Source organism: Indicator indicator, chromosome Z (genome assembly GCF_027791375.1).
Source record: "Indicator indicator isolate 239-I01 chromosome Z, UM_Iind_1.1, whole genome shotgun sequence".
Taxonomy (NCBI): Eukaryota; Metazoa; Chordata; class Aves; order Piciformes; family Indicatoridae; genus Indicator; species Indicator indicator.
The window spans coordinates 62,232,936-62,305,024 of NC_072053.1; the positions used below are offsets into that span (position 1 = coordinate 62,232,936).

At 39.7% G+C, this 72,089-nt stretch overlaps 1 protein-coding gene across 1 annotated transcript; it reads left to right on the plus strand.

The window, feature by feature from the left end:
• The first annotated feature begins 16,076 nt into the window (after nt 1-16,076).
• On the plus strand, nt 16,077-51,549 carry SLCO4C1 (solute carrier organic anion transporter family member 4C1). The gene is made up of 13 exons (XM_054398025.1): nt 16,077-16,281; nt 21,213-21,476; nt 29,213-29,407; nt 31,784-31,880; nt 32,811-32,932; nt 33,625-33,740; nt 34,017-34,161; nt 37,486-37,681; nt 43,466-43,619; nt 45,866-46,053; nt 48,352-48,416; nt 50,130-50,267; nt 51,425-51,549. Exons 1-13 carry the CDS (start codon nt 16,077-16,079, stop codon nt 51,547-51,549), a joined length of 2,010 nt encoding a protein of 669 aa, XP_054254000.1.
• Nucleotides 51,550-72,089: the final 20,540 nt, after the last annotated feature.

Consider the following 72,089-nt stretch of genomic DNA (forward strand, 5'->3'; position numbering starts at 1 on the left):
TTTGAACCCTGGAAGTGTTCAAAGCCAGGCTGGATGGGCCCTTGAGCAACCTGGTCTAGTAGGAAGAGTCCCTGCCCATAGCAGGAATTAGATGATCTTTAATGTCCCTTTGTGGTTCTGTGACTGGGATTGTCTTACAATCTTAATTACAAAATTTACTTCTGTCCTACTTTTCTTAGGGTAGAAGCAATACATCCAATATATCTACTAAGAATATAAGTTACATATAGGTAATATATGGGGGGGGTGTGTGTGTGTTCCCATTTTGCAGCAGCTGGGTTCCCAAAGGAACAGCTAAGAATGTGAATGTGACTTCCTTATTAATTTAGTAATTTTTTCAAAACAGCATGTTAAAGATTTGAGGATGTGCTAAGCAAAACTTTTTTTTAGAAGAATACTGCAACATATTCTAATTTTAATCTGCTTGAAGTATGAGGACACAAAGAAGAAGGACTGGATTATAATAGAGATCAGAACAAATAAACAGAAAGAAAAAAATAAAAGACCTCTAGATAGGTGGGGAAGAGAAGAACAGTCAAGTAGAGCTATTCATACAAACATGATGGGCTAACTGATAGGCCAGGGAATTATATTGTCAGCAACTTTTCCTGAGGACTACAGTCAAGGGGTTCATGAACGTGAGAAAGGATAGGAGATAAATTAACAACTCTTTCCTCACAATTTTGGATGAAAGTGAGAATGACAGTGTAACTTGGTATGGGAGCAGAGAGGATTTTAGAAAAAAGATGGGAAATGCAGGATGAGGTGTTAGAAAGACAAAATGAAGTGCAGGAATACAGTTTCAAGTCCTGGAGTGAAATTCTGTTTTAAAGCCAGTTTAGTAGTTTAACAATCTTTTAGAATTTTACCCCAAAAGTAACTGGTCTTACAGTCAAGTAAATGGATTCAGTTCTAATCCTGCTAGCAACAGACAACAGCTGATGATGTCAATACAGTTATCTCGATGAATCACTGCTCAACAAAACATTAATAATATCATATTTTGCTTAACTATTTTGAAGAAAAAGTAATAGCTAAGTGGAAGACTTCAGAAGGTGAGATTTGAGAAACTTTTATAACATCTAGTATTTAATTTCTCCTTTTTCATCTTTTTCCTCAGTTGCTGCTGAAATCACTGAGGATATAAATTGTGTTTGTGAATGGAAACTCCACTGCAGTCACAAAATGAGTTTCCAGCCACGCAAATGCCAACATAGAAAAGTAAGTTTTCCCTCGCTACTAGGCCACCTGAAATCTTCTTGCTGCTATTTTAATGTTCTATTTTTTGTGCAATTATTAATTCCTGAAAACAGAAAATAGAGAGGCCCACGTATAAACCTGAATTCAACTCTATTCAGTTCATTATGGGAGTTGGTGCTTCCACAAATCAGTAAAAATCCAAGACAGGCACAACAAAGGTGAAGCTGACACAGCACTTGGATTTCTATTTTCTCATAACAGTGGCCTCCAAAAAGCTTTATGTGATCATGAGTGGCTTCTATTGGAAATAGCTATATATTATTACTCCTGTATACCAGCTGCTATGCCTGGAATGTACTCCCAGCCCCGACTGTCCCTGCTTGGCCTCCCAGGGGCTCCCCTCACCTGTCCATAGCACAGGAGCCTATCTCAGTCCCATAGGGCCATCAGCCCCTGCCCCTGTGATGCCACAGCAGGGACTTTCTCCATCTCCCACAGCCTTGCCCATATGGGTCATGCCAGGCTAGGCCCCACTGCAGCCATCCCCACCCTCAGGGAGGTCCCCAGTGCCCAGGGTTGGAGTTGCCCATGGTGTCCCCTTCTCCTGACTAGGGTGATGGGATAGGCTGTGGCTGCCAGGCCCTGCCTGTTACTATCCTCAAGTCCTAAGCCATGGGCACCACTGACCCGTGAAAGAGGAACTAAAGAAGGAGGGAGGAGAAAGAGGCTGCAAGTGAGCCCAGTAAGGCATGTATTTTCATAACTAAATTGCCTAGAGGCTGAGGAGAAAATTACTTCTGGTCTCACTATAACACCTGTCCTTTGAACTTCCAAACTGAACAGGAATCTTCCCCAAAGATGGTATTTCTACTAGGTAGATTCTGTTAAGTAAACATATTCCAGCACATGTTGTGCTTTAGGATCTGAGAAGAAATTCTTTCTGAAAGTTACAACAAACACAGACTTCCAGATGTGTTTCTTTAGAATCTCATCTTTGCCAAGGATTAATTCTTCCTAATTTACATAAAGCCTGCCTGTGTTTTCTGAGTATTAGTAAATTAAATTCACTAGCAAATGACTAGCATCCAGTCCAGCAACACCATTTCATTCTAAAGTAATGCATTCAATATGAAAATTATACACCTATACTAAGTTTCCTCTGTCTCGACAATGTGATCAGTCAGAGTGTCAGAAGATGCAAATGAAGATAGTGAGTAGTACTTCATTTACCCTAGCCTCACTATGTTTTTCTCCCTTTTGATCTGCAGGTAGCTGTTTTAACTGTATACCAATATAAGAACTTACTTCTAAAGTGTTCCAAGCAGTAGTATTCTCTTTTTGTATTTACATTCTCCTCTTCTGGCTGCGATCCAAGTAGCTCTTGTGAAATTATACTGGGTAGGTGGGAACGAAACTACTCAGCCTTAGCTCCAGGTTCATGACAAACGAAACTCAAAGAGATTTCTGAGAATAGTCATGGAATGTTGAAACAGGAAAAAATTACTTCCTTGTGGCTGAAACATTTGGAAGAGTCAAGTCTGGTATAAAGGAAGAAATTAAGTTAAATGCAGCACTCTTCATAGTTTAGGAAATTCAAGGATGCTGGCATGAATAAACACTGTTAAAGATTTTATAGAATGTGTGACAACTGGCTTTTGGACTTGGTGAAAAAAGTAGTTTTCACTCAAATAACATTAGTAGATATATTTTCTGCAATACTCTTACTGACTTTATTACTTGTACATGCTTAAAAAGATAATCTAATAAAAATACAGTCAATATTTCTGTTAATGCTAACAAGTGCTAACAAGATCCAGGTCAAAACTTTGTTACAGCAAAAATCTGAAGAGTACAGATCTAGTAAGCTGGCAGAGCAAAGATGGAAGGCCTTGAAGAGTTAAGCCTCTAGGAAGGTGGGGACATTATGGCACACCTTATGATGATGGGAAGATTTGGAGCTCCCACAATAGTTGCCATCTCCAGCTGCTCTTTTGAAAGAAAGAACTGCAGCTTTGCACTGATAAAGTAGCCAAGGGCAATTCGCGAGTAACTCTTCCTGTACCTACACTTTTATCACAACATAGGAAGCTTTGTATATTAATTTTATTTTCAGATATATAAAGATCATGCCAAACTCCAGAAAAATGGGGTGTAGAGGCCTGCTAGCACAAACACAGCTTTTGAAATATTCATGAAATGCTCACAGAGTGAGTGTGATAGATTTCTGGTAATGGTTCTTGCCCGGGCAAACAAATAAGCTAGTTTAGTATATATAATAGATTGTAAAATAAACTGCAGCAGGGGTGATTAAAAGAGTTTCATAGCTTCTTCTCTCTGTTTCCAGTAGCAAATCAGAGAACTTTTCTCTTCCAGAATCTTTGTAGAATTATCACTGGGACTGGATTCCTCCTTTTTGCTCCAGAATGAGATGTGTCATAGAAGCGGTAAGCCATAAGAATGAAATGTTGCAAAAAAGAGACAATGTTAGAAAATCACAGAAGAAAAAATATTCTTTCTTGCAAACTAATTCCATTGTATTCCCTGCTAATGAGTTCCTTAGTATTCTCCTAAAATGCACATGAGGACTAGATACACTTGTGTTGAACAACAGGAATTTTACAAGTATTCTGATATGCAAGAAATTTCAGTCACACCATTGATTTCACAGGGCAACATCATGCCAGAAATAATGTCTTTGAAAGTAGGATTCTTACAGTCATTTGAAATATAACCCTTCCTTCTTCTCCACCAAATAATCAACTATATTAAACAAAATCCCAAACATTTAGCATTAAGGTAAAATACCATTAGGACAGCAAAATATGTGAATCATTCATTTCATTGTAGACACCAAGTATGAAATATAATAATAAAGGAATTACCATAATACAGACTATTACGTTGTTCAGTAGATCCTGATGCTCCAAAGAGGAACAGCACTACTTGCTGGAGTCATGAACATTGTTGGAATTTCTGGTCATTGTGCAGATGACTTAAAGTATTTGGTGTGTTGGTAGTTTACCCATTTCTCAATTATATTATTCTAAAAAAAAGGGGGAGGGGGAAGAAAGAGAAAAAAAGAAAGAATAAATTTTATTCCTTTATGTCTAAACAAAATCTGTTATGTGGATGAGAACACAATATGCAGCTGTCTCTTTACTTACATGACCACAAATCTGTAATTTGTTCACATCCATTCCTTGTTACATTCCTTTCCTTTATTGAGGACTAAAGGTATGTTCTAATACCAGAATTTTCACGAGTTTTCTTAAGTTCCAACAGGAAACTCCTGACTTATTAATAAGCAGGAAACTCTGTCCTCCGTCAGTGACTTGATACAGCAACATGCTCAAGCATCTCTTACTGCTCTGTTGCTGGCAGGTGCTAGAGAACCTATTCTTGTTTAATATTCCTTTTCATAGTCACAAGTTGTGGTGAAGCTGTCTTCTCTAGAGACAGTCACAACTTGCCTGGTTTCCTTGCAGTGGTAGAGTAGTTACCTCTTGCCTCCAAAGTTAAAAAGCAGTGCAGTCTTGGTGAGGTTTAGTGTTCATTATGGGTCATAATTTCAAATATCAAACACACTAATTAAGTTTCAAGGGACCCTTTAATATTAACATTAATTTCTTTATCGCATGTCCAATACAGCTTATTTTTCCAACTACTTAGTTCCTGGTATACCAGCAATCACTCTGAGTCTTTTGCCACTTTCTTCATTTTATTGATTTGGTCCTGAAGTGGCATTGATACGTTCAGGATGTGTATGCTGCAATATTGTGCAACCCCCACCCTGTGACCTAAGTTTATGACTCGAGTGAGTCCCCATTGGTATCCAAGGTCCTGGTTGCAATCTTGCCAGTGACACACCATAGCAGCCTAATTTGTCGTTGTCCTGTAAGAAAACACAGACCTGGTCTCCCTTTAGAACCCAGGCTTCAGGGTTTGGAGATTATCCAATAAGCATTAATATAATGTGTTTTCCGTATTTCCTTTCAGGGCTTCCCAGGCTTTTGAGAGTTGTGAGGTTCACGGGCACAATGCCAATACAGGGTAACTTAACTGTTGCAGGTTGGTCCTCTCATGCCTGTGGTGCGAACTGTTTCCTTTTGTTGCCAGTTCTCTAGACTTCGGTATGGCCCAATTCCCACACCAGTGGGAATCTAACCATAGATTCCCACTGGCATATCAGTTCTGTGGCACCCTTTTAGGTTGCACAGGAATCAGTGTAAATATCAGTGGTGCTGCTATTCTCTGCTGCCAACAGGAGGGCACACAATTCCTCACCTGTGCAGTACTTTTGCCACCTTCTGTAACTCTTTTCCCAGTACCAATTTGCAGTGCTGCTGCTTTATATTGCCACTTGGATCCTACATGACAAACAGATGCATCTGTGAACCACATTTCTTCTGTGTTTGAGTTCGGGTGCTATCACAATTGTGGAAGGTCTATAGGGTTGACCTAACAAAACTTTGTCTGGGTTCACAGAGACTTTAGGCACCCCCTCCTTTAGTTGCAATAACTGATCAATTCCTTCTAGACAGGCATACCACTTCTATGTTGTGGCCTTTTGAGCTACCCTCTCAGGAGGGGTTGATCCCTTGCACATTGAATTTAGCAGAGGTAAAGGGTCTTGCACTATAATATCATAGTATCATAGAATCATAGAATCATAGCATCATAGAATCAGTCAGGGTTGGAAGGGACCACAAGGATCATCTAGTTCCAACCCCTCTGCCATGGGCAGGGACACCTCACACTAGATCAGGCTGGCCAGAGCCTCATCCAGCCTGGCCTTAAACATCTCCAAGGATGGGACCTCAACCACCTCCCTGGTCAACACATTCCAGGTTCTCACCACCCTCATGGTGAAGAACTTCTTCCTCAAGTTCAGCCTGAATCTCCCCACTTCCAGCTTTGTTACATTCCCCCTAGTCCTGTCACTACCTGATATCCTAAAAAGTCCCTCCCCAGCTTTCTTGTAGGTCCCTTTCAGATACTGCAAGGCCACAATAAGGTCTCCTCAGAGCCTTCTCTTCTCCAGACTGAAAAGCCCCAACTCTTTCAGTCTCTCCTCATAAGAGATGCGCTCCAGCCCTCTGATCATCCTCATGGCCCTTCTCTGGACACGTTCCAGCATGTCCATATCCCTCTTGTAACAGGGGCTCCAGAACTGGATGCAGTACTCCAGGTGGGGTCTCACCAGAGCAGAGTAGAGAGGGAGAATCACCTCCCTCGACCTGCTGGCCACACTTCTGCTGCAGCTCAGGATCTGGTTGGCTTTTTGGGCTGCAAGTGCACAACGGTGGTTCATGCTGAGCTTCTCATCCACCAGCACCCTCAAGTCCCTCTCCTCAGGGCTGCTCTTCAGCTAGTCACTGCTTGTATTTGTGCTTGGGATTGCCTCAACTCAGAAGTACATAACTTCTCTCCCTTGATTGCCAGGTAAGTGAGAGAAGTCCCTTTTCCCACTCTGAATACCATTACTGTGTCCAGTTCTGGGCTCCTCAATTCAAGAGAGATGTTGAGATACTAGAACGTGTGCAGAGAAGGGCAACAAAGCTGGTGAGGGGCCTGGAACACAAACCCTATGAGGGAGAGGCTGAGGGAGCTGGGGTTGTTTAGCCTGGAGAAGAGGAGGTTCAGGTGACCTCATTGCTGTCTACAACTGCCTGAGGGGAAGTTGTAGGCAGGTGGGGGTTGGTCTCTTCTCCCAGGCAGCCAGCAGCAGAACAAGAGGACACAGTCTCAAGTTGTGCCAGGGGAGGTATAGGCTGGATATTAGGAGGAAGTTCTTCACAGAGAGGGTGATTGCCCATTGGAATGGGCTGCCCAGGGAGGTGGTGGAGTCACCATCGCTGGAGACGTTCAAGAGGAGACTGGATGAGGCACTTAGTGCCCTGGTCTAGTTGATTGCTTAGGGCTGGGTGATCGGTTGGACTGGATGATCTTGGAGGTCTCTTCCAACCTCGCTGATTCTATGATTCTATTCTGTTTCCTGTAATTGTTAAATGCCACTTCCTATCCGGCTTACCAGCTGGCCAGACTGGTGAATTATACAGGGAGTGGGCACTTCTTCGGGCTTCAATCACTCTGTTACAGCCCTTTAAACTGGCTGGAAGGGCAAGTGAGTAACACAAGTTCTTTAGACTGGGAGCAGTGCTTCCAATCGATAGCTCCCTAAACTCCATATGCAGCCACTGGGTTGTTTTTTGGTTTTTGTGTTGTTTTGTTTTTTTTGTTGTTTTTTTACCCCTTCAGTTGTGCTTGCTGGGGGCACAAAAGGGTTCACTGTTCTACCCTGCAAAGGGGCAGTTGTCCGCATTTCTCCTGAGCCCCATATTTTTGTCTCTCCCAATTGTAACCCTGATTGCACATGGTCAGTGGATGTTCTGTGCAGCATTCCCAGTGCTATTGCTTTTTGCCATAGGCAGTTCCCTCCCAGATCATAGGTTTGAACAGGTTTGTCAGACCCTCCTATCCTCAACAGTGCTGCCACCTGGATCAGCCCAGCCCATCTCACACCAGTAAGCAAGAGTATTGCGTAATACCTTTTCTGAGGTCATCATGTGCACAGGCAGATTCTGAAGGGTTTGTTGATCATGGTCTATGGCCCTCTGAATCCTTTCTCTAAGAGTCTGGACATATACTTTTACTGCATCTGGTAGCCCTTTAATGAGCGGTCTGAGATGTATGGGGTACAGCTGGGCAGCCATCTGTATTCCATGCCTCCCTCTCTCACACACCATATGAATACAGGCAGCTTTTTGCACTCCTTCCATTAGTGCAGATAATCCTTCTATCTGGATGCTAACAGGTTGTCCCCTTTCTCTGGGGTGCACAGCCCCAGCCCAATAAGCTACTTGCGTTGTTATTGACTGGTTGCTCCCTGGCCCTTCCCTGCAAAACACTCCAGATCCCCAAAAAACCTGCTACCTCCTCATCACTAAGCAGTATCTGATTTGCCACACTTAAAGAGACTCTCCACAAATACTCTTTTTTCAGTTTCATCCAACTTGCATGAAAACCTGTCCTGGTCATTCAGCTCTGATCCACAACCATGGCATTGTATGGGCTTTGAGAGCAGTGGGAGATTCTTTTGTTTGTGCTACCAGAAACTCAAGCAACATGCACATCTGCTCCTTTTCTCTTTTAGCTCTCTCTCCGAAGAACATCCTTTAGACTCTAACATTTCAGAGTGATTCTGCGCTTGAAATAAACAAGTACCTAGGATGGCACATATAGCCCCTTTATCTGTGCCACTCCAAAACCTTACACAATTTTGCTGAAGTCTTTCCATGACTGCTACAGGACCTGACCACTTCTCCTTTGCCCATTTAATATGTGGGGGAGAAGATGCACAGTTGTGCTTCTTCAGTAATTCCTCTGTTGGCAGCCTGCCAATAATGTTGCAGAGGCACCCACGAAACAGATGGCACCACCCACCCAAAAATGATGATTTCTTGTAACCAGAATTACTCAACACTCCTTCTGACACAACTAAATGACAGGTTTGGATGTCAGTTGGGAATATACTACTACACAACCATTCCATAGGGATGAACCAAAACGTGTGCACACTTATAAAGGGGAAATCTGCCACTCAAGGGTACGCAGAACATACATCCAACAAAGAGGGGTGAGGAGTCAGTCAATCTGCAGAGTTATCTTTAGCTGGCATCCTATTCTAAAGGAAGAGAGTCGAACTGCCAGGCCACTTGCTACATGGAGACCAACTCAAAATGTCTGTAGCGGGACTGCATTTATACCGTAAGTCAAGGGTGCACTGTGGTCATCTACAATTAGTTGTAGGGCTGAGCCCACAGAACAACACCAAAGTAGGGTAAAAGCCTGGTCTCAGAGGTACCAGTTAATGTCTGAGAGGTGCCAAGCTGATATTTATGAGGTCCTAGCAAGACTAGGCCCCGTGTCAGGTGTCTGTTCAGCTTTTGTGTTTGTCAAAGCAGTTGCACCTGCCACAGAGACATGAACTAAAAAGGCCAGTTTCTCCTGCTGATTGTATCACCAAGATTTCTGCAGCACAGGCAAGTTCTTAACACACCACTACAAGTTTGGCAGTGCAACTGCTTTGGAGCTGGCTGTAACACAGATACTGATCTAAGCCCTACTGAATCACAGCATAGATGAGACCTGATGTCTGTGCTTTCGATATATGTAGAAATCATGGCGTAATGACCACTGTTGTAAAACTGAGTGCATTATGCACCATTAGCCATAAGATGTTCTTAGCCTGTTTAAAAGCTAGAAATTAAATAATAGATAACTGAAAGTTATTTTATACAATAAACTCCCTTCTCCTTTTTGTACAACAAACTCACATATTCAATTTTGTAGTAGAAAACAAATTAACAGGAATGGACTGTGATGGTTTTAAGACCGTCTCTTTAGTTTTTCTTCATAAAGTTCCAGCAGAGAAAGCAAAAGACTGTAAATAAATCACTATTGGGTGTAAGAAAGCAAAATAATGATTATTCTAAACACTTCCATTGGAGAGAGAGAAATGTTTAAGAACTACTACTCAAAACAAGGTTGGGGAGTTGGGCAGTCTGGGACTCAGCTTGCTGGCTCGGTTTTCTGTCTGCCGGCTTCTTCTTCTTTTCTGGCTGCCGGCTTCTTCTTCTTTTCTGGCTGAAGAGAATACACTGACCTTGACAAGCTAAGTCTAACAGCCTCTCTGCTTCTTGACTCTCTGCCTTCTGCCAGGGGGGCCTGGGGGGATTCCTTCTGGCTGGGGGAAGGCCCCTTGGGGGAAGCAAAGGGAGCTTGGTTGTGCTTTTCTGTTGATTGTACATATTTGTAAATGTTGTGAATAGTGTATATTTGTACATATTCATTGCATTTCATCATAGATTGTAGATTTGCTTTTAAATACAGCTTTCATTTGCTTCCAGACTGAGCTAGCCTGGTCATTGCCGGTGTGTGGGGATTTCAGCTCTAAAGTTGTTCTATGCAATATGCAAACAATTTCCTGCATACATTGTTAAGGAAAATGTTTTGATCTAAATCAACTAACCTGGCTAATAGTGCTAGCTTGCAAGTAAATGAAAGACCAACGTGCAGCAGCAAAATAGGTATTTCCAGAGTGTACCAATGTCTGCGAATACAAAACTTAACAAAAGAGTAATGAAATAAAGTAATTATTTCCAAATATGTATTCATCCTATCACACCAAATGTGAAAGGTTAATAATCCCCTGCAAAATTTGGTTGTTTTATGTGGGTGTTTGGTTCGTTGGTTGGTTTGGGTTGGCTTTTTTTTGGTTTTTTGTTTGGTTTGTGGGGTTTTTGGGTTGGTTGGTTGGGATTTTTTTGGGGAGGGGTGTTTTGCTCTTTTTTTGGTGGTGTTGTGGTTTGGCTTCATTTTAGCAGTCCAATTTAGAGCTCTCCTTGAAATTCCAAGCATCAGGAAGGGTAAGTGAAATTCTAGTTAACTTCTACTCTTGAGACCTGATGCCGACACTGTATGTGTAAACATTCCATAAATAGAATTTTTGTTCCATAAGTTCTTTGTGTAAGTCAAAATTTTATAGCAGCTCTTCTTAGACACACATACAACAGTTCTATGACTTGGAACAAGAGCTTAGGAAATTCTTCAGCTATTTTGGAAAGAGGGAAAATTGGCAGCTTAAGACATAGAATCATAGAATTGTTAGGGTTGGAAGGGACCACAAGGATCATCTGCTTCCAACCCCCCTGCTATGGGCGAGGACACCTCACACTAGATCATATTGCTCACAGCCATATCCAGCCTGGCTTTACAAACCTCCAGGAATGGGGCTTCTACCACCTCCCTGGCCAGCCTGTTCCAGGGTCTCACCACCCTCATGGTGAAGAACTTCTTCCTCACGTCCAGTCTGAATCTCCCCACTTCCAGCTTTGTTACATTCCCCCTAGTCCTGTCACTACCTGATATCCTAAAAAGTCCCTCCTCAGCTTTATTTCAGATACTGGAAAGCCACAATAAGGTCTCCTCAGAGCTTTCTCTTCTCCAGATTGAACAGCCCCAACTCTCTCAGTCTGTCCTCATAGGAGAGGTGCTCCAGCCCTCTGATCATCCTCATGGCCCTTATTTGGACATGTTCCAGCACATCCAGATCCTTTCTGTAATGAGGCTCCAGAACTGGATGCAGTACTCCAGGTGGGATCTCACTAGAGTGAAGTAGAGGGGGAGAATCACCTCCCTCAACCTTCTGGCCACATTTCTCTTGATGCAGCCCAGGATTTGATTTGCTTTCTGGACTGCAAGTGCACACTGGTGGCTCTTGTTGAGCTTCTCATCCACCAGCATCCCCAAAGTCTTTCTTCAGGGCTGCTCTCAAGCCAGTCACTGCCCAGTCTATGTCAGTGCTTGGGATTGCCTCGACCCAGATGCAGGACCTTGCACTCGATCTTGTTCAACTTCATGAGGTTGGCTTGGGCCCAACTCTCCAGCCTGTTAAGGTCCCTCTGGATGCCATCCCTTCCCTCCAGTGTGTCTGCTGCACCACACAGCTTGGTGTCATTGTCGAACTTGCTGAGGGGGCACTCAATGCCACTGTCCATGTCACCAACAAAGATGTTGAACAGAACTGGTCCTAGGACTGATCCCTGAGGGACTCCACTTGTCACTGGTCTCCACTTGGACATGGACCCATTGACAGCCACTCTTTGGGTGTGGCTATCAAGCCAGTTCTTTATCCACTGAATGGTCCATCCATCAAACCCAGACTTTACCAGCTTGGAGACCAGGATGTGGTGTGGGACAATGTCGAAGGCTTTGCTCAGGTCCAGGTAAATGACGTCAGTTGCTCGACCTTCATCTATTACTGTTGTGACCTTGTCATAGAAGGCCACCAGGTTTGTCAGGCAGGAATTGCCTTTGGTGAAGCTGTGCTGATTGTCCCCAATCACCTCTTTGCTATTCTTCTGCCTCAGCAGTACCTCCAGGAGGATCTGCTCCATGATCTTACTGGGCACAGAGGTGAGACTGACTGGTCTATAGTTCCCTGGGTCATCCTTCTTTCCCTTTTTGAAAATGGGAGTTGTGTTTCCCCTTTTGGAATATAATAGAGAGTGGTTTAGCAACCTCATCTGTCAGTTTCCTCAGCACCTGTGGGTTTATCCCATCGGGTCCCATGGACTTGTACAATCTCAGGTTCTTCAGATGGGCACAAACCTGATCTTGACTTACAATGGGCACTTCCTTCTTCCAGTCCCTGCCGTTACCTTCCATTATTCCAGGAGTGTGGTTGGAACCCCTCACAGTGAAGACTGAGCTTAAGAAGTCATTGAGAACCTCAGCCTTCTCCATGCCATTTGTCATCAGCTCCCCTGTTTCCTTTCTGAGGGGGCCCACACCTTCCCTAGTGTTCTTTTTACCATTGATATACCTACAGAAATTTTTACTGTTCCCCTTGATCTCCTTTGCTAGATTTAATTCTAACTGAGCTTCAGCTTTTCACACCAGGTCTCTTGCTCCTCGGGCAGCTTCCTTATATGCTCCCCATTCTAGCTGTCCTTTCTTCCACTCCTTGTAGAGTTTGTGTATGTGTGTGACAGTGTGTCCAGGAGCTCCTTGCTCTTCCAGGCAGTCTCCTAGCATTCTTTCCTGTCTTCCTCATTGTTGGTGTGCTTTGCTTCCGGGCACAGAGAAGGTGATCCTTAAATACTGACCAGCTGTTCTGGGCCCCTCTTCCCTCTAGGGCTTTGTCCCATCATACTTTGCTAGCAGATCCCTGAAGCAATCAAAGTCTGCATGCCTAAAGTCCAGAGCTGTAAGCTTGGGATTCGTCCTCCTAGTTGCCCTGAGGATCTTAAATTCTATTGCTTCATGGTCACTGCAGCCAAGGTGAGAAGCATACAGGCTTTTATTATCAATATTGTGGACATTGTCCCTTCACATCCTCTGAAACGGGATACTGTTTAGTATTCCTTAAGCACTTTTACCTACATTCATGGAATAATATTGCAGTAATTTGGAGTTCGTATATGCCCTCAAGATAGAAATATCTAGCTGAAAGAAAGCCCTGTTCATACACTGTGTGGCACATGTTTTGCAGAACTGCTACAAAACCCATGTAATCTTGACCATTTGAATTCCAAAGAATGTCTTATTGATTGATCCATCCCTTGAAACACAACAAATTTTCTAAACCTGAAATAATTAGCTCTTTTTTCATCTACTCATTAGTTTCCAAGGGTAGAAAATGATCTATGCAACCTACTATACGAAAAATGAAGGATTGTGGTAAGAAATTGGCTAACGTGAAGTAGAGGTAGAGAGGTAGAGAAAATAGGCAAAGTATGGTTAGAAGTAAAAGATAACAGCATATCGGTGAAAACAGATGCTTTGAATTTTCACATTGAGGTATATTTGTTAAACAGTATAACAAATTATGGGGATAGCTGTAGGTATTGTAGGATACTTTGAGATAACTTGAGCTAGTTCAGATCCTGCAGGAGAAGTATACTCAGCTGTAGGCTTGCTTTGTTCATTTTCAAAGGAATGTATTCAAAAAGAAACAAAACCAGATCATTTTTGCATCAATGACTAGAAAACTACACAAAGACAATCAAAGTTCTCATTTTGCATTGTTTCCAAAAGAAATACAAAATCAGGACTTCAATGGAATTAAATGGAATTAAAGAACCAGGTCTTTTCTTCACTGGGGAAAAAAAGAAAAAAAGAAAAGGGTGAATTCTGATCTAGGGCAAGTTAACAGAAAATTATGAGGAAAAAATGTAGCAGTAGAAATAGAGGGCAGCAGCAGAGAAGAAAGATTTTATTCATAGTGCCAAAGTAGCAGAAATAGTTGTGGAGGAATTTAATATCTGACACATAGAATCATAGAATACTCTGGCTTGAAAAGAACCTTTAAAGGTCATCTAATCCAACCACCCTGCAGTGAGCAGGGCCATCTTCCAACTACCCAAGGTTACTCAGAGTCCCATCCTAGCTGATCTTGAATGTTTTCAGAGATGAGGCTTCGACTACTTTCAGGGCAACCTGTTTAGAACCATTAGACACTGCCCCACTGCAAAACTCTGCTAAACTTTTCCCATCTTCCTTATAGACTCTCTTTAAATACTGGAAGGCTGTAACAAGATCTCCCTGGAACTTCCTTTTCTTCAGGCTGAACAAGAACAAATCTCTGTCTTACTTCACAGAAATGCTCTAACTCTCTAACAATCTTTGTGGCCCTCCTCTGGATCCACCCAAAGAGTTCCATGTCCTTTTGTATTGGTGGGTCCAGAGCTGGACACAGTACTCCAGAGGGGTCTCATAAGAGTGTAGTAAAGGGGTTTGTCAGTGCCTAGCAATGGAACACTTCACTGGGGAGCAGCTGTGGGCTTATGAAGGTCAGTGCTAGCTGTGAGTGGGTCAGTGCCTAGGAAGTGGAGGGTGGGAAAGGCCCAACTGCCACAGAAGCTAGTGGTGGATCTCCAGTTCTTTTCTAATTTACTTGGGTTTTTCTTTGCAGAAGGTTATGTCCATGTAGTTTCTGTCCTGCAAATGAATTCTTGAAAATGGGTGCTTCTGTCTGAAAAGCTGTGACACCAGGGGAAGAAAGGATAATTGGGAATACACAAGAATGCTGTTAAAGCAAAGCCACTGATGACATTCCCAGTTTCAATCTTACTTCACTTGTCTCTAAAACATTTTAGACTCTTGTCAGGGGAAGGATTCTTCTGTACTCCCCACAGATTAACACCAGTGGTGAAGGCTAAATCATCCCTGGACCCCTTCCTAGTTGTTCTTGTGCAGATGAAATGTATACAAAAAACCCTTTGTATTTCCTTGTACACACTTGACAAATTCTCATGGTTGATGTCTGCAACTAAACTGACTTGTTCAATGACCAGCAGCTCCTGTTGGTGGAATCTTTCTGTGGTGCAGGAGGGGAATTATATTTCCAAATGACAGCATTTGCAAATGTCCAGATTTCTTTTTGTTTGTTTTGGTTTGGGGTTTTTTTTGGTGGTTGTTGTTGATGGGGCTTTTTTTTAGATGGATATCCACATCTAAGTGGGTCACATGCTAACTGACTTGCCTCAAGTGGGAAAGTACTATCTTTGCTAAAATATCTTTCACTTTTCCCAGCACTTACAAAGAACATTTTGAATTTCTTGGTTTCTCCAAAGAAACATTCATGATGACTTTTTTTTTTTCCTTCTCAGAGTAAATGTTGCTAGATAAAATTGATGTGCCAGTTTTGCTGCTGCTGCTAAAGTACCTGCTGCCCACATCTGATGACCTCCACCTCTTTACCTCCTATGCCTCCCGTGTGTGGTTCCGCCTTGTACACTCTCACCAGCCGCTAACTAGAAGTTTATAGCAGAGCTTGATCTGGAGGCCTGAAGCTGAAACAAAACACACCCTAGGCATTGCCGCACCCCAGGCTGATCTGCCCGACGCTAACGTTAATCGCTAGTATTAAGGCTAGATATTAAGGCTCCGGGTGCTGGGAAGACCTTCCCTGAGGGAGCTTGAAGCGCCGTTGTAGACTTCTCCGGCCGGCAGAGAGAGGAAGGTCACCTCAACCTCCGGCGTGGTTGGAGGCCGTTTCACCGAGTCGCCGAGGGATGGGGAGCGGGGAGTGGGGGCTGGGGCAGTGAGGTACTCGCAACGATCACTGCATCCTCCTAGTCAGAAGGCTGGATCCACAGGACACAGCCTCCCCCGGGTCGGGCGGGGCGGGGCGGCTGGGGCGGGTGAGGTGGAGCGGAGCGGGGAAGCCGGGGAAGACAGCCTTCCTTAGAAGGAGGGAGCGAAGCAGGGCCACCTGCCTCCCTCGGGGCTGCCCCGCCTTTACAGTACTTAGAGGCGGGTTTCCCTAGTTGTTGGTTGTAGCCGGTGACGGGTAGTGGTTTCGCAGCGCCATGAATGGTGGTATCGAGAACCCGGTGTTTGAGCCACCCAGCCCTGACAGTAGCCGCCAGCGCCAGGTTAGCCCAGCCGAGGTAGATGCCAACGTCACTGAGGAGGGGCCCTGCGGATGGGGCCGCTGTACCCCTAAGGCTCTGCAGCTCTGCAACAACCCAGAGGGCTATCTGGCTGCTTACAGCTTCCTGGCTATCTTCCAAGGTAAACCTGACCCTGCCACCTTTTCCAGAGCCACAGGCTTGCTAGCTGTCCTGCTCTCCACTTTTCCTAGGCCCCAGCCTTTACAGGTCTGTTGCTCTGGGCACATTTGGCTCCCCATCCTGGATCAAAAAGCCAGTCTGGGGAAGTGTGGTGGTGGTTTGGGTGGTGTATACGGGCAGTCAGGGTTCCTCCAGCTGCCCAAGTAGGGTGCTGTTGCTGAGGAGTAACTAGTGGCCTCACTAGGGGAAGGAAGTACCCTAGTGCCCTCGATGGAGAAGTTGCTTATACAGTATTATTCTCTGTACTTCACTGTGTTCCTCCTCCTTTTCTCAACTACCTTTTGTCTGCTGCTGAGTCCATGATCCCTTGAGGTCTGTATTTTATGCTCTTTTCTGTGCTGCATGGCCGTTGATCACAAGGTAATAATGTGCCATATGCACCACGGAAGTCAAAACATTGGAGCCAGGGAATACATGATATAAATAAAACTGTAGTGTCCTAGGACATACTTTTCCACCTACCTGCCAGTTAAAAAGGTACCTTGGCATGGTTGGATGGGACTTCGCGTAATTAAGATGACTTTAAACAAATGTAGTTTTGTTCTGTGGATCCTAGGGTAGCTGTCTTCCTAACACTTAGCTAATGGCTTAAGATAAGCTTGGGGGTCACCTGAAGTTCAGCTTGCCCATAATTTCAGCAGTTTACCTTCAGATCTTGTCCATATTTTTGGTTTCTGTAAAAAAAAAAATGTTAGTACATTGATAAGCCTTCAGAAGTAGTAATAATGGCTGAGGAAGGAAGCATTAGTGTACAAAATGCACAGACTTGAGACTCGGAAATCTTAGATATTTGTCCATCAAATGGAGCTTTTGTATTAATGTTCACAACCCTTCAACTTTATTGGACTACCTAGAAAAGAAAACTATCTTTCCTGAAAATTGTGAGTCATTAGAGCTCATTCTTATTGCTCATGAAGAGTAAGATTTCTGTAGAGAGGTGGTGGGAGATGTATGAGAAGATTCATTACTAAAAGAGTGGGCAGTCTGTGCCAAAGACGTGGATGGCTGCATTCCTGCCTGGAACCACACTGAGGTAACCAGGATACTCTGAGGAGAACTGAGCAGAAGGTTCTCCTTAAAACATAGAAGGATCTGCCTGCTAGTTGTGTTGCGTAGAAAATCTTTAGGAGAAACAGTGCTTCTCAGTATCTGTTGTTACGAGGTCTTTCTAATTCCAACCTGTTGAGAATGTTCTTTTCACACATCTGTTGTATTAGCAAAGAAGTATCTAGACAACAGAGCCAGCAGTTCCTTCCTTATGTTTGAAAAATCAAGCTACAGCTGGTAGGACCAGGAGGTGTTTTTTGTTGTAGTTGTCTTGCTGTTCTCTCAAATTTTTCTTTTAACACAGTAAAAAGAAAAACAAATGAAAAAACTTCCTACATGGCAGATTTCAGTGGCAGCTGAACAGTAGATTTTTAGATGATGCATGCCTATTTTTGTAGCTTAAGAATATGTATAGGCAACCAAAAATGCGCTGATTGTAACACTTTCAGATTATATTACACTAGACAAAATGTCTTCAGTATTTCCAACTCTTCTAATTTACTATGACAGTATTTCTTATTTCTTAAAAACTGTGCTGATATGATAATTTGCTCAGCTAAATAATAAATCTAGTATTATTTAAATTTCTTATTAGTACTGTGGATAGGATCCCAGTCATTAACATTCTTAAGATAGTTAAGAATGATTCATAAGAATCTCTTTAGGATACTCTGGCTGTTGGTTATGCCACTTACCCAGCTCTCATTATGTTCTAGTTGCCCTAGAAAAAACGGTTATGGTTTTCGTAATCACCTGGTATGCCGTATTTCAGCTTTCAGAAAATTCCAGGTGAAACTTTACTCTTAATTTCTGGCTGTTTGTGTTTCAAGTACATGTGAAACCTGTATTTCCAGAATAAAAGAAACTTCTTGAGACGTGTAATCTTGCTCTGCGTAATACCTACTTTCTCTATGGCACTTATAGTTGCATAAATGTATAATTGAGTCTTGTAATACAACAACCAGGTATGCTGCAGTTCTTAGCTACAGTAGCAAACAAGGTAGAAGTTATTTCACTAGTTTAAGTACAAGACATGCTATTATTCATGTCAATGATAAGTCTATTAAACGAAACCCAGAAGAGTTTGAGAATGCTCCGGTCCAATCTGTCAGAAAACTTTAACCCTAATATTTTAGACTTTGATTAGATTTGTTACTAGAAAGACTTTTTAACTGGAAGTCTGCAAACCACAGCTTTAAAGCCATCGTAGTTAAAACAACTGTGCAGCATATTTGTTTTGTTTTGTTTTGAATGTATGAATTAAGAATACTCGAGAAGAAATGAAGTTGAGTTGTTTTATGATTAATCTGGATTTTGTGGGTCAGTTCACATTGTAACGAATCCTGTAACTGTGACAGGTTAGAAAGTTTTGGATGAGAATAGTTAAAAAAATAATTTCTATACTATTATTTCAGTATTGATAGATCCCTGTGGGAAGGAAATGGACCTGATGGAATGGGTCCAGAGGAGAGCCATGAAAATGATCAGGGGGCTGGAGCACTCTGCTGCAAGGACAGGCTGAGGGAGCTGGGGTTGTTCAGCCTGGAGAAGAGAAGGCTCTGGGAAGACCTAATCATGGCCTTCCAGTACCTGAAGGGGGCCTGCAAGAAGGCTGGAGAGGGACTGTTTATGAAAGTATGTAGTAATAGGATGACAGGCAATGGTTTGAAATTAGAGAAGAGTAGATTTAGATTAGATGTTAGGAAAAAGTTCTGTATAATGAGGGTAATTGAGCACTGGAACAGGTTGCCCAGAGAGGTGGTTGAGGCCCCTTCCCTGGAGATACTAAAGGTGAGGCTTGACAGGGCTCTGGGCGACCTGATCTAGTTGAGGATGCCCCTTTTTACTGCAGAGGGGGTTGAACTAAGTGACCTTTGGAGGTCACTTCCAACCTGGGTGATTCTACAATTTGTTTTTCAGATCAAGTTAGTATCAGCCGCATTCCATCTTTCCTGGCAAAACTTCAGTAATTAATCACCAGATGATGACATTAGAGAAGTCATGCTGCCATGCATCACATGTACATTTTTACAGATGAAATCTAATTATGCAATAAAGTTAGCGTGTAAATTAAAGGTGACAGCTTAAAGTATAGGTAAAAGACAATGTCTTCTGTAATCAACTTGTGATGTAGTAGACCTACTAAATGTGAATGTTTTAAGGCCTTAGTAAGTCATGAAGTGCTGGCAAGTGGGAGGAACTTGCTCGTTTGTTCCTCATGCTATCATTCTTTGGTCAACGCTCCTTAAAAAGAAAAGAAAGAAGCTGCCAAATGTATAAATGATGGCAGTGGATGAGCACCTGAATGCTTGTATTAATCCCATGTGAATTTAAGTGTGGTTGTATCATTGTTTAGACCTAAGCAACCATAAAGCACCATGTGGCCTCAAGGTGGGATAGGAATGAGAACTGAGAGAAGAAAGGCAAAATGCACAAAGCAGAACCCTGGACAGGTGGTCAGAATGGCAGGTGAAATTGACCTCCATAATAAAGAAGCCATAGTAGGGTATTAGGTAATTAAGAGCTGCCTCCTTATAGAAAGCTGAAGTGTTTAATTATGATGAGGATTGTACCAATAAGACAACAGCTTATTGGTCACAGATTTAGGTAAACTTTTAAAAAATATGTAGACAACATTCTAGGCAGGTAAATCTGAAGTTCAGCCTGTGTAGTAGTATTTCTGAAAGGTGCTATGCTTGTAGAAAATTAACTTAAATCCATTGCTGTCCCCAGTCATCTGTTCTGTTCCTGGAATGATAGTAAAGAATCATATTTGAATTTTAGAAAGAGGAAGATTAACTGTAAGGCCTTTGTTGTGAGAGATGCTCCTCAGTCATCTGTGAGGTTACAGATCTCTTAATCTTGTTTGTAACTGTGAGTCTGAGACTTCCTAACTTTTTTCCCAGGGTGTATACTTTATTGTAGGCACAATTTAATTAGACAACAGAGAAGTTATCTTATGACACTTATGAAGTACAGCTATTCATCTCACTGAAAGAATCCTGGTTTGGGGTCTATTAAAAGTAAACTTCTGTGAGTTGAAACTACTTGGTGTTTCACATACAGAGTATGAGGCAAGATGCGAGATTTAAGTTAGTATCTACAAACAACACTTTAAAAAAAATAGGTGGTGTCTATAAGCATGTACAAGAAATTGCAGCTTGCTTCTACTTTTGGATTAACGTTTTGGAGTTCACAAGTTTGGCAGCTTGTGTGAGGCCTTTTCTGCAGGTTTTCTGATAACTTCTTTCAGGGAACTTAAATATTCAGAGGACAAACTCTTTCTGAATTAAAGTAGATCACCTCAGTTATGCTGAAATGGTTGCAATGTGTTTTTAAATAGCTTTACACTTCCAAAAAAATTATTATAGGGGGAAAATGTCTCTTCAAAAGCCTTGCATCTTTCCTTTGTGATGGCAGGAAGGACGTATTTCTTTGACAATCATTATTTGAAAGAAATTTCCTGAATTTGCTTTAATCATAGCTTGTATACTAATGGAAGTCATAACCCTGACTAATCCTTTTAATTTGTACAGTATCTTATGACACTGTAAGGTATTCTATTTGAAATGTATATGTTACAAACTGAATCTGGAACTTTAACAGAGGAACAGAATTCGAGGTATGGTATTTCACTGACTTAATATTTGGCTGTTGAATCTTAATGCCCACAGGAGAGAACAAAATCGAATACAACCTGTGCAGATTTACTTGCTTGAGTTGGCACTGTATAAATTCACTATATAAAAGCATTCTAAAGTAAGCAAATAGCTTTAAAATGTAGCTTTGTAAATATATATTAATTTCTTTCTTTTTTTTTTCCAGGTATTGTGGTAAATGGCTTGATTAATATTAGTATTTCAACAATTGAGAAGCGTTATGAGTTAAACAGTTCAAGAACTGGCTTAATCTCTGCAAGCTATGATGTTGCTTTTTGTATATTGTCATTGTTTGTGTCTTTCTTTGGAGAAAGAGGGCACAAACCACAATGGCTTGCTTTCTCAGCATTTATGCTAGGATTGGGCTCACTTGTATTTTCTTTACCACACTTCAGTAGTGGAAAATACCAATATGGAACTAAACTTGAAGGTAAGCTTATCCTTATGTTTTGAAAATTATTAAGAAAAAAAACTATATCTGCAGAGACTCAGTACAACTCTTAATTTAGTAAAACATAGTTAACTTCTTTCAGACTCCTAAAACAGGTTATGTCTAATAGTGAATATAAAATTTATTTGTTTTTTACAATGTACGTTCAAAAGCTTTGTGCAGTGAATTTTTTATACAGAAGGGATCTGAGTGTCAGTTTGTGTCCAAATATTTGAATAAAATTAAAATTCACTTTGAGTAAAAAAACCTTTAAGCATTTCTTTGTGAATAGCAATGTAAGTTAGGTCAGCGATGTGGAATAAATCTTGAAGGAAAGGTGTTAGATTTACCATCCTGTTGAAATATGACTGCATGATGCGGGTTTGGTTTTTTTACTACTGAAGGCATCTTGAGTAATTCATTAACAAGTTTCACTAAGTTCTAAAATGTTGATTAAAACTTGTGGTTTTCTTTGAAAAACAAATAACAAGCAGTAGTGAACTATATTGACTAAAGCTGTATTGAAATCATGGGTGTAGCTAGCTCTCCGATCAGATATCTTTCCTTGTAAAACAGGACTAAGTGCAGTATGCATAATGCCAACTGTTTGCATCTCAACTTAATGGCACACCTGTAACTAATCAAGAAACATCCAGATACACTTAGAGGAGGATGATGTAATCTCTTGGGATTCTCTTAATTGTTATTGCAGTGTTTAATCACATTTATGCCTTCAGTTACTCTTTACTGTAAACAGCAGTAGCTTTTAAGCAATCGAGTGCAAGGTTCTCAATCTTCCAGTTGTTGATTCTCAGATTAAAGCATTAATCACATTGCATGAGCTGCATGAGCTATCCAGATATCTACCATTAGTTAAATAACTTTAACTTATTGTTTCCCATCTAATAAATGAGAATCTGAGGCAGAAGTTAATTGAAGTTTTAGAAGAGTAAGGCCAAAAGAAAAAACTTTTCAGTGTTTGGAAGCTATGAGGGTATGATTACTCATTACCCCTTGGTAAAAGGGCAACAGCTGACTTGGTTCTGGCTCTCTAACAGTCTCTTTTCTCTACAGTTTCAGTATTGCCTCACTACTTCAATACTGGGGAGAGAAAGCTGAACTTAATTTGAAGGGGAATAAAAAAGTTCCAACCTGATTGTAGTGGGTTCTTTTGGCATTTTTTTAATTGAAACAAGATACTGACAGAGTGGGAGTGTAAAGGGCGATGGTCAACTATTGCAACTGATCTCTGCCTCTCCTACCAATTTTGGTTAACATCTCAAATAATCTGTTACTCTTTCACCAAACATCTGCCACTTTGTCTGCCATTAAAGATGCTGAAAGTTTTGATACATTATTAGGCAGCATGTTTGGACATTTGAAATCTAAAAGCTGTAGTGAAAACTGAGTGTATCATGTGCTTTCATCTCCTGTAACCTGGTACCATAAGCGGACTGCATTCAGGCTGTTTTGCCTGCTGTAGTGCAGGTACCTATGTTGTAACTGTTGTGAGCAGATTGAAAGACTTGAGCTGATTTAGTCAAAATGCAAAGATGAAGGACTACAAAGTGCAGATAATGTCTGCACTATGGCATGTTCAATGTAAATCTGTGGGTGCTGTGCAATGGCATTGTTTAATAGGTATGTAAACCACAGTAAATGGTTTTATAGAATATCTAGGTTAGTTAGTTCTAATGCTGATGAAGCATCTATATACTTAGTTGCAGAATTTAATAGCACCACATCCAAAAATCTTCCCTGTTGCTTATATGTTTGAATTAATGGCTTATAGAGATTTTAGTATATTTGGAGTAAACTCTTTTGTGTTCAAATCTATCACCTAATTTACTTTTGAACTATTCATAGTTGGTTACTTGATAATGTTTATCTGTTATGTGTAAGTACAGTAAGTTTTTACGTGCAGGACAACTTCACAGTAAAGACCAGTGCAACATTTAATATGGCTGTCAGGTTAATTAATAGATCAAGTCTGAAATATAAAATGCATTTAGCTTCCAGTATGAGGTTTACAGGCATCCTGAAACTCACTGTTTTACACTGAGATTAATTTACTTTTATTCTGAGTATATGCAGATTCTACTCCACAAAGGTATCCCATTGGAAATACTGACACCACTTCAGAAATAGTTTAGCCATTTCATATTGAAAGAGTAGTTAACCAATGGGCTACTTATTTACAAAACGTTTTAGCCACAGCAAACTTGGGTGTTTTGTTTTGTTTTGTTTTTTCCCTAATCTCCATAAAGACTTAATAGAAGTTTGTAACCTAGATGTAACCAGCTGTTTGTTCTGGTAACTTCTACAGGTTGCATAGGTTCATCAGTGTCCCAGACATTGTGATCTTTTAAGTCGGGAGCTCCATCTAGCGGTTTGTCTTGTAATGAAACCATTCTCTATGTGGTTACCCTTAGTACAAAGGACTGTAAAAACTGCAGGTGCTAGAAGTGGTATAATTCTGAACTTCCATCTTGGATCTTAATGAAACACATTTAAATATGTAAAAGATGTCTGTCACAGCAAGTGTGCAATTGTATTGGGTTTGGCCGATCTGGAGTTAATTCTCCTCACGGAATCTTTACTTGATGTAGAAGAAGATAACGTTATGGTGAAGACAGTCAAGCATTGGGACAGATTACCCAGATAAACTGTGCAATCAGTATCTCTGGGGGGGTTGGTCTGCATCTGGTTTTGACACTGTCTGGATTAGGAACTTGGACTACATCACTCCCTGATGTCTCTGCCAACCTGGATTATTCCATGAGTCTCTTTAGTAACAGGATATGAACAATATCTTTGGAAAAAAAGAAATATCTGTTAATAACAAATCTTAGTCATTTAAGCAGAAATGTAAGTGGTGTGCTCAGAGAAGATTGCGAGTGACTTGAACACTTTTCTTCATTTCTTTGTATTTCTGGAAACCCAAGTGGTGGATAAGTCATTTATCATCTTAGAGGTAGAGGGGCTTCCTTAGAGAGGTAGAGAGGTAGAAGTGTATTGATCTTCATTCCCAGAACAAACCAAGGACATTAAGGGGTGTAGAAGACTAGTATTTGGGTGGTGATAAGGTATGATATGAGCCTCTAATTTGACTTTTTAGTCTTGAACCACCAGTGTGTATGTGGATTTTCTGGTGGTTTTGTTCTCTGAAGAAACTGAAGGTCAGACAATGGATAGTGCTGCTGTTCACTGCTTCTCTATTTCACTTAGATATTCTGTAGTACTGTAACATCTGTCTTTAAAAACTTAACTTAGTTTTCCTTTGATATATTCATGTTTAAAGATTTAAAGGGAAGACAGATTTTTAAGTTTAAAAAGGAGGTAGAAACAAAGCTGTTATTTCTCACTCCTCACAGCTCTCTTTAAACTGTACCCTGCCCCTAGAAGATAAAAACCCCTCACATACGTCTGCAGCTTAAGATGTGAGTAAAACTAGTTTCTACCTATCTTGCTTATGATCAGTGTAATTGCTAAAGTATCTCACAGTTGGTTCAGCCTTCTTGGCTAGTATGTTATGTTAGATATTTGGTCCGTGACTCTACTCAGCAAGTACATGTGTACTTGATGAATTAAAAAAACGAAAAAGGGTGGGGGGATTAGTAGCTGTTGCAAAGGATTATAATTGCATTGAAGTCCATACTGATGGTTCTCTTAATTTTGATTATATGGTTCTGAAAACCACATAATAGTGTGATAAACATCTCTCATATCAATGTCAGGGCAAATTTTATAGGGCATACAAATGGAAGAACTAGAAAACTGAAGGAGAGAAACTGTAATCAATTAGTTACACAGTGATACAGGCTTATGGATTGACATGGGTGAAGATGGGAATTCATAAAGAGCCACAGTCTGACCATTTGATTGACATTACTATAGGTACTCTGCTTATTTTGTAAAGGTATTTCTAGATCTCAAATTAGTCACTACTTGTGTAATTTTACATTGTTCATGACGTTTTCTTGCTCTGCATTATTCATTTAATGATGTGTGTTTTAAGGATACTATTTATGTACTGTTTTAGACTTGCCCAATAGATACTGGAGTTAATTTACAAGTGCAGGTGTATTCTCTTTCTTAGCTGTACATGAATTTATGTACATTAACAAGGTATTGTGGGACATTGTGTCCTTCTGAAGTCAGTTCTAGATGTTGCATCTGTAAATAATACAAAGTTAATCTGATTTAAGACAATTTTCTGCAGAAAAGAAATATTGCTTAAAAAAAGGCAAACTGAAAAAAAGACAAAAATAAATAGGAATTTTATTCTGAAAACTTTAATTTTCAGAGTAGTAACTCATAAGAGTTCCCCACGTAGCTGCAGTATAGCTTTAAAATAAGGATTGTTCATAAGTGGAAAGGAGTGAAATTTTAGTTACTCTTCTGAGTGAGGTTTTTCCACTGCTCCACATTGGCCAATTGCTGTGCCACACTGGTTCACTTGTGTGCCACAAGATACCACTACCACTGAAGTACTGTTGTGGAAGAAGGCATGCTAAAGCCTCTGGATGCATTTATAGCATAAATTTAGACTGTTCACTTTAAGTATTTGCTGTGTGCTAAGCACTTCATTTTGTGTCTTGTGAGCCTAAAGTGTGGACAAGCTTCCTTTTGCTTGCATTGGTAAAAAGTGTTCTTAAATGTACAAGAAACTGAGAAAAATTAATTCTCAATACCATATTACAACATTATCTCATCTGATAGGAAAATACCTTTCAGATAGCAGGCCTGTTGGTGACAGTTATGGAGGGCAAAAAGGGATCCTGGGGTGAGAGCTAGCAGGCCTCATTGAACAGGATTCAATCTAGAGTTGGAGGGCGATGGGGATGAAACTGGGCTTGCTGGAGATAAGCCTGAAAGCAGCATGCTGATACCTGTGGGAGACAATGTGCTAGTGAGTTTTTGGAATTGACTGTCTCAGTGGAGGTGGGTGATGGTGATCTGTGTGTCAAGACACAGGCATTGATAGATTAGTTGCTATGGAAGTGTCTGTGAATAGCCTGGAGGGAGTTGGGGCCTCTCTCCCCACAAAGGTGACAGGACCATTAGCGCAGCTGAAGTGCATCCATACCAACACATGCAGCATGGCTAACAAGCAGGAGAAACTGGAAGCCATTGTGCAGTGCGACAGCTACAACATAGTAGCCATCACAGAAACATGGTGGGACAACTTTTGTGACTAGAATGCTACACTTGATGGATTCCAGTTTTTCAGAAGGGGTAGGTAAGGAAGGGGAGCTTGTGGAGTGTCCCTTTATGTCAGGGAGGGATATGATTGTCTAATACTTGGTCACAGTGATGATAGAGTCAAGGGTTGCTGGGTAAGAATCAAGGGAAAGGCCAACAAAGCAGCTACCATGGTGAGAGTCTGTTACAGACCACCCAATCACAATGATGAGGCTGAGGGAATACTCCATTAGCAGCTGTGAGAGGCTTCACAATCTTGTTCTTGTGGGAGATTTCAACTTCCCATATGTCTGTTGGCCGTACAATAATGCAGAGAGGGAAGGTTCCCAGAAATGTCAGAAATAACTTTCTGACATAGCTGGTGAAGTAGACAGTTGCTGCTTTTTAACAGGGAAGAAGTTGTGGGGGATGTAAATGGTTGGAGGCTGTCTTGGGAGTAGTGACCATAAAAGGATAGTTTTCGGTTCTCAGAGAATTAAGGAGCTGGGTTAGCAGAATGGACACCTTGGACTTCCGTAGTGCAGATTTTGGTGTGTTCATGGATACTGTCCTGAAGGGCAGAGGAGTCAAGGAGGGCTGGATACCATTTAAGAAGACACTGTGTAAGAATGGAGTTAAATCCAGTTGGTGACCAGTTACAAGTGGTATTCCCCAGAGCTCAATACTGAGACCAGTTCTGTTTAGCATCTTTAATCAATGATCTGGATGAGGGATTTCAGTTCACCCTCAATACGTTTTCAGATGATACCAGAATGGGTGGGCATGTCAATCTACTGGACGGCAGGGAGGCTGTGCAGACAGGCTAGATAGATGAACTGAGACTGGTATATGAGATTTGAGAAGGTCAAGTGTGGGGTGCTACATATGGGTTGCCACAACCCCATGGAACATTGCAGGCTCAGGGAAGAGTATCTGGAGGGCTGCACAGCAGAGAAGGACCTAGGGATATTGATTGACAGCTGGCTGAATATGATTCTGTAGTATGCTCAGCTGGCCAAGAAGGCCAATGGTAGGCTGGCTTGTATCAGGAATAGTGTGGCCAGCAGGTTTTGGATCTGACTGTCCCCCTCTACTTGTCACTGGTGAGGACATACCAAGTACTATATGCAGTTTTGGGACCCTTACAGCACATTGTGGTGCTGGAGTATGTCCAAAGAAAAGTAACTAAAATGGTGAAGGACCTTGAACACAAGTCTTAAGAGGAGCAGCTGAAGGAACTGGGGTTGTTCTAGTCTGGAGAAGAGGAGGCTGAGGGGAGACCTCATTTGCCTTCTGTAAGTACCTCAAAGGAAGTTATAGCAAGGTGGGTGTAAACCTCTTCTCAACATGCAGCAAGTTACAGAACAAGAGGAAATAGCCTCAGATTGTATCAGGGCAGGTTTAGGTTTGATATTGAGAAAAATTTCTTCACAGCAAGGGTTATCAAGCATTGGAGCAGGCTGCCCAGGGAGGTAGCAGAGTCACCATGCCTGGAAGTATTTAAAAGACAAATGAAAGTGGTGTTTAGGGACAAAGTTTAGTGGCAGTGGTTTAGCAGTACTGGTGGGATTACAAGCTCTATGCCAGTGGTCGAACTTGATTTCAAAGGTCTCTTCCAACCTCACCAGTTCTGATTCTATGATATTTGCTCACTATGGCCTGTTTCCATCAGACTAATGGGTTTATCTTCTTATGTAGCATTGTATGTTCTGTGGAAAAACCTGTGAAAAGCCATGCTCCTCTTTTTGGTCTTGTGACTTAAAACTGGAGAAGATAAAACATACTCCGTTTCTCTAGATCCTCTTTTCCCTCTTCCTAGGGGTTGTATGTGTGTGTGTTTGGCAGACTGTTGGGGAATGTGTGTGTGTCCATGTGGCATGGTCATCCAGCTAGGAGATGTGGGTTTTAAAGTTACAATGAGGCTTATTTAGCCTAGGATGCTATTTTTGAGCCAAAAGCTGCCTACACTCTTATGTTTTATGTTTCATCTAGGGTGTTTCATCTGAATTAGAAATCTCTTTCTTCATTGTTCCAGTATGTGATCTAAAAGAACAATTTAACCCTGAACATGCTTGCTTCTGTAGTAATTGTGTGTGTCTTTTAGGGAAACATCTCAAAACAGCATGAGAAACTAGGATTATCTTTGGTTATGACTGACAGCTGCAGTCATGTCTAGCAGTCCAACTTTCCTCAGGTTGTTCGGGCTGTTCTGTCATTTTGGAGTAGAAATTGTTATTAGTGCTTCGTGGAATCGTAAGTTTACAAGAACAAAATGAAATGTCTAGTACCTAAGAGTATTCACTGATCTGTTGAATTACCATGTGAGGTAATTTTTTCATGCATCTGGTTAATAAAGCGTTCAACAAATCAAAGCCTTTTAGTAAGGTATGTCATATAGGATACGTATATTAGTACATCTGAAAATTAAAGTGGGAGCTTATCATTAACAGTACTTCATATGGAGTTTAGCTCTCAGTGCAAGATTTTCTTGAGTTGGACTGTGGTGAGTTGGGTAACAGAATTTTAAGTTCGTGCTTGTCTCTGTGTTTCAGACATATGTCAAATTCCAGGAACAAGCTCTGCTAACTTCACTTGCAGTGCCAGCACAAAGTCTTCACTTTCCAACTACTTGTATGTCTTTATCCTGGGACAGCTGCTGCTGGGAGTTGGAGGAACTCCACTCTATACTCTGGGAACAGCTTTTATTGATGATAGTGTCCCAAAACACAAGTCTTCCCTTTATATAGGTAACTTTTAAAACCATTTATAACGCTTGTCTGGATAGATCATAGAAAGCAATGTTTCTAAATGTTTTATCAATGCCTCTTACTAAATCAGTTTGTCATTGATTAATTCTCTGCATAAAGTGTTTCTGCACCATTTACTATGAAAGTTAGGTATTAGTCTGCTGTATCAAGTCTTTTCAAATAGTTAATTTGTAGAGCATGGTAAGATGACTTTGCATACCTCTCCTGCCTTTTTTTCATGTCAATAAATGACAGCAATTAAGTGTAACCACTTAATGTAGTCTACCTGTGAACAACATTAAGTTGCAGTAAAATTTTCTTTAGTGTTACAGGTGTGGAAGACTACTGTATATCAAGTCAGTAGCCAGATGTTACTGTATCCTTCAACAGTTTTATTTATTTTCCTTCTGACAATAGGCTGTCCTCTCAGTGCAGGGACATTCCTGTGCATATTGTGATCAGTGCAGTTCTCATGCCACATACAAATTTGTCACTGCAGGAGGAAATACTGCAAGTGTCTTTCCTCAATTGTTTGAAAGCTAATGAATACTAATTTTTTTAGCAGTGGTTTTTAATCTTTCCAGTCAGCACAGTACATTTTTACTCACAAGTCTGTTATAGCCTAAGTGTGTTTTCTATGGGTATGAAGGTATTTCCTATTTTATCTATTTTAGGTGTAAGCAAAATCCATGTTTTAGGGGTCAAAATTGAAATCATCACCTGTTTGCTTGCAGTTGTTGCTTAACTGTTTGGGGCAAGCTACTTACTTTGATACCAACAAATGAAATGGTTGCATATGGTAAAAAATAATACAGACAGCTTTTATATTTGCTGTTGCTTTATATTGAGAGAGAAAACTCTTATACTTTATTGTGATGCCATTGAAATAAAAAGAACAAATTTGGAGCTATCTGCATGATTCAGTGGTCTGAAAACTCAGGAGAATGGTGTGAGTGTTCATGCTTAAAATGTAACAGACACATACAATAATGTTTGTGCAACCTTTGGACAGCTGTTCTGCTAAATATAACAGACTGGAATGCAACCGAGTGGGTAGGTAGCTACCTTAAGCCATAATTCTTTTTCTTGAAATACATTGTGTTGCTCTACCTAAGGCAGGGAAAAAAACCAAACCAAACCAAAACCTTGCTGCTAGTGTCTGTAAATAGCTGGCAGCATCTTAAACCATAAGTTTGCAATTCATATGTTGATAGTTTTCATGTCTGAAACTGGGTACATTTTAATGAGAATTGCTCTGCTCATGCTGAACTAAGTCCTCTGCATCTAAAGTCAATGAAAAAATAAGCAATTCCAAACACTAATTTAGACTGAATGGTCTATCAGAGGAAACAGGTGCTTTATAAGCTAGATTTGAAGTTCAGTAGAATGAGGTGGACTTAATTCAAATCCTGTATGTAATTATTTTTGAAATATGGGAAAATCTGGAATATGTCAACTTGGTATTTATTTTGCCTTGCTGATACTGAAATGTTCCCTTTTGTGTCTCCCCCTCATCTTGCCCTTTTCCTAACATTCCACACCCCTTCCATCATTCTTTCTTGCCATTAAGAGGGTGAAATAATAGTAAATACACAATATTTAGGCACTGTGGTGACAAACAAGACATCAAGATTTGTCAGCCTGGGGGAAAGCATAGAATATCAGCAGTAAGGACACATGTTTTACCAATTACTCAGACAGGATCTAGTTAACTATTAGTTGCAAGCCTTTGTTTGAAGAAACAGTGTTCCTGACAGCAGAGCTGAGGTACCACAGAAACGTAGCTGGTGGGACAGGGAGACTTGCAACATTGAGAAAATTGTCCCCTAAGGCCAGAAAAATGGAGAGACATAAATGGCTCTTTGGAAGAATATGGTTACACCTGCAATTTTGGTTTTGAAGCGCATATGATTGAGTTCTCAATGAACTCATGGCAGCTACTGCTCTAGTCAGAAGTTTAAATGGAACCCTGGCTCTGGTCTTAGCAGATCTACATATCAACTTAAGACTCAAAATAAAAATAAGCAGGTTCTTAAAGATTGTGGCCATGATGCTTGTAACAATCTTGCTTAATTTTTTCACAAGCTGCTTGTGATGATAGGCACAAGGTGTGCAAAAGGCTATTGAATATTGCACAGAGATGCTGTCAGTGAAGTGTCTTTTGCTGAACCTCTAAGCCGCAGATTGTAATGAGCTGCACATTTTCTTGTTGAGTGACAAGTACAAGTTTTGTTTTCTACATGCTGTAGTTGAAGCAATGACAGTAAAGGAACAGGTTGAATTACAGGAAGCATGTGGTCTGAAGTTGCATTAGGGAATTCTTTTAAAAGAAAGCTTTTAAAATGTGTGGTGAACGTTATGTGTTTTCTCTTCTAGGAATTGGCTATGCCATGTCACTGTTGGGTCCTGCTATTGGCTATGTCTTAGGAGGGCAGCTGCTTAATATTTATATTGATATCCAGATCCCAGAAAGGCAAGATACAACTGAATCTTACACTTTCGGCTTTCTTTTCCTAATAATTATTATTAAAACATTTGGCTTTTCTCTATGTGAGGGAGTGAAAGCTTTTGTTAGGAAAGGAGCTCCTTTAACATGGTAACAAGTGGCATTCGCGGCATCTGCCAAGTGACTGACTTAGCACAGTGAGTAGTCATTCCATTCAATGTGAAAGTTTCTCTGTAGTGTGAATACTTAGTTCTAGTTTTTTGAGATATTAGCCATTTTAAGACTGATTATTAAGACTGCTTTGTCCTTTGTTTAGCTACTTATGCAGGGTTAGATTACAACTATTAATTTATTGTAAATTATTATACCAGAAAGCTTCCCTGAGGTGTGGTATGAGTGAAGGGTATCGCTCCTTAGCTCTTGGAGAAGAGCTTGCTAAAAAAACATTACCAGTTGAGTAATAAGCAACTGTTCAAAAAATAATGTTATAAACTGTTCTACTATCCAAACCAAAAATTTTATTTAACCTTTTATTTCTCATGTTTTAAGGACTTTGGAAAAAGGCAATGGCATTCTGGACTTCTGTATTGGTTTTCACATAACTCATTGGCTATGAATACCTTCTAATACCTTCTAAAAATACCTTTTGTAATATATAAATAATGCTACAGGACCTTGAAATGAAAGCCAAATAGTCACTGTAGTTAAATCAGAATGAATTTGACTAATGAATTGAAAGCTGTATTTGGTAGAATACAATATTATCATAATAAAGCTAATGAATGCACTTAAAACAAGAAATTAATACATATACTAATCAAGAAAATTACAATATTCTAAGTTTTTTTTATTAAATCAGTCTTAAAAGAAAAAAAAAGTAATTCTGACTCACTGATACCTGAAATAACATATTTGAGTATGTGAATGGTAAACCTGCTTTTTCCAAACTTTTTCCAGTGCAATGATGAGTCAAGATGACCCACGTTGGCTTGGAGCATGGTGGATAGCATTTCTTGCATGCTTTTTTTCCATTTGGCTTCTTATAATACCTTTCTCATGCTTTCCAAAACACCTACCAGGTAAATGTTGAACAACAATGGGCTACCTTGGAAGAGATATTTGTTTGTACTTGTGGGTTATAGACTACTGGACTGAGTATCTGTTTCTCAGTTACTAGATTTTAGACAAACACAGTTGATAAATACCTTGTTTCCAATATGAAGCACTTAAAACAAGGCAGATGGGGGGGTGGATCTTGTGTACATAATGATGTACAGTAGGATTGGAAACAGATAGAACATGGAAATGGATGGTAAAAGTTTGGAAGATGCTTTCAGCTAAGCACCCAGGACTGTGTTTAAAGTCCTGTGTTTAAAGCTGCTATGTTACCCAACAAGATTTTTTCTGGAAATAGAAATGATGGTGGAGAAGAAACAAGGAAGTGGGGAACTGGGGGAATGATTTGGGAAAACAAATAACCAAACCAGCAAACTAGAATGGGGTTCAGGATAGTCTGAAATTCTTGGGATATTCCTCATAATATCTCTGTGCAGCCAAGGCCTTCCAATGAAAACATGATGCTTTTAATCAAATTCATTCTGTAGCAATACATTATTGATCCTTTTGTGGATCAATATCTGTGTAATACTCGATAAGACTTTAAATTCCTGAACTTATTTTTCCAACAAAGTGAAACACTTTCATGCTTTTCATGACTTTAAGAGCAAAAGTATTCAGTATTTCCATTATCAATAAATATGCCTGTTTATAGGAACAGCAAAAATACAGGCTGAAAAAATCTCTGAAACTCATAATGATGGAAGTGAGGGGCTTGTTGAGACCAAAAATATTGGAAAAAGTATTAAAGACTTCCCTGTGGCTCTCCTGGTAAGGAAATCTTGAATTTACTAAAACAGATGTACTTTGAGAAATTATATCATTTTTTTTCAGGTAATACATATGTTGAGAAAGGTGATTGTCTCTTTATGTTGTGGTAGCGAAGTCTCCAGAGTAATTTAATGCATGTTCATTTTGTTGATCCCTATGGTAATAAAAACATAAATGAAGTTCCACATGACAGTATCTGCTTTAAAATATAGTGAGTTTTAGTTTACATGGTACTACAGTGAAATAATTTCCTGTTACACTAATTTCCCCCAATAGATATTGTTGAAGAATCCAGTGCTTATGAGTCTAATACTAGCCAGTTCTTCGGAAGCTTTAGTTGCCACTGGCTTTGCCACATTTCTACCAAAGTTTATAGAAAATCAGTTTGGAAAGACATCAAGTTTTTCAGCAACTCTTGGAGGTAATGTGGCTTTTGATTTTTAAATCTTAGTTATATTGTGCTGAGCAATATATTGTGGAAGCATATATACACATCTTGTTTGGGGTATTTGTGGATATACTCATATGAAAACTATCTTTAACAGCAGAAACAGTATTTTGGTATTATTCTTACCTGTCCTGTGAACTATTGGGTTCATCAAGGATGCAAATCTACTTCTACGTAGGTTCAAAAGATTGGGTATTTGCTCAGGGAAGTATGAGACTTCTGTATGTAGCTGGCACAAATTTATGCTTTTAGTTGTTCTTGGTGAAAAATATTTATCTGTCCTCTCTTAAAGTCAGCTGAAGGAGCACTTACTTTAAGCTTTAGCACTTACTAAAGGAAGCAAGATGAAGGGCAGCTGCAAAAGAGCACTTACTGCAAGTAAAGGGTTAGCTTAGTCTTAACTTCTTTAATTCTACCATAATGTTGCAGTGGGGTAGCTTACAGTAAATTGACTAATCAGGATATATTATGAAATTGTGTAACTGCTTCTATAGCTTACTGTCATTTATTCCTATTATGTGATATGCAGAAATAATAAATAGAACAAGGGAAGGCTATGAAATGATGAGTATTGGAGAAACAAAGAGCTGCTCAAGGTAGGGTCACACAGGGTGCTGAGAGCTCTGTCAGTTGAGGAGATAAGTTCAGTTGGTGTAAACTGGTCCTCATCCTGGATTGAGAGGCAAACTCAGCAGAGGTCATCAGAGGACCCAGCTATAGCTACTGCATGGCCAAAAGGCATTGCCAGAAGGAATGTGACGACTCAGATGGAGTCACCACACAAACATGCAGCTGTATAGATTTACAGCTGCAAGGGAGTGCTTAAGCCTGTCATTCCTACCAGATGGCAGCAGAGAACACCTGTGTGTGGTGTGACCAGGTGAGTGATCTCTGCCAGGTCACAGAGCTGAAAGAGGAAGTAGGGAGTTTAAGGAGTATGAGGAAGTGTGATAACAAAATAGATTGGTGGAATCACACCTTACTCTACCTGAGGCAAAGGCAGCAGACGGACTCCAAGAAGCAGAGGATCCCCTACCCTCTTGTCACCAGGAAAAAGGACTCATCAAGAGGGCTTTAAACTAGGTTGGAAGGGGAAAGGGAATAAAACCAAGCTCAACAGAGATGAGCCTAGAGGTGGCATGGCAATACTGGGTATGAAATCGATAGTCCAGTTCAAATGCATCTGCAAAAATGCATGCAGCATGGAAAACAAACCAGAGGAGATGGAAGAGATTGTGCAGCTGGATAGCTATAACACAGTTGCCATCAGAGAAACATGGTGGGATGGCTGTCATGACCAGAGTGCTGCAATGGATGGCTATAAACTCTTCTGAAGGAATAGGCAGGGAAGGAGAGGTGGTGGAGTGGTACTGTATGCGAAGGAGTGGTTTGATTGTGTAGACCTCAATGAATGTGAAGGCAAGGTTGGGTGCTTATTGGTAAGGATGAGGGGGAAGGCCAAGAAGGCTGGTATGCTGTTGGGAGTCTGTTGTATATCACCCAGCCAGAATGAAGAGTCCACAGATGAAGCATTCCATGAGCTTCTGGCAGAAGTCTAACAATCCCCATCCCTTGTTTCAGTGGGGGACTTCATCTTACTGAATGTCTGCTGGAAATACAACACAGCAGAGAGGAAACAGAGAGGAGGTACCTTGAATATATGGAAGATAACTTCCTGACATCTAGTATGCAAGCCTACTAGGGGAGCTGCCTTACTAAAGCCTGCTGTTTACAAAGAGAGAAGGACTGGTGGGAGATGTGGTGTTTGGAGGCTGTCTTGGGCTTAGCAACCATGAAATGATAGAGTTCTCGATTCTTGGTCAAGTGAGGAGAGAGAGGGTCAGCAAGACCACTACCGTGGACTTCCTGAGGGCACACTTTGGCCTATTCAGGACACTGGTTGAGAGAGTCCCTTGAGAGACAGCCGTGAAGGGCAAAGGGTCCAGGAAGGTTTGACATTGCTCAAGAAAGTCTTAGATGTGTGGGAGCAGGCTGTCCCCATGTGTTGCTAAGATGAACAGGCAGGGAAAATGACAGGCCTGGCTGAGCATGGACGTTTTGCTGGGACTCAGGTGAAAAAGGAGAGTTTACCACCTTTGGAAGAAGGGTCAGGCAGCTCAAGAGTACAGAGATCTTGTTAGGTCATGCAGAGAGAATATCAGAAAGGCAGAAGTCCAGCTAGAACTCAGTCTGGCCACTATTTCAAGAGATGATAAAAAAGGTTGTTACAAACACATTAACAACGAGAAGAGAGCCAAGGAGAATTCCCCACCCTTTATTTGATGCCAAGGGGAACATTGCCACCAAGGATATGGACAAGGCCAAGACACTTAATGTCTTATTTGCCTCAGTCCATAATGGTCAGACCAGTTATGCTCAGGGTATTCAGCCTCCTGAGCAGAAAGATAGGGACAGAGAGCAGAATAAACCCCCTATATTCCAGGAGGAAGCAGTTAGTGACCAGATGGGATCCACCCAAGATTGCTGAGGGAGTTGGCAGAAAAGCTTACCAAGCCACTCTCTGTTTATCAGCAATCCTGGTTGACAGGGAAGGATCTGGACAACTGGAGGCTTGCCAATGTGATGCTCATGTACAACAAGGGCCAGAAGGAGGATTCAGGGAACTACAGGCCTCTCTGCCTGACCTTGATACAGGGAAAGATTATGAAACTGTTCATTCTAAGTGCACTCATACAGCATGTGCAGGATAACCATGGGATCACCCCAGCCACATTTGTTCATGAAAGGCAGGTCCTATTTGACCAATCAGATTTCTTTCTATGACCAGGTATCCCTCCTGGTGGATGAAGGAAAGGCTGTGATGTTGTCTGCATGGACTTTAGTGAAGCCTTTGACAGTATCTCCCATAGAATCAAGTGCACCCTCAGTGAGTTTGAAGATGACACTTAGATTGATCAGGAATGTTGATCTGCTCAAGGTCACAGATGCTTTGCAGAGTGATACGGATAGGCTGGGTCTGTCAGCTAACATCGACTGTATGAGGTTTAACAAGGCCAAGTATGTAGTACTCTGAAGTAATCTAATTTTGCTATGTTGAGCTTGAGTTTTGGACAGCTACACATTGTGCTGTCAAGCTGAACTTCTGTGGAAAGGTTACAGATAATTTAAGTGTAGCATAAATTAATGAGATTGTGTTAGAAGAGTTTGAAAATTAGGTCACATGGACTGCATCTTAACATACTGTTGCAATTTCATGTTAAGAATAAATCATATTCTAAGTTGTTTCACTAAATATTTTGCATTTTTGTGTAATTGCTGGTATCTTTTTTCCTCTAGGACTTGTATTAATTCCAGCAGCAGCACTAGGCCAAATCATAAGTGGCATCTTGGTTTCTCGGTGCAAAATGGACTGCAAAAGCATAATCAAGTTCATGATAGGCTCTTGCTCAGCAGGCCTACTATTGAACACAGTGTTTTTGTTTGCTAAATGTGGGAATGAACCTTTTGCAGGTGTCTCTGAAACATATAATGGGTAAATATATTTTAATGCACTCTTGAACTTGGTATTAATATTAAAAATAAGCTATATCACAAAGTAAAAACCTTTAAAAATGTTATATTTTGCCTTGATGTATGAAATGGAAATGTTTTATGGAAACTTAGAAATTTGTTCTTGGAATCCTGATCGTTAAGAAAGCGTAATTATGTAATGCCTTCAAATTGTTTTGAGCAGGCTAGCCTTGCTTACAACAAAAAAAAATATTAGCCTGTCTAGCCATTCTAGGTGTAACAGCCATGGTATTGACTATGTGATGTTGACTACAACTAATTTTACATCTCTGTAAAATTAGCATATCTTTTGTATCTTGTTTTAATAACCAACTCTTCATAATCTGGACAGTTTTGTCCTGGAAGAAATCTACTATGTACAATGATTTTTATGAGAGCACTAAGGTGCACTGCAGGTTAAAGTGATTGCAGGTATTTCCCTAGAAAAGTGAAGCCATTATTATAGCATCAGGTTCTAGCACATCTAGTCTTCCCATTTACAAAAGAGGCTTTCTTTTTATCTGGTTAAATGTCTGGTAGAAGTAGAAAAGCAATGCAAATAGAATGTAGTTCAGTGACCCAAGTTGAAGAATAAAATAGATGAAATGACATGGTTACCTGAAACATGATATAGAAAAGATTTGGCTAATGTGTATAGGAAAAGATTTCTTTAAATAATACATACTTTCCCTTTAAACAGCACAATTCTCATTCCTAATGAGAATGCAGTCTATCACTATTTCTTAGATATTTTTAGTCGTTGTAATAAATAGTATAGGAGGAATGTTTCTCCTGTTGTGAATAAAGCTTTCTCTGGAAACCAGTAAGCCATTGAGAAGTCAGAAAAGTGAAGGTAAAAATGAAGCAAGATTAAAAATACCTGCAAGGATAAACATTCTTTACAGAATGGGTTTCTAGGTCCACTTCTTTAAAATTCTGCATTGAATGTATGTAATCAAAACACCCCCACTGGCACTATGTTATATAAAATAGTAAAGCAATCATGCTATATTAAGGAATTAACTAGGATTATAATGTTTCGATTCTCACAGTTTTATGTAGTACTGTAGTTTTAGTAGTTCTTAACTAGTTCTATAGCATGAGTAGTGTTTTAAAACAGGAGGGAGGAATCTAGTCATGTCACAATTTTCCTCTCAAATAGTCAATTTTTCTGTCATGAATTAATAGAGCTGGAGTGGACTCCAACTATTTGAGGGTCTAACAAAAAGCCTGATACTGCTTTGCAAAATAGCTCTAGTGATCTATGCTGAGAGCTGGGGACTGCTAGCTACCATCTGAAAAAATCATGAGTCATTTGCTGTGCGAATGGGTGAATTACTTGCCAACACTACTTTGTTTTTTTCCCAAATACCCCATTTTAGAAGCAGGTGATGTATCACTGTCTTTACAAAACCATAATCTATAAGTTATGCTCCTATGCATAAGACAACATTTCCACCTAAATAGGATGGGGAAGACACAACAAGTGCACTATGAAAACGCAGAAGATGGGTTGGAGGGGAGTCTTGTCACTGCTAATGTACATGCAAGCCAGTATATAATTATAGGGAAAAATGGTACACATCTAATCAGCAGTTAGGGTTACATAGTGTCTTATTATTACGTAAGAGTGACTTAATATGAACACAAAAAAAACCCAAGTAGAAGCAGGAAAATCACTAACAGGCAACTAAATGCACAAGCGTCACAGAATATGAAGACTAATAATTTTCCTTGGCCCTTTAAGTGAATCATTGACTTAAACGTAACTAACAAATAACAAAGTTTACCCCAAAAGAGAGAGTGACACGAGAGGACTAACCAGATATTTTTCAGGTTTCTCTTTTAGGTAAATGAGTTAGGATTAATAGCCTTAGGTTGACAGGATAGAAGTTTAGATGGCTTGGAGGCATTAGTGACTTCTAGAAGGCAGTCAGGCTTCCAGTTCTCTAACAGAGTAAATATTTAATGCCATGATAACTTATCATTTATTTGTTTCCTTTCTCAGAAGTCACACAAAATGAATAAACCAAATTTCATTCACTGCTGACTGGAAAACAAATGAACTTTATTAAAGCCCAAGTTAGTGCTTATGCTGACTTCTTATTTACAGCTTTCTGTATCAGTTGAGAATATATTCAAAAGCCAGTGTTGACATTTGACATATAAAACATGGCTCTGTTTCAGTGTCTGAAAAAGCACTAGCTTTAAGATTGCTATGGACACTTCAGATCTATGAAAACTAGGATGCAGGCTTTGGTTATAGGAAGTTTATAGTTATACACTGAGCATAAGTATCTGTGGATAGCAATTGAATACTGAAGAGGTGGTACATAAAACAGTTATATGAAGCTATCTGTATTTCCTACCAACTCCTATGATCCTTAAAGAACAGCTCACAAAAGGTACAGCTGAATTTTTCTTCCTAATTTAAATACAGCTAACTTTTATTTAATAATTATGCATAACTTTGGCAGTTACATAATGTAACTGTTGTTGAAGACCTTTTATCTACAGCAATTTGGAATTAATCAGTCCTGAAATAACTGTCTCCACTCAGTAACCATTATAAAAAAAGTGTTTCACAGAGCAGTAGGGACTGAAAGGAACCTCATGTAGTCCAACCTCTCCTGCTAACACAAGTATGCCTAGATCAGGTTGCATAGAAACGTATCCAGATTTTGAAAGTCTCCATGAAGGGAGACTCCATAACCTTCGCTGGACAGCTTATGCCAGTGCTTCATCACCCTCACAGCAGTTTCTTCTTAAGGTCAAGTGAAACCTCCTGTGTTCTATTTTGCACCTGTTGCTTCTATCACTGAGAACCACTGGGAAGACCCCAGCCCCATTCTCACAATCTCCACCCTTTATTTATATATATTTCCAATATCCCCTCTCATCTTCCTCCTTTTCAAGCTTAACAGCTGCAGGTCTCTCAGCCTGTCCTTGTAGGAGATATGCTCTAGTCCCCTAATCATCTTTGTGGCCCTCTGTTGGACTCTTTCCAGTAGTGCCCTGTCCCTTGAACTGACTCTTGAACTGGGGAGCCCAGAACTGGACACAGTACTCCAGGTTTGGCCTCAGCAAGGCAAAGTAGAGGGGAAAGAGAACCTGCTGGCCACATTCTTTTTAATGCACCCTAGAAGGTTATTTGCCTGCTTGACCATGAGGGCACATTGCTAGCTTACAATGAACTTGTTATCTGCCAGCACTCCCAGGTCCTTCTCCACAGACCTGCTTTCCAGCAGGCCAACCTATACTGATGCATGAGTTTTATTCCTCCCCAAGTGAAGGACTTTACACTTGCCCTTGATGAAATTCATGAGGTTCACCTCTGCCCCACTCTCCAGTCATCCAGGTCTCACTGAATTGGAGCACAGCCTTCTGGCGTGTCAGCCACCCTTCCCAGTTTTGCATTGTAAGCAAATTTGCTGCACTCTTTTCTTTCATCAGTCACTGATGAATATGCTGAACAAGGCTGTACCCCATATTCACCCCTAGGGAACACCCCTAACCCTAGACCTACAAGTAGACCTTGATCACAATGCTCTACGCTCTGTCATTCAGCCAGTTCTCAGTCCACCTCACCGTCCACTTGTTTAACCCATACTTTCTAAACTTACCTGTGAGGCGGGAGAGAGTGTGAAAAGCCTTGCCAGAACTGAGGTAGAGCAGTTGCTCTCTCATCTATCAGATGGTCACACCATCACAGAATGCTATCCATTTGATCAAGCTTGATTTTTTCCCTTTGTGAATCCATGCTGACTATTCCTATAATCTTTTCTTCCGTGTTCTTAGAGATGCACTCCAGAATGAGCTCTTCCATGACCTTTCCAGGGATAGAGCTGAAGCTGGCTGCCCTGCGGTTTCCTGGGTTCTCCTTCTTGCCCTTTGTAAATATTGGAGTGATGCTGGCATTCCTCCAGTCCTCAGGTGGCAACCCTGTTCTCCACGACCTTTCAAAAATGGTAGAGTGGCTTAGCAGTAACCTTAGCCACTTTCTTTAGCTCTTGTGGGTGCATCCCATTGGGACCCATGGATCTGTGTATTTCCAGCTTGTCTAGGTGATCTCTGACCCAGTACTCCTTGACTAAAGGGGAGTCTTCCTTCAGACTTTCTCTCTTACCTCAAAGGACTGAGGACTGGCCTTAATAGTAAATGCTGAAGCAAAGACACTCAGGACCTGTCCTCTCTGTAACCTCTCTTCCTAGGTCACCCACCTCATTCAGGAGTAGGCCCTCATTTTGCCTGGTATTCCTTTTCCTACTGATGTACATACAGAGCCTGTCTTTCTGTCCTTTTTCTTTCTTTAACATCCTTTGCCAGATTTAATTCAAAGATGGCTTTAGCTTTCCTTGTTGCAGCCTTACATACTCTGGTAACATTCCTATTTTTTCCCAAGTGCCCAGTCCCTTTCTCTACATAATGTGAACTTCCTTCTTGTGTTTCAGATTTTTGAAGCTCCTTGTCTTTGTGTTCCCCTGCTTGACTTTAGTCATAGTGATGTACCAATCTTAATCTTGGTGCTTGAATTTGCACCCCACCACCACCACCTTCTAGAGCCTTAACCCATAGGATTCTCCAAGCAGATCTCTGAAGAGGTCAAAGTTGGCTCTCCTGAAGTCCAAAGTTTCAGTCCTACTTACTGCCCTGCTACTTTCTTGCATGATCCTAAACTCCACTTTCTTGTGGTCACAGCAGCCGAGGTTGTCTCCAGCTTTCACATCCCCAACTAGACAATCCTTGTTCGTTTAGCAGAATGTCCAGCAGTGTACCTCTCTTCGCTGGATTCTCCACCTCCTGTGTCAAAAACTTATCATCAATGCACTGCAGGAACCCGCTGGACTGTTGTGCCTTGCTATGTTGTCTTTCCAGCACGTTTTTAGTGTGGTTCAAGTTCCCCATGATAATCAGGGTATGTGATTGTGAGGCTACTGTAAGCTATCTGTAGAAGGCCTCATCAATCTCCTGATCAGGTGGGCTATAGTAAACACCCACTACAATGTCATCCAGAGTAGCCTGTCCCTTAATTCTTAGTCATACAATTTCAATTTTTCTTCTTTTCCCTCAATACATTCCAGTCACTGTCATACAAAGAGCAGCTCCACCATCTCAGCTTCCTGCCCTGCCGTTCTTACAGTGTTCAGTTTTCTCTAATTCACTAATACATTTTGGGTTGTAGTTTGATATGTGACCTGCATCAGAATTGTTACTGGCACTAATATAGTACCAGTTCTGAAACTGCTTTCCACAAAGGAATAAGTGACTAAAATATGTAGTAGTAGCTTTTACAAATTTATAAGTTTATGGTGCTGGAATAAGCTGGATGCCTGTGTAGGAGTTGTTAAAAATAGTAAAAATGAAGTAGGTTTGCTGAATAAACAACACTAAGTATTTCTTTTAATCTTGTTTCATTTTTCCTTAAAACTGTAGATTGAAGAAAACCAAATGTTTAAGCATGTTGGAGGGAGGCGATGGTGTAAGAATTGGGTTGAGACACAGAATTTTGTTGTCTATTTTGTGAATGCAAATTAGAGGAATAATCTCAGGAAGCACAAAAATCAACTATGTACAGAATAAATGGGAATTTCTGCTAGAGTTGTAACTTCTAGGAATGTGGTTTATTTTTAAACAATTAAATGTATAAATCACTTTATTTTTAGGTTTATTTTCTTATAAATACTGCATTACTTATTAAAATAACTGCTAGTTTTAAATTACTTTATTAAAAGTAATTTAAAGTACTTTATTAACTTTTACCTTTCAGAACAGGCATGCTATATAACTTAACAGCACCATGCAACGCTAACTGCCAATGTTTGCTCTCTATGTACTACCCAGTTTGTGGCAGAGATAAAGTCCAGTACTTTTCTCCTTGTTTCGGAGGATGCACATCACAACTTTTTAACAACAGGAAAAAGGTATTTTTAGCTACAGAGATAGCTGACATGGTCTGTTCTAGTTTCTTGCAAAATGCATTCTATATTAAAATAATTCTTCCCTTAGGATGACAGGAAATTGCAGTATTTCTGAATGTTAAATGGTAGTTACTACAAGAAAAAATTATGTGGATTGGAAACACCCATCTAAGTAGGATGAATGTTGATATTCATGAGAGTCCAATACTCTGAACAGATGATTTTAGATATTCCAGTTGTGGAAGGTTAATATCAGATTTACTTACTTGATGACAGTCGATATTAACACAGGATTCCTGATTTAGCAGATTGATGCAAAATATACTGAAAACACAATGCAAATGTAAGTTACACCTAGCAAACTACGGGATTGCAGTACACAGTAGTTTATTGTATGCATGACAACCTGCTTCTGTGGGTTTCCAAACCTGGAATGCCAGTTTCCCCTGATGTAGGAATGATAAGATGTGAAAGTGGCTGGTTATTATCAAACCTTTCCAGAACTGAGACTTTCTATGCTTACCTCTACTAATACACAAATTCTTGAGCAGAGAAGTAAGAAGATCCCAAAGGTAGACAAATTGAACCAGGGGGTGCCTCTAGGGACTTTTTAGGTCAGAAAAGGAAAAAGATTAAATGAGAGGAAGTATTATATAGAAGAAAATGTAGGAGACTGGCTACTTGCAGTGAAAATTTCACACTTTGCTTTTTCTTTGAAAACAAACACGAATGGATTTAAATTAAGAGCATAAAACTACTGAATTTGTTCACCTGCTTACAAAAGCAGTCCAACATTGCTTCTGTACATTACTGCTTAAGTCTATTCCTGTGAAGTGGAATGTGGTTTAAAACCAGCCTGTTAATAGCTAAACTAGGTGATCTGAGACTGGCCAGTCTTTGAAGAATCTCAGCTGTTGTGGTTTCCAATTTTTATGCTACAATTCTAGTTTAATTTGTATTATCTAAGCTTGAAGAATAAGGCTTGAGGAAATAGTGGCATCAGTGGATGTGAATCTAAAGAATGAGCCCGGTTCAAGTGACAGTTTGTAATGGGTTGAGTTGTATCTCCTCATGAATATTCAGTACCATGCTGATGTCATGCCAGCTTCAAAATAAAAGTGCTGGCTAGAGCAAAATATCATGGGACTTGAAGTTCATATTGTGGCATGGAGAGGCTTACTATTTCTAATTGCTGTTTCTGGGTTTGGGGTGTTGGTCTTTTCCACTGGGCTGGCTGTGGACTTTGTGGGTTGGGGAAGTCATTCTGTTGCTGCTTCTGCTTTTGCTGTGCTTTACTGCAAAATAAGCTAAAGTAATTGTATATCATGTCATCTCATTGAACTCCTTATCTCAACCCAGAGTTCTTTTTTTGTGCTGCTTTCCCTCGCATCTGTGTGTAATGGGGGAGACTGTGGGAGCAAACACAGTTTTTAGTAGTCAAGAGAGTTTAAAGGTTCTTTGGACTATAACTTTTGAATTGTACAGAAATAACCAGCAGTTTTGGTTGATAAACTTAGCTTACAGTTAGCAATAGCTAATTTTAGTATTGTAAGAATTACTTTTGAGAACCATATAGGGTATCTTCTGTTGTAAAGGTACTGTAGCTTTTGGCTACACTTCGTTCAGAAGTTACACTTCGCAAATAAAACCACTTGTATGGGGAAAGAGGGAACATTTACTCTCTCCACTTTTTGACACCTTTATAACACCTACTTATGTCTTTATAACATTGTCGAAGAGGTGATTAGTGTGGAAATTATGTATTTCCAGAGTTTTTTACATATATTGATACAAAAAATCTTGTTTTGAACACTGTATCTTGCCTTGTCTTGTGTGCAGTAACTAGTGCTTATCTTCACCAGTCCGTAATAAGATTCAATATGATTCACTTTATTGGTGTGCTTATACAATATTGTGCACTGCATATAGTCATGCCTCAAACTCTGAAATATTTAAAGTGGTTTTTATAGTTGTGCCTTAAAACTTGCTCCACACAAAATGGAGATCGCAAAACCAAAAAGAGCTTTTGTTCAGGTAAGCTGGATCAATTCAGTTCTGCTGAACTAATCTTAAAAACGAGGGTTACAACATCGTCAGGAAGTGAACTATTCCAGTCCATAACAGTATGTTTCCCATGTTGTAAAGCTAGAATTTGTTACTGTATTTAGTATGATGCACACCAAATGAATGTTTACCATATCACTGTCACATAGTGTCATTCTAAGAGCTGTTTTGTAAATTATTTGTAGACTTATCACAACTGTTCCTGTATTGGGATACCAAGAAGAGAAAATAGTTTAGAAGATTTCCTCTATGAAGCTGTCCCTGGGAAGTGTCCAACGCAATGCAAATTTTTACCTTTATTTCTGACCGTCTTCTTTTTCGCTATTGTTTTTACATTTATGGCTGTTACTCCAACAACTGTGGCCATTCTCAGGTATGGTTTTTGGACCAATAAGTGGGTAACATTCTTGAGAAAACTCAGATCAGTGAAATATTCTCATTTGTTTTGCTTTCGAGTGTAGACTTAAACGAGTATGTGAGGAATTTCACAGAATACATCTGGTTGGAAGAGACCTCAAAGATCATCCAGTCCAACCCTCAACCCAGCACTGAAGGGTCAACATGAAATCATGTCCCTAAGCTCCAGGTCCACATATTGCTTAAACACTTCCAGGGATGGTTACTCTACCACTGCCCCAGGCAGAATATTCCAATGTTTAATAACCCTCTCTATGAAGAAATATTTCCTGGCATCCAGCCTAAACTTCCCATGGCAGGATCGGCTGCAGATCATGTTGTAGTATTTTATGTAGTAAGCAGGCAGTAATTAAAGCAGAGGACAATCATACCACTGTTCACTATCTCTCATTTGATTACTAGATACCATGTGAAGTTATTTCAAAAAGCTTTCTTACTTGTAGCAAAATCTCTCTTTCATGGGAGCACTACTGACTGTTTTAGTCAATTAATAAAGGAATAAATGTGTCATGTTCTTGGATGGAGAAAGTATTCAGTTAGTCTGTCTATTGGTAGCATCAAGAAAAGAACAAATAGCTATAATCTCATTCTCAGAGTTTGATTCCTGTCTAATTTCAGAGTTCTGACTTGCACAATTTAGACTACGAAGAACTCTAGACTACCTTTTATATGATGTTTTATGCCTGCTAGTCTTTAATATAGAACGTGACATCATGTATGTGTCTGTTAAACAGTGATTTGACTCCTTCAAATTACTAAAACTATATAGGCAGGCTAGATACATTTTACATTCTCTATTTTTTAAATACATAGTCCTCATTCTGAAAGAGCTGTTTCACTTTGTTGAAATCTGACTTGTACTCTAATGCTGCTAGAGAGAAAATGTTTATGAATGATAGGCATACATGCACTATACCTATGATGCTTTGGGAGGGTGTGGTTGGATGCTCTTTTTCCATCTTTCAAGGCACTGGGAGGAGAATGATACATATGATAGTGCTTCATAGTAGCCTTCTGTTTAGGACTGGTGTCATATGTAATTAACATCTTGTCATATTAGTATGGGAGCAAAATAATGTGAAGTGCTGCATTAATTCAGCGAACATAGTTTTATTTAGATAATCCTAAGTTTGAGTATTTGGAATTTTGAATCCTTGTATATTTCAACTGCAACGGTGAAACAGTATTTATGGAATAGGACCATATAGCAGTTTAAATGTGCAAAACCTAGTTGAAATAGCTAAATGTGAGGTAGGTAACTGCAATATATTCTGGTGTCTTTTCAGTGCGTCTGTTTTGTGCAACTAAAATGTAAACCTATGTGATTGTGATGGTGTTCTAGTCCTAGAAATAAGCACCCATACTATGCACTTACTCCTCCCTCTACTTCCATTTATGTGTAGGTGACTGCTGATAACTGCTCATTTTGGATGTTTTTCTGTGACTAGTCCTTACACAATACCCCAGGATGAGGGAATTACTCCTGAATATTTAAATACTGTGGGGTGTTTTTTTCCCACACTGACAGTGCTTCAATAATACAGTTTATTAAAGAAATCAGTCCTGAAACAAAACTGTATGAATTAAGCTAGTTAGGGGATATTTAATCTTTATGGTAGTACCTTTAAGACGTTGTCAGGATACTATGTTTTTTTGTAGGAGAAATATCTGAAGTAAATGGGAAGAAAGTATATTCTGCTAGTTACTAAATCAGTATATTGATTTGTGCAGCAGGATATTGATTTGCATGGTGTAGGCCATAACTGATTAATTGTAAGGTCAGGTTACTCTATTAAGGATAATGGGAAATACAACACCTTGTGCTGTGCTGAAGCCTAGTCTCAATTCATGTATTGGTTCTTAAAGAATAGTAGCTCACGACTGCATCCTAGCATTGACCTTAAGTCCTTAGTTGTTCTGTGGGAAAAATGTTCAACACCATATCAGGGTGCTCCTGGTAAGCTAGCTTTTTTTATATCTGTCTATATATATATATCTCTATGCATACTGTTTTGTAAAAGTAGTTCAACATGAAAATTCTTGATGAGCTATTGGATTTGCTTCTATTTTTTGTCAAAACACATCTTGAAGTTGTTTGGTTACTTGCTCTGCACACTGGATTTCTAAACCTCTCTGCAATTAACTGGTTAAAAGGGCACGTTAAGACAAAGCGTATTCACTGAGAGACAAAACAGAGAAACAGAATAGTTAAAACTTGTTTACAAAGACATATGCTGCAATTTTTGTTTTACAGGTGTGTGCCAGATAAACAGCGGTCATTTGCTCTTGGAGTACAGTCAGTGTTCCTGCGTCTACTAGGTATGACTTTTTGGACCCGGATCACTTGTGTCTGCTTATGTGACATTTTTCTATACTTATAAAAAAGGCATTCAAAAGCTTTCACAGGAGTTTGAAGCAGCCTTGTAGAATATACTTGTAAGGCAGATGCCATTTGGGTTCAAATTCCTCTTTAAATAGGTTGTGGATGCTCATTTTAGCCTTTCTTGTCGTTATCGACACAACTGAAGTACAGATAACAGTCATTCTTTCAGGAAGGAAGCCTATTTTCCAAGTTGAGATAAGAAAAAGTGATGTAATAGAAAACAGATTCATGTGTTTAACATGCCTCGTTCTAGAAGTTGAAGTGACGCTGTCTCATACAGTTGTATCCTTATTGGTCATGCCAGTAAAGTGCATAGGTGTAGTCATCCCTCTTCTTCCTTCCCTTTCAATTGCTTTGACTGATTTTAGCCTTTATTGAAACTATAGGTGCTGCTACATAAATAATAACAGGTGGTTTATGTGATAAGTATAGTACTTAAATTCTAAATATAAGCATCTCCAGGATCTCAGTAAGACAGGTGAATCACTTTAATTAAAACAAAGCTAAATGGAGGTATTCTCTGAACCACTCATTGGAATTTTCTAAGACACTTTTAAACTCTGCTTTTAATCTTAGACACTTTAAAAATGACATATGTAATACCTAGTAGTTCTAATAAGTTCTGCTGTTTTGTACCTGCAAAATTCCAGTTAATCCAAGTCATTCTACCAGTAAAGCATAAACAGAATAAATACCATAAGTAGAAATTAATTGGGAGGTAGTATTACATGTTGTATGAGGGCTTCTCTGTTTCGTTTTACTCAGTTATCTGTGGCAGTCTTTTCACTGTGGAGCACAGGGTAGGAGAACTTTCTTGCACTGCCTGATTGACTGTGGCTGAACAAGGCAGCAGCTAGCATCATTGCCACCAAGATTATACTTATGCTGTAGACTTTAGGAATCACACAGTGGTCCTAGGCAGAAAAGCTGTAGTGAGGACATATTTCTTGCTAGCTCAAGGGCGTATCTGGTTGTTAGCTGAAGAACAGTGTAGGGCTTCAGTAGGTTCAGGTAGAAATGCCAGGATGTACCTGGAGTGTTTATTATAAAATTGGCTATTCCTGGATGCAAAACACTTATGCTTTATAAAAGTAGTATTGCCACAAAAATTACACACCTAATAAATTCTGTGAAGAAGTAATTTTAAATGCTACTCCTGTAAAATTTTTCCTAGAAACTTGGCTACATCTGAAGGATGGACACACAAAGAAGTGTAATTGAGCATATTAATATATTTTACTTATCTGCATTTAGAAGTTACTGTATATGATCTGAGAAGGGAACTTGGTTTCCTCCAATTAAAATCCTACTTCCTCGATTCCCTCTCCCTCACTGCGCCTCATATTGTAATCACATTCTTTGCCAATGAAAACTGAGGGACGTTTGAGAAGCCCAAGTCTTGCTTCCTAAGTGAGAACTGTATAAAGAGTTAACTGTTATTCTGTGCACTCTACCTATTAAATGAGAGCAATGGAAGAAGCATACTTGCTATGTAATATGAGACCTATGATTGATTAAAATGTTGTGTTTAGCATGAGGTTCTCTCATTTTATCTTCCCTACCAGCTTGGCATTACACTGTATTCATTTAGACCAGGTAAGACTATATCAAGTAACTCAAACATTCTAACATCTTGCTGTGGGTTTTAGGTACTATTCCTGGACCAATTTTGTTTGGTGTTGCTATAGACAACAGTTGTACTCTCTGGGATAGTGATGAATGTAAGACTGAAGGAGCCTGTTTGGTTTATGACAATGAAAGAATGGCTTATCTGCTGATGGGCATCAGTAAGTGTCTTCTTCATATTAAGCACTTGTTCGAGGTGATAGATATACTGACCTTAACTGCCAGATAGGATACTTTTATTTTGTAGCATTAGGAGTTTTTTGGGGGGTTGGGATTGTTGGTTGTTTTTTTTGATTTGGTGCTTTTGTGTGTGTGTGTGTTTTGGGTTGTAGTGTTTATTGTTTGTTTTGGTGGGTTTTGTGTGGTTTATTTGGTTTTGTTTTTTTAATCCTAAACAGTAAAATATCAGGGAAGGAGCAAAACTACTCTTTAAAATTACCTAGAAAACTTTTCTATTATTGTTAATAAAAAGTTTTGCTTGTTGGTCTTTCTTTATTGTCATACTTTATTTACTGAATTTTAAGGGATTAGTGCACGTTTCAGTCTTAATTGTCTTGATCTGTTGGTAGGTTAAGGTCTGGTGAGCTTTATTCCTCTTAAATCTATTACGGTTCTTTTTTATAAATTAATATAAAAATCTTGAAAATGTCATCTCTGAGTCAAAAATATTTCTAACTTGCTTAATAAGTCTGTTCACTTCAAGTATGTGAGGTGTGTATGTCAGGGGTTGGAGGGCAAACTAAGCTTCTATCTCTGATAACTGCTATTGTCCTGTCTTCTAGCAACTGTGATATAGTGCGTAAGCTGAACTGCAGGAGCTGTAACTTCAGTTTTCAGTATTTGTGATAAAATACAATCCCTCCTTTTTTTCCCCTCAATTCTTTCCCCCTTTGCCACATTGCATAAACACCACAATGTACCAGTGATGAGTAATGGAACAACTTTTTAAGGTAGCTAAGGAGAAAATACTTAAAATGTTCTTAGTTGAAGAGTTTTAGTTTTGGCAAAAAGACTACTGACACAATGAATATCAGTACTGAAGAAATCAGGGAGACTTGCACTTCAGGATAGAATGGGATGAAGAAATAGAGAAGCCCATACAGAATGGGGTGAAGAACTGTCAGGCAGATGAGGGATCTGGAGTCAATTGGAAGACTGCCTTTACCTGCCCTTTGCAGTTCATGTAAAATATGTTGACGTTCACAACATCCATATGAAGTCTTACAGGGCAATTTACCATGCAAAACTTTATAAATGACTGAGATACTCTTGTATGCTATTGAAGGTGTCTGCAACATTAACTGTTCTTTGCATTCAGGCGCTGGTTGCAAAGTCATCACGATCATCTTTGTAGTCATGGCAGTGTGTTTGTATAAGCCTCCACCAGCAAGTGCAGCCCTCTCACAGAAACATTCAGAAATGGTATCTGCTATACACACATAAATCATGAGCATCAGGGGCTTTCAAAAGACAACGGTAAGAATAAGAACTGTTACAATGCCTTTTCCAAAGTTCTTGTACATTATAACTGAAGTATAAAAGATCATATTCAGTTCTTTAATAACTTAAAATATTTGTGAATGTGTGCAGTGTTCTCCAACTTGATAAATGTATTTTTCAGTATTCCGTTGTGTATATCAAGAAAGTGGCACATTTGCAGACTAGTTTTAAATGCCTAGTTTATAACTTTACAGTATCATTGTATATTAGAGGGCCAATGCCCCTGCCAAAGCAGGATCATTTAGGGTAGTCCGCACAGGAATGCATCCAGGTGGATTTTGAAAGTCTCCGTAGAAGGAGACTTCACAACCTCCATGGGCAGCCTGTTCAATGCTCCATCACCCTCACTGTAAATAAGTTTCCCCTTATGTTGAGGTGAAACTGAAATCTTCTATGTTCAAGTTTGAACCTGTTGTTCCCTGTCTTGTTACTGTGCACCACCAAAAAGAGCTTGGCCCCCTCCACTTGACACCCACTCCTCAGATATTTATACACATTGAGGAGATCACCTCTCAGTCTTCTCAAGACTAAGTAGCCCCCTTAAATGAAACAAGGTTATATACTCCAGTCAAAAAACCCAAAACCAAACAAAAAGCCACAAAAAAAACCCAAACTAACCAAACAAAATGAAAAACCAACCAGCCAAACAAAAAAATGGGGCTGCAAGCCCCATTTCTCCCTGCTTAGAAAGTAACAACTAAGTGAAACTGTATTGGGATAAAACAAGTAATTTGGTACATTAAACAAACTGCAGATGTTTAAAATGGACTTATTTTAATGGGCATGTAATCTGGGTTAGTGCCCTAACTGGGGATATTGACTACAGCTACACTTGGGAATGTGCAAGTATAAACATATGAAAAAATATTTATACATGTTAAGTTACTGGCATAAGTTCACTTTTCAGTATTTGTAGAAAAGTGTAAGTAGTTATAGTAACTGCTGGGTTTGCAATGGCAAAGTTTGTTAATTTAAATGCCTGTGTTTTCTGTCTGGAATATATGCAGCAAGTTGCTGTCCATCTGCTTTCTTTAAGCACTGTTAACATTTTTCTATGAAATTTGAAAATAAAACCTATTTTCTTACTACTGTATGTGCTGTGTCATTTCTAAGTGACTGAGTTCTGGACTTCTCAACTCCAAGAAACACACTGCATGCTATTAAAACTGAATTTGTGTAGCATGATGGATATGCTGTACAAATTAGCCACTCTTACCAATATTAAACTATATTTCCTACTACTGAAATACTATTCAGTGTTCACTGTTGTGCTAAAAATGTCATGTTTATGTAGCCATGTGTAATGTGGTTATGTGAATTGTACTCATTGACTCCACCAAGTCATTGACTCTACAAGTGCCATAGCAAAGGGCTATAGCGTATGGATGATATTTATTCTTATGATGAAATGCAGCTGTTAAAGCTAGGCAGAGGTTAAGTATATAACTCAAGTACCCTCTGTAACTATTTAGAGAAGTAATCAGGAAGTAGAGCAAAAAAGAATACACCTGCTGAAATCACAAGCCTTCATGGCTTTTGAGGCAGAAGAAGGGATGGAATACAGCAACAGAGTTTATGCTTGCTCTATTTAGTTGACTGCGTGCTGATAACAGTTTCCTGATAAATGGGCTCATAGCAAGGTGGGTAACTTCCCTTGAAATATCCTAAAACTCTGAACTCTTTCTGACTCTGATTTGTGTGGGGTATAACAAATCACATAGCCATAGTAAAGACATGCCATATGGTAGCTAAACTGGCAAACTCGCTTCTCTTGTTCTGTCATAGGCTTTAAGATCAAGGTTAACAGTTTCTGCTGCTTAATACATCTGCACAGAGTACAAAACTTGAGGGTTGGAGCAACAGAAGCTTCCTCTTCTGATCAAGTTTCCAGCACTCTTAGTTGCGCTGGAAGGGTTTCTTTGTGGGTTAAAGCACAAATTCCAGGTTGAATCAAGTCACTGATGCTGTACCTCACAGATCATACTAAGGCAAATCCAGTTTAGCTTCTTCATTAATGACCTGAATGATTGGATAGATTATGCTGTGCAGGAGTAGTTGATAGTTAAAATAGTTGTGGTACTATCCAGAGGGACTTTTGTAAGATGGAGAAATGGACAAATGGGAACTTCATGAAATTCTACAAGAGGAAGCACAAAGATCTGTACCTAGGAATAAATAACCCTAGGCACCAGTAACACGCAGGGGGCCACCCAGCTGTAAAGGAGCTCTTTGAAGAAGGGCCTTGCGTTGCATTCATGGTGGATACACTGACAACAAGGCAGTGATAAACCCTTTCTAATAGCATCCTGGGCTGCATTAGGCAAAGAATTGCCGGTAAGTTGAGGGAGGCTATCCTTCTCTACTTGGCATTGGTGTGAACGCACTTGGAGTACTATGTCTAGTTATAGGCTCTATAAAAAAAAGAGTGCTACAGACCCACTGGAAGGCATGTTTTACAGGGGTACTGAGAGTGCTAGGGGAAGCTCTCTTCAGCCACGAGAAGAGAAAGCTTAAGAGGATCAGAGCCCTGAAGAAAGGGAAGCTAAACTGTTCTTACTAATGTCCAACTGCCTGGATGAAAGGTACTAAGCACAAACTGACACACATGAAGTTCCCTCTGAACACATGAATATAATTATTAACTGTGGAAATGGTCAAACATTGGAACAGGTTGCCTGAGAAGTTGTGGAGTCACAATTCTTGGAAGAATTTAAAGCCTAACTAGATGATGAATCTATTCTAGTTGACCTTTCCTGAGCAGGGTTGGTGGGGACTAGATGATCTCAAGTGGACCCTTCCAATCTAAATGGTTCTGTGTTTCTGAGAGCTGCTCCTCAGCATGGCCTTTGCTCCATTCACCATATGATGTGTGACTTCTGTACATATTCTTGCAAAGGATGATCTGTCTGTTCTTGCAGTGTCCCTTCTTTTGGGGTTTGTGGTGTGTTTTTTTTAGTAGTGTGTTGTTTGGTTTGGTTTGGGTTTTTTTGTTTGTTTTATTATCAGCTTATATCTCACATTAAACAGCATTTAACAGCTAGTACTGAGTGTTTGTCGCACTGGGTGATAATTTTTTTATTTCATGCCAACAGTGATACAGCATTTCAAACAGCAGTTGACCATGTTCTGCAATTCATATGTGTTCTGTGAACTACTGTATAAATTGCTTGGACTGCTAAATTAATGGACTCCTATCTTTGAGGTTGTATTAAGTACCACAGATTTGAGGTTTAGAGATCTCAAGTATTCTCCAAAATGTAACTTAACACTTTTTTGAAGTTGCATCTTCTACCTAGCATGATTAATTTTGTAACCAAAATATAAATGAAGCTGACCAAGAAAACATTGTAGTTAAGAAAAAATTTTAGTTCAGAAGTAAGATTCTAAAGCTAAGGATATTGCCTTGCATGGCTAGTGTAAAGTCTCCAAAGTTTCATAAAAGCCTCTGCTTGGTAAATCTGTAGGATTCCTCGGAGTTTACAAGCATGTGACGGTAATTAGCTACTACAGTTGAGATTGAATTTCTAATCTAAACTTTGTTGTTTTGTGTTCTTTGATTCAGAATTAAGACTGCACTTCTCTCTGTTCTGCAGAGGAAAGATGATGATCAGGTAATCTCAGTCTCTATTTGAAGGTTGGAAGTTATAGCTTCCACTCCTCACCTTACCTCCAAATGAAATTCGTTATATTTGAGCAATTTTCCAAAGCAAGCAATTTAATACCAAAACTGACTGCAGTGACAAGAGAACATTCTCTCTGGCTAAAACTAAGAAAGGTGAACATCTGAGTTTTATTTTTCGTACATATAATTACTGCTGCCATACATATAATTACTTAGAAGTGTAAAGTATTAGTATACAAACCTTGCTTGTAGAGTATCTGTACATAATTAGTGGTATCTGAAGAAGATAACCTGAAGTGGATTGGTTGTAGACAGAGTAGACCCAAGTATGTCTCCTGATTATGGGCATGGGAACCTTAGAATGCTGCATATTGCTAGCTATTCTTGTATGTTTGAAATTTAGTTGCTGATTGTTACTGATGTGGTGGTATTGGGCCTTGCAGTGCTTCCTGGTCTAAAACATGTAAAAAGTAGATCAGGTGTAAATGGGTGCAAGAAAATTACTGAAAAGAAACTCAAAGAATCAGGTCTGAAAGTCTTCAAAAGGGTTTTGGGATAAATAATATTTGTATGAGTTTGGTAATTAACAAGTAACATACTTCTGTAATTTCTTGTAACAGTAGCAGAACATGCATTGGGAGTGTGGTGGTGTTTCCTATTGATTAGTTGATTTTATTTCTTTTTTTCTTCGTTTGCTTTTGGGTTGGGTTGATTTGTGGGCGTTTTGTGGGTTTTTTTGTTGTTTGTGGGGGTGGGAGTGGATTGGTAGGTTGGCTTTTTGTTGTTTCTGCCAGCAGATGTCTCTGTTTCTGCTAACAACAGGGGTTTATTTTTGAGGGAGTTGGAACATTAATAAATCTTCAGAGTGCAGATCAGAAAATACGCAGCTTTTGCAAAAATTTTCTGTTAATGGAAATGTGACTGATGTCTTTTTTCTGCTTGATTTATGATTTTGAAGTGGCAGTGACCTTCTTGTAGTAAATACATTAGTATGTCTTTATGATTTATTTTCTGTTTATGATTTATTTTCTTTTCATGACACATCAGTGCAGCACTCTATGCAACTCTATTTTTGTATGGGTTCTTGTGCTTCTTTTTCTTCAAAGACAGAAATCCCAAGGCAACAAAAATTTGTTAGACTAGAAAAGCTTAAAAAAACCCAACAAACAAGCAATCAAAACCAAACCAACTAAACAAACAAAAACCCACCAAGAACCAACCATGGGTGGAAGCAATTAATCTTATATCTCAATAATGATGCAGGAAAAGGTGAAATATATTATTTGTGTGCTACTTCCATGTGAAATCATGCTCAAAAGAGTGAGTCTGTTATACAAATGAGTCAGTGAATCTGAGCTGCCAACTTCGATATATGCACTTCAAAAGGTGTATAATGTTGAGTACTGGTAACCGATTGTAAAACACCCACTCCTCTCTGGTTTACAGAATACCTTAGTAAATGTACAAAATGGAAATGTCATGGGCACGTATAAGGGTTTTTCAGACCATTATTAATCTTCAAGCATTCATATTGAATATATGAATTTGAGCTCGTGAGTAGAGGTGAAACATAAACCTGGAAAATAAAAACCCCAAATTGAGTATGGAGATTATCATTGCCTCTAAATTATTCAGGAACTTCTAATAATGACTAGGCTAGCCTGAGACCTGTATTGTCCCCAGTATTTTCCTCTAAGATTGTCTTTAGAGGAGCAAAGTGAGGAAATATATTACCTTGTTCAGAAATATGAAAAAAAAATCAGTTGGTCTGATGAGAGTGAAGGCTTTTCTGTTTATCGAAAGGGAAGACAATTGTTTAATGTTTGATGTGCTGAACATATATCCAGCTGGATTGCTACTATCACAAAACTAAAAGGATTTGATAATCTATAAATTTATTGTAAGAAATTAATAAGCTATGATAGAAATGCAAGCTGAAGAGAGAAAATTACTGCTTCTCAGAATTGTATTTTTTCCTGCCTGGTATATCTTTTAGAAGTTTCACTTGTCATGTTTTAATTGGCTTTATTTAAAGATTGCTTTCACAGTTTTGGAAAAGCCTGCCAATTAAAGCAAATCCACATCTCCACCTTTGCACTTTGCTTTTCTCAGTGACCTACTGACATTTCTTTAAATGGCAAACTCAGAGTACAGATAATGAAGGTTCTGAAACACTGAGGTAATTGCCTGCAATAAGTGAGCTGAAACAGTTCCAGCAAATTATTGGTGAATAAACATACTAAACCGGATAAAAATGTGGCAAATAAACATACTAAAGAAGGATACATGAAGTATGACAAAAGATATTAGGGCTGGAAATATGACACATGGAAAGAAGTTAATGCAGGAGATAAGTAAGATTATACTGCTCTTGTATTTCATTCTAGTCAAAAAGAACAACCTTCATTTGAAATTCTTTGTAAACTAATTATTTGTGCCTACAGGAACACAAGCACATACAGTTGTTGATTACACAGGGACATAATAACGTGGCAACAAATCTGGTATTGTGTGCACATTGCAATATATGGTATGATATCTACAAGAAAACAGTCATATGCAGTTTAAAGAAGTTCAACTTCCTGATGCTGCAAAAATTAATCACTCTCTTGTAAGTGTGTCATTTATATGCATCTGCTAGGGTAATTTTTGTGATTTTTTGATGGTCAGTTTTCCATCATTTCCTTTCCAGCTATCAGGGGTTGATTTTTAACAATATTCTCGTGAGCATGACTCTCTTTTTCTTTGGCTGCCCCATCATTTGAAACAACTGATGACTCTCTTTAACTTCACCTCCTAAGAAATCAAGAAAATGTGAGGTATTTTTGTCAATTTCTGTCTTGCTTAAGATTTCTTCTTTGTCATCCTTGAGACTTTTTTGGCTGTGAGTGAATCTATTGAATCTGTCAGGCACAGAAGACAGATATGTGGAACTTCAAGGAACTTTCATCAAGAACTGAGTATTGTCCAGCACTAGAGAATTTTTATTCAGACATCTGCCTTTTTTTTTTTTTCTTTTTAATAGCTAGAGATCAGTCAGGTTATTGCATGTAGATCTGGAGGAGTAATTACTGCTTTTAACTCACTTGCAGTGAGACACCGCTGAGAAGGCTGGAAGCTGTGCTGAAGGTGTAGGACAAGTCCACTAGAAAACAGACTTAGCCGATCCAAGCTCCTGGATCAGCTTCTTTCTATTTGAAAACCCCTTTGCTTTCCCTTCACTTAGGCATACTTTGTTTACTTTCTTGTGTGACAGTGTACCTGTCTGCACTTGTCTTACTCTGATTGGTTCCCCAGAAAAAGGTAATTTTAAGAACCTGGTAAAAAATAACTTAATTCTTTTAAAATGCTTCTGTTAGAAGTGGATTACCAAATGAAGCATTCCACTTGAAACCTGCAGTGACCAATACTGAGAGTAATCCAGGTAATGATTTTTATATTTAAAAATCTTCAATGTAACACAAATTTCAGATTCACTTAGTGTTAATTCAAACAGGATTCTTTTTTACCATTACTTAGCCCTTATAATTGAAGAACTGTCTCTTGCACACCCTGTTCACTTGAACGGGTGGAAAAGGTCTTGCCTGGTGTTTTGCCTCTTATCACTTTGTGTGCAAATAATTTAATTTTAATCATGTAGACAGGTACCTCAAAGTGTCTATAGATTTCAAGCTGAGAAAATGCACAATATTTGTAAGGAAAGGGATTTAAGCTACTCAGAGATACTGATGCAGTGGCTTCTACTATGAGGTAATTTTTTCAGTATGTTCATGCCTTCAGACAAACATGCTGTCATTTGACAGATAAAACCCATAGGAAAGAGAAAGCTATTAAAAGCAATTGTAAAATCAATTAAACGTAACTCGTTCAGTTCCTGTGTGATGAGGTCATAAGCCTTCTCCAAGCAGAACAAGCCCACTGACCTGAGCTGCTCTTCATAAGTTTTTCCCTTGAGACTTTTCACCATCTTCATCTTCCTCTTCTGGACACACTTTAATAGTTTCATGTCTTCTTACACTGAGGTGTCCAAAACTACATACATTACTCTGCACTCTACGCTGCCATGACAGTGTAGTGTGGAGTGGAACAATCACCTCCCTCAGCCAGCTAGCTGTGTTGTGCTTTATGCACCACAGGACACAGTTGTCCTGTTTGGCTGCCAGGGCACACTGGTGATTCATATTCAGCTTTCCATCAGCCCAAACCCCTATATGTGTTTGTGTATATACGTATTTTAAAGTGTTTTCTATTTATTTATCTTCCTCTGTGGACTAAATACTTGTTCTTACTGAGCAGTTCATGGCAATCCAATGATGTTATGAAAATGCAAGATTTATTTTAAAGATTAAGCTTGTTTGAAGTAAGCAATTGACTGTTGGTTATGGATATCTACGAGAATTTCTGTTAAAAATTAGTTTTACGTGTGAATTCTAGTCATACAGCTTAGATTTTTTGAGTTATTGGTGTGTAAACAGATTATTGTATATTCTATTAGCTAGGGGTTGCTTCTTGCCAAAAAGCAGAGAGAAATATTATGAACAGCACTTTAAGAGATATAAAATTTATCATTGCTTGTTAGATTGCATGACCTCAATTCTATTGTTAGTGTTATTTCTTTAGATGTATTTTTACTTATTTTTGGAGATAAAACTACTATATTATGTTTCAGGTTTTACAGGTTTTATAAACTTGACTAGTTTCATATTCAAGACTTGTAGAGATAAGATTGTAAAACTACACTGCAAAACCTATCAATGACAGTTAATTCTCCAGGACCACCCCAGCTAAAGAACACACTGCAGTTTATCCAACAGAGCCAGTGTTTAATTTTGTTGCATATCATAAAATTTACCAAGTAAGCACCAAAATGGTGCTGCCAGCAATCCTGCTGTAAAGGTTGTGTACTCTGTATAAGCCCAGGTTGTGATATCATGGGTTGTGTTAAAAATATTTTTTTTATTTTCTTACAAAGTTCAAATACATGTGGATATGTGTTTGGCACTTGGCTTTTTGATTATTTGTGCATTTAGTGGACACATTATCTACAGGACTATGCACCTCAAAATTTAAACTTTGGCTTCCTCTCAACATGCACTTTTTGTATCAATAATATTTTAAGGAAAAATTTCCCAGAATTTGAAATAAAATAATCAGTGAAATACAAGTATCATTTCTTTGCAAGGGAAACATTGATGTGCTTCTATTTGTGTTTTTTTTGAGAAGATTACATTTGCTGCACTGGAATGCACATGTATTCAGGGGTCCTGGCTTGCTGAGAATAGAATGCACCAAGGACAGCTGATCTGTTGTATAAGAAAGTGATAATATTCTGGGAAGGAGTTAATAATGTGCAATGTTAGGACTTCAGGCACAGTTTCTAATGGCTGGTAAGTTGTACCTTCTGTTTATACATGTGTGCATAGGTGTTAGTATACATAAACTGATTTTGAAAATTGCTGATACAGCATGTTGTTGACTGAATACAGCCTCCTTTACAATTTTCAGAGGGAGCAGTATATTAGCATCCTCTGTGGTTAGGACAAGCTATGCAGCAGAGCTCTGGAAGGTATTCTTACCACCGTGTTTTTGACTTGCAAATCTAAAAGGAAGTGGGTTTCCCTGCCCAGTGATTTCTGTATTATGGAAAGACATAGTTTTTTTATATTATTATAATTACATTATGCAGTTATTTTTATATTTAGAAGTAGATTCCTATATTTCTCCTTACAACTAATTACTAGACAACAGCTTCTATCCTCATGTGAGATCTTCTGGAGTTCTTTAAAGCAGTAAAAATTTTGAGCTTGATAGCCAGCATTGTATGTTGAAATACCTCCTACTGAAATAGTAATAGGTATATGAAGATGAGACTGAGGGAGCTGGGTCTCCTTAGCTTGGAGAAGAGCAGGCTGAGGGGTGACCTCATTAATGTTTTTAAATATGAAAAGGGTGAGTGCCAAGAGGGTGGAGTCAGGCTCTTCTCAGTGATGGCAATTACAGGATAAGGGTCAATGGGTGGAAGTTGAGGCATAGTAAGTTTCATGGAAACATGAGGAAAAATGTTTTCACTGTGAGGGTGATGAAACACTGGAACAGGCTGCCCAGGAGGGTTGCTGAGTCTCCTTTTCTGGAGATATTCAAGACCTGTCTGAAGTTTTCTGGTGTGATCTGCTCTAGGTGATTCTGCTCTGGCAGAGGGGTTGGACATTCTGTGATGCTGTGTTTTTCAGATACTGATTTTATATTAATGTGCAGTGCAAACCCTAACAACCTAACAATTCAGTTATAGTCAGGGATCATAGTAATTAAAAGCAGTGAACTACCCTTGAGATTCACCGGTCCTGAAACATCTGCTAAGTAAATAAGAGAGCTTAACAGAGTTTAAACAATCATTTGTTAGTAGTGGTTTCATTTATTTGAAACAATCCAAAGACTGTGATTAAAATAGGAAAGTATGTATTGGAAGAAATACTAATATAGAACTACAGAAACTTGGTCTTCAGTTTTTGTTGTTGTTTGGGGGTTTGTGTTGGTTTGGTTATTTTTGTGTGTTGGTTTGCTTTGTTTTGGTTTGGTTTTTGGGGGTGGGGGGATTGTCAGAGGTTTTTTTTGAGAAGCAGATGCCACTAGAGGGGCTGGATTTATGAACACACCAGGTAGATTTTTTAATCAGCTAATATGACCAGTCTGATGTATTAGTTTAAAGCACAGGAGAATCTGTAGTGAAGCTGAATTGCACAGATAGCTAAATGAAGTTATGGATCTGTAAATTACTTTGTATTCTCTACCATGGCAGTAAACCAGAAATGCAGTAATCAAGCTAACTTTGATAGACAGTACTGAAAGATAGGCTGCTGGCAGGTGGCTTTGCTCCAAGCAGACTAGTTAGGCTATCTCAATAAATATTTATTGTGCTTCTATTTACAGCTTTGCTAAACTCCACTCTTAACTGCTAGTGGTGGGTTGATAATTTCCCCCCGACATTAACTTTGCCACACCAGCTCAGTTTGGAAGCAAATGGAAGCAAATTTACAAGCAAAACTACAACAATCTACAATGAAATGCAATGAATATGTAGAAATATACAGTATTTACAATATTTACAGGTATTTACAATTAACAAAGAGCACAAGGACTGCCCCTGGCCAAAAGACCAGGGGAACTGCTACAGCTTCTCCCTCCCTGCCCCTGAGAGAGAAGTAGAGATATTAGACTTAGCCAAAATAAAAGAGATGCAGCCACGGTCAATAAAGCCAGTTGGTTTCTTCCAGAGCAAAGAAGTGAGAAGACAGAAAAATTGTTTTGGGAACCAAATCTTACGGGAGATATCTCTCCAATGGAATTGTTTAGAACAATCATTATTTTCCTTTTTTACACCCAATAGTGATTTATTACATTTTTACTTCTTTCTGCTCAAGATCTGTGAAAAAATTTAAAGGCATAGTCTAAAACTACCACACTGCATTACAGCATAAGCACTTGCATCAGGAGTTAAGAAAAAGCGAAACAAAATAATACACTTCCCTCTGCCAACCATGATTCTACACTCACTTCTGGAATGGTGATTCACTTAAATTTCAATGTTTTAGAAAGCATTTTTTGTTTGTAAGAAGTGCACTCAAATATCAAGCAGAATTCTGATATATCCTGGAAAGGGGAACAAGTACTCCCCTCTATGGGAAAGCTCTTGAGCGTTTGGTGGCTCTTGAATCTTGTCCTGTCTTACGTTCTAGAGATATTTTCACATGCTTCCTGAGGGCTGTTACAGACTGAGCTCTGAAGAAATCAGGGTTTGTAATGTGCATACCTCAGGAGCAGCTAGCAGAAGAAAGGCCTAAGATTTCAAGCTCTGGTCTGGCAGGACTGGGTGTTGTTGCTGTTGAAGAGAGACTGTGGTGGTTTGAAACTGTCTTTTTAATTTTTCCTTACAAAGTTCAAACAGAGAAAGTGAAAGTGTAAATAAGTCACTATTGGGTGTAAGAAAGCAAAATAACGATTGTTCTAAACACTTCCATTGGATAGATAGAAATGTTTAAGAACTATTACTCAAAACAAAGTGGGCATTCGGCACATTCTGCGTTCTGCAGTGGGGGCAGTTGCTGGGCTGTCTGGCTGCTGTTTCTTCTTCTCTTCTGGCTGAAGATAACACACTGACCTTGGCAGCTAAGTTAACAACTTTCTGCTTAACTAACTCTGCTTCTCTGTCCAGGGAGGGTCTGGGGGGAGGAACCTCCTGTGAGAGAGGCCCCTTTGGGAGGGTCCCCTTTGGGGGGAAGCAAAGGGAGCTTGGTTGTGCTTTTCTGTTGATTGTATATATTTGTTAATGTTGTAAATTTTGTATATTTGTACATATTCATTGCATTTCATCGTAGATTATAGATTTTGCTTGTAAATACAGCTTTCAGACTGAGCTAGCCTGGTTATTGTCGGGGGGGGGGGGGGGAGGAGGGGAGGGGGGTGGAATTTCAGCTCACACCGACACAGACCATCTGGCCAAATAGAATCCCATTGTTTTCATTTTTACACAGACCTCCAGAAACAATATTTCACAGGCATGAAAAAGAATTATGGCACAGAACAAAACAATAAATGTTCTCCACAAAAATGTACAATAAAGAGTCACAAAAAAGCATAGAGACAAAGATTTTTTGAGCATGGAGTCTTATCTAAAGCTGAACTCTGCTGGGTGATTCAAACTACCCTGATTTAAGGGATATGAAAAATATCTCTTGGAAACTATCTATAGGGAGCGTATGCTTGTCTTCAGTTGTATTGACAGGTCCCCTCCCAATTCCTTGGTTTGACCCTACAACTTCCAAGAATGTCCTTTTTTTCAGGGAGGTTTGCTGCAAAAAAACAGATGCTTTTGGACCTTTGAAGGCATACTGATGGTAAAACCAGGCATCTAAAATGGCTCTAGGTTTCATCTACCTTTTCACTGGGACTGAGCTACTCCTACATTTTCTTTGAAAATGAGAGAACTGGCAGAGCATATTAGAGGTGAAAGTTGCCTGTTTGGATTGAATATATTCGGTAGTGTGGCACTTAGTTACTGGCTGGGTTTAAACAGCAACACATTTTATGAAGCTACTGTATCTGAGACTTGGAGAATGCTTGTAAAAAATTGCTACATTAAAGAGAACCATCCTTTTTTTCTGAAAGCAAACAGGTCTTGACAGAGCATGCAATTTACCTTTCCCTGGTATAACAGCATGCTTTTCAACAAGGCTGGAGTAACTAAATAATGATGAATGCAAGCCGATATGAAAGAGAAAGAATGGAATTATGCCAGTATCTGTGTATGCTTGCAACCAAAGTCTGGTTTTTGTTTTGTTTTTTCTAACAAGTGAAACATATGTTCTTCCTTCATGTTCAGCAATAATGAACTTTATGATCTTTATTTACAGATTTTTGTAAGTATATTACATACTTCATGCACCTGCTAAAGCAGATAGATGAACAAAAGTTTTGGTCACACCAAAACAGTTCACACTGACAAATAATCTCTTCTCACCATCTAGTGTTTTTCTTGGTCTGGACCAAAACATTATATCCTGGGCTGCACCAAAAGAAGCATGGCCAGCAGATCGGGATGTGTTTCTGCCACTTTACTGGCCTCTGGTAAGACCTCAGCTGGAGTACTGTGTCCAGGTCTGGAGCCCTCAATACAAGAAGGACATGGACCTGATGGAGCTGGTCCAGAGGGAGGGCCACAAAAATGACCAGGGGTTTGAAACACCTCTGCTAGGAAGACAGGCTGTGAGGGAGCTGGGATTTTTCAGCCTGGAGAAGAGAAGTATCCGGGGAGACCTAATAGTGACCTTCCAGTACCTCGAGGGGACCTGCAAGAAGGCTGGAGAGGAACTGTTTACAAATGCCTGTAGCAATAGGATGAGGGGCAATAGCTTCAAACTAGAGAAGAGTAAATTTAGATTGGATGGTAGAAGCAAGTTCTTTGCCATGAGAGTAGTGGAACACTGGAACAGTTTGCCCAGGGAGGTGGTAAATGCCCCATCCATGGAAACGTTCAAGATCATCTTGGATAGTGTTCTGAGCAACCTGATCTGGTTGAGGATTCCCCTGCTTACTGCAGAGGAGGTCCCTTCCAACCCAGACCATTCTATGATTCTATGACCTATTATGGTTTAAAAAAAAAAATTAAAAAAATTAAACCATCAACGCATAGCAATGAAGTGGATTCTATTCCATCTCATCAACAGAGCTGAGGTTTGGGATCATACTCTATGGCGTGTTTCCAGTATTTTGATTTGCAAAAGTTTATTCTTTAATTAACTTAGGGAAAACCAGGACATAAAAGTTAAGTTCTTATCTAGTAACCTAAATTAGATATATGTTTTCCTGTCCTAACTTTTAAAAAGTACCAGGCAAACCTGTCATATTTCTGCTTCTATTTCCTTACAACTAGATAATATACCAATTTAGTATATAAATCAAGCAGAAAATTAGTGTTAAACTCTGCTGTAAAATTGCCACATTTTGTGTTTCTGAAACCTCTCATTAACCTCTTGGTAACAAAGTTCATTAGACTTAGAGTGTAAGCTTGTCCTTTTTGACTTTCACTTATGCTCAGTACTATGGCAGCTGCAGCAATGTAAACTCTACTGTTTAGAGTTTAGGATTCACAAATTGTGTTGGTGTAAAATTATTACAATTAGTGAAACCACAGAGTCACAGAATGGTTTGGGTTGGAAGGGACCTTAATATATAGTTCCAACTCTCCTGCCATGGCAGGAAACTTACTAAACCAGGTTTTTCAAGGCTCCACCTAGCTTAGCTTTGAACGCTTTCAGGGAGAGGGCGTCCACAACTCCTGTGGGCAACTTGTTCCAGTGTCTCACCACTTTCATGGTGAACAATTTCTAATGTTTAACCTAAATCTAGCTTCTTCTAGTTTGAAGGCATTACCCCTCATCATATCACCTTTGTAAAAAATCCCTCTCCAGATGTCTCCTGTGCACACCTTTCAAATGCTGAAAGGGTGCTATAAGGTCTTGTGAGTCAGTCTTCATTTTTACTTCCCACTGCCCTCTTTTTATAAAGAGGGCTTCCTGTTTATAATTTTCTTAAATAAAAGACTTGATCTTCCTCTTAATCAGGACATAGAGCCACTGGGTGGTGTTTTTTGTCTGGTTGGTTTTGGATTTTTGTTCGTTTGCTTGGTTTTTTTTGTACTTTACTCTGTTCCTACTCTGTAGCAGCAAACAGTAAACAACAAGTTCAGCATAAAGACTGGATGTTTTAAAATATTCCCAAAACAAACTTGTTTCTGTAGTGCTTTTTGAGCAAACCTGTTAGTTTACACAGCATATGAGAATGAATCTATGAAAACAAACCATGAAGAGTTTGACACTATTGAAGGAGGGCATTGCTATTTTTTCAATTATAAATTAAGTTGCCAAATAACACATTTTCATGGAAATTTCAGTATGTCTCTATATTACTGCAGTTGAATTGTGCCTATGCATAATTCAAAATCCAGTCAATATTCAGTTTGATAGCGTTACACACCAAAATAAATTTTATGCACATAAATAAATATCTAAAAGGCATTTTGAAATAAAATTGGAAAACCAGTGTGGTTCTTCCTCACCTGGTCATGTAATAAAGAAATCTTTTCTTTATATCCTTGAGCATTCTGGAAAGCTGATGTGAAGGAAAATGTTGGGTTATCTGATCTAATACCCCTATTTCCACGACAACTTTATTTCTGCTGCAGAAAAAAAGAAATAATATTCAACATTACCTAAATACATATTTTCAGCAATAATAATAACCTTTGGACAAAATCTAATATCAGCCCCATGGAGGAAGAAAATCACGAAAGTGATGAATGGAAATGGAAAGCAAAGTCCTTATGGCTTTTATACAAATGCCTAGGTATTGTCTATGATGACATTAATTAAAATTTCCTGAATAATGGAGGAGCTTTCATGCAAATTACATTTTTACTTTCTCAGTTAATCTTAGAAAACTGAGTGCTGCAGATATTCAACTAATTCTGTAGATGAAAATAGAGCCATGCCTAGGTTTTGTGGCCTTTCAGAAGCATTTTAGCTACATGCCTAAGCAGACACAGAATAAATTCCTTGCTAATCAAGTAGAATTGTCATTTTAGGATTTAGTTCTTCCGTGAAATGTCATTTGTATAGGTGAACTGGTTTCATTTCCAGAATGTGCCATATCATTAGTTATTTCAGGAAAGTTTGTTCTCTGGATCATATCATTCTGATGCATTATTTTGTCTTTGCTTTACTTTTTGCAAAACTTCAGATGGGTAACTGTGAAAAATTAAATTTTATTGGAGAAGCAAGATATTCTCTACACTCTGCATTTATTATCTTGACTATCACAGGCATAATAATGTCTGATTCTCCTGGAAATGGCAGGTGAGATTCTTGTTCATGATACTGAGGAACAAAAATAATCTTAACATCTAGGAAAAGACAGTTCTGCAGCCCTTGCACCTAATGAATGGAGTGGATCAGTATTTTACATTGAAATGTAGTAAAAGAACAGGAGAGTATAGCACAATACAGTAACATAAATTTACCAGGGCACTGAGGTATCAGAAGAAATATACTTCCATATTTAGGATGGATCATGGTTTGGTCAGTTCAGTTTTCTGACTGGTGCATATCCAATGCATAGGCTGTAAGTTCACATTTAATTTTCTTTCTATATATCATGTAATGCCATTCAGAGGGACCTGGACAAGCTTGAGAAGTGGACTCACATGAACCTCATGAGGTTCAACAAAGCCAAGTCAAGATCCTCACCTGGACTGAGGCAGTCACTCAGTATCAATATGACCTGGGGAGTGAAAGGATTGAGAGGAGCCCTGTGAGAAGGACTTTGGAGTAGGGATGGATGAAAAGCTGGGCATGAGCCACCGACATGTGTTTACAGCCCAGGAAACCAATTGTATCCTAGTTTGCATCATGAGAAGCATGGTCATCAGGTCAAGGTAAATGATTCTCCTCCTCTAGTCTGCTCTGGTGAGATCCCACCTGAAGTATTTTGCCCAGCTCTGAAATTCTCAGAACAAGACAGATGTGGGCCTGTTGGATTGGGCCCAGATGAGGGTCACAAAAATGATCACAGGGATGGAACACCTCTCCCATGAAGAAGGGCTGAGAGAGTTGAGTTCTTCCAGCCTGGAGAAGCGAAGGCTCTTAGGAAACCTTATAATGGCCTTTCAATACTTAAAATGAGCCTATAAGAAAGTTATAGAGGGACTGTTTAGCAGGACCTGTTGTGACAGTAAAAAAGGGTAATTGTTCTAAACTAAAGGAGGGTGATTTGGGCTACATGTAATAATTTTATAGGATACATTGTGTTATACATAGGTACATGGATCATGGTTTAATTACAGTGTGCTGCTTGATGTATTGGATATCAGTTTTGGTTGATGTGATCTATGCAAATTATAGTTTATAGAAGTTTATAGATTTATTTTGGTGAAAAGTGCCATGTAACAGTAATGTGGTACTGATATTCCAACTAAAGCTTTTCTACACATTTCAAAACTTTCTCAGTAACAATTAATTTTTGTATCTTGCTTCTGGTCAATATCTAAGACAAGCTAGAAAATAAATGCCTCTCACCAAACAGGATAGTAAAAGGTAATATAATTTTCTTATTATCAAATGTATGTGTTATACCAAGCCTTTACTTTCTCACTGCCCTGAGTTTGGCTAGGATAGGGTTAAGTTTTTGACTTGCTTGTGGCTGACTTTTTCCACTTCACAAGAAGCTGGGAGGGGCCACTTTCAAGATAGCCAGGATCATGTGGAGCAGAACAACTATGATAGCTCCAACAGTGATCCTAATTCTGGTGCTGGACGTTGTGCCAGCTGTACATGTGGAGGTAATCCCCACCATTAGGGGTGCCCTGCCTTCCCCCAGGGGGAGGTAAGAGATAATGGAGATAACAGAATCTATTGGGATGTGTACATCCAGTGGCCTGGCACTTCAAAATTTCAGAAGTACAGGGCCTTGGTTGACACAGGAGCTCAGTGCACCATAATACCATCAAATTATCAAGGGGGAGAATCTATAACTATTCAGGGAGTCACTGGTGGATCTCAAGAGTTGTTTAAGATAGAGGTTGACATAAGTTTAACTGGGAAGCAGTGGAAGAAACATACTATTGTAACAGGACCTAATGCACCTTGTATTTTGGGAATTGATTTTCTGAGAGAAGGGCGTTTTAAAGACCCTAAGGGTCACAAATGGGCTTTTGGAATAGCAACTGTAGAAATTGATGGAGGAAAATTGAAGTTGTCCATTAGACCTGAGCTTTCAGATGAATCTGCAGTTGTGGGACAACATGAGATAGAGGATGTAAAGCTGCCGGTTGCTTCTCAAACTGTGCATCACAGACAATACAGAACCAACTGTGACTCTTTGGTGCCCATTCAAAACTTGATTCGTCAGTTGGAGAGTCAGAAGGTCATCAGCAAAACTCATTCACCTTTCAACAGTCCAATCTGGCCTGTGAGAAAGCAGAATGGAGAGTGGCGTCTGACAGTTGATTTCCGTGCCTTGAATGAAGTAACTCCACCCATGAGTGCAGCTGTACCAGACATGATGGAACTCCAATATGAGCTGGAATCCAAGCAGGCCAAATGGTATGCTACCATAGACATTGCTAATGCTTTCTTCTCTATTCCCATAGCAGAGGAATGCAGGCCTCAGTTTGCTTTCACCTGGAGAGGCATTCAATATACATTCAATCGTTTGCCCCAGGGGTGGATTCACAGTTCAACCATCTGCCATGCAGTGATCCATGATGCTTTGGAGAAAGGTGGAGCTCCAGAACACATTCAGTTCATCGATGACATCATCATCTGGGGTGAGACTGCTGAAGAAGTCTTCGAGAAAGGTAACAAAATCATTGACATTCTCTTGCAAGCTGGTTTCACTATCAAGCGAGACAAGGTGAAAGGACCTGCCAGAGAAATCCAGTTTCTGGGAGTGCAGTGGCAAGATAGTCACTGTCACATTCCAATGGATGTGATAAACAGAGTCTCCACCATGGCAAATCCCATCAACAAGAAAGAAACTCTACGTTTCTTAGGCATAGCAGGATTTTGGAGACTGCACATTCCTGGATACAGTCAGATTGTGAAACCTCTCTATGATGTGACTCGAAAGAGAAACAGTTTCCAATGGGGTCCTGAGCAACAAGCAGCCTTTGACCAGATCAAGCGAGAGGTAGTCCAAGCAATGGGTCTGGGACCTGTCCGAACTGGTCCAGGCATTAAGAACATTCTGTACACGGCCGCCAGTGACAATGGTCCAACCTGGTGCTTATGGCAAAGAGCTCCAGGGGAGACACGAGGACGTCCTCTTGGTTTCTGGGGTCGTGGCTACAGAGGCTCAGAGGCAAACTACACTCCAACAGAGAAAGAGATTTTAGCTGCTTATGAAGGAGTGAAAGCTGCTTCTGAAGTGATTGGAACTGAGTCACAACTTCTTCTAGCTCCTAGATTGCCAGTTCTGAATTGGATGTTCAAAGGCAAAGGTTCTTCACCACATCATGCAACAGATGCTACCTGGTCTAAGTGGATGGCTCTGATAACACAGAGAGCTCGAATGGGAAATCTCGAAAGGCCTGGTTTGGTGGAGGTGATCACAAACTGGCCAGAAGGCACAAGCTGTGCTAAACCTCCAGAGGAGAGAGTAACTCATGCTGAGGAAGCTCCTCCTTACAGTGATCTGTCTGATGATGAAAAGAGATATGCTTTGTTCACAGACGGTTCCTGTCATCTGGTTGGGAACAAGCGGAGGTGGAAATCTGCAGTGTGGAGCCCAACGCACAGAGTTGCAGAAGCGAGAGATGGAGAAGGAGAATCCAGTCAGTTTGCAGAGGTAAAAGCTGTCCAGCTAGCTCTTAACATAGCTGAACGTGAGAGATGGCCAAGGCTTTATCTCTACACCGACTCGTGGATGGTAGCCAATGCCTTGTGGGGTTGGCTGAAAGACTGGAAGAAGAATGGATGGCAGAGGAAAGGAAAGCCAATCTGGGCTGCAGATCTGTGGCAAGACATTGCTGCTCGCATTGAGAGAATCCCAGTGAAAGTGAGACACATCGATGCTCACATTCCTAAGAGCAAAGCTACTGAGGAACAACAACACAACCATCAGGCAGATCTAGCTGCAAGGGTTTCCCAGGTGGACACAAACTCTGATCCTGATCCTGATCTTGACTGGAAACACCGAGGTGAGCTGTTCTTAGCTCGGTGGGCCCATGACTCGTCAGGACATCAAGGCAGAGATGCAACCTACCGATGGGCTCGTGACAGATCCATTGACATTTCCATGGATGCTATCACACAAGTCATCCATGACTGTGACATTTGTGCTGCTATTAAGCAGGCAAAGAGGATCAAGCCCTTGGGGTACGGTGACCGATGGTCCAAGTACAAGTATGGTGAAGCCTGGCAGATTGACTACATCACTCTACCTCGTTCTCCATCTGGTAAGCAGTATGTGCTGACTATGGTAGAGGCAAGCACTGGATGGCTGGAAACTTATCCAGTTCCTCATGCAACTGCACGTAACACCATTCTTGGTCTGGAAAGACAAATCCTGTGGAGACACAGAACTCCAGAGAGGATTGAGTCGGACAATGGAACTCATTTCAAGAACAATCTTGTAAAAAACTGGGCCAAAGAGCACGGCATCGAGTGGATATTCCACATTCCCTACTATGCACCAGCTGCAGGGAAGATCGAACGCTACAACGGTTTGCTGAAAACCACTCTCAAAGCCATGGGGGGTGGATCTTTGAAAAACTGGGAGAAACATTTAGCACAAGCAACCTGGTTAGTGAATA

Excerpts from the sequence above, each read along its gene's own strand:
- SLCO4C1 (XM_054398025.1), top strand. The coding sequence starts at position 16,077 with ATGAATGGTGGTATCGAGAACCCGGTGTTTGAGCCACCCAGCCCTGAC. Across the intron at positions 43,620-45,865 it reads TTTTTAACAACAGGAAAAAG|ACTTATCACAACTGTTCCTG; the intron begins GTATTTTTAGCT and ends AATTATTTGTAG. Across the intron at positions 48,417-50,129 it reads AGTGTTCCTGCGTCTACTAG|GTACTATTCCTGGACCAATT; the intron begins GTATGACTTTTT and ends TGTGGGTTTTAG.